General features: G+C 44.7%; 2 protein-coding genes across 7 annotated transcripts; one reads left to right on the top strand and one right to left on the bottom strand.

The window, feature by feature from the left end:
- Positions 1–12618: 12618 nt before the first annotated feature.
- Positions 12619–48291, bottom strand: LOC140713282 (uncharacterized). 5 transcript variants are annotated; one of them, XR_012095168.1, is made up of 4 exons: positions 48182–48291; positions 43251–43405; positions 31096–31218; positions 12619–14448 (listed from the first exon to the last, which is right to left on the bottom strand). XR_012095168.1 is itself a non-coding variant. In XM_073022726.1 (2 exons), the coding sequence occupies exon 2, from the start codon at positions 45276–45278 to the stop codon at positions 44370–44372; it is 909 nt and encodes a 302-aa protein (XP_072878827.1). In that variant the 5' UTR covers positions 45279–45555; positions 48182–48284; the 3' UTR covers positions 43887–44369. The 5 variants fall into 5 exon arrangements, 1 of the variants encoding a protein (XP_072878827.1); XR_012095167.1 differs by lacking the exon at positions 12619–14448 and adding an exon at positions 34747–42627 and having other exon boundaries at positions 27967–31218; XR_012095166.1 differs by lacking the exon at positions 12619–14448 and having other exon boundaries at positions 27967–31218; positions 34747–43405.
- Positions 48262–56050, top strand: TMEM18 (transmembrane protein 18). Of its 2 annotated transcripts, none has more exons than XM_007971651.3 (5): positions 48262–48366; positions 49978–50098; positions 52706–52760; positions 55414–55507; positions 55588–56050. In XM_007971651.3, exons 1-5 carry the CDS (start codon positions 48310–48312, stop codon positions 55681–55683), a joined length of 423 nt encoding a protein of 140 aa, XP_007969842.2. In that variant the 5' UTR covers positions 48262–48309; the 3' UTR covers positions 55684–56050. The 2 variants fall into 2 exon arrangements, with proteins under 2 accessions (XP_007969842.2, XP_037862400.1); XM_038006472.2 differs by lacking the exon at positions 48262–48366 and adding an exon at positions 48858–49079.
- Positions 56051–71740: the final 15690 nt, after the last annotated feature.

Below are 71740 nucleotides of genomic sequence, written 5' to 3'. Positions count from 1 at the left end.
GCGGAAGAAACGTCACTGCTCAAAGGTCTATGATTAATAAAGCGGCAAATCAATCCTTAAATCCATGTGGATGTGCCGTCCCAATGCCCATGTTCTTATTCTTAGCATAACCTAAAAAATGAGAGCTTATAATAAAGCACATACAATTTTAAACTTAGATGGCAGCTGAGCGTCTTTGGAAAACATACAAGTAATTACTGGAAGCGATCACATAAACATAGAAATTATGGTGTTAAAATTCTCCAGAGAATCCTGTTGACACCAAGGCTGGTACCTGTCCTGTTGAGGCTCTTGGAACACGTCAATGGTTATATTTTTGTTACGACTTTCACTTTATGGTTACAGATGTACACAAAAGAACGGTTTTCATTCCTTGAGACAATGAGATTAGCCTTGTTATTCTAACATTATATCCCCATTATGATGCCATTCTAAACTAGATCTGGAAATTGTTTCTTCATTATTTACAGAGACAAATTTCCCCAACTATTTGAAACTGTAACCGAAACTTCTCAGTGCCTTCAACAATTTCTATCTCGGGGTGAGGACGGGGAGGTTACGACAACTTTTCTGTTCCTACTTATTTACTCAAAAGCCAATATTCACAATATCTTTACCGGATCATGGGCAGCTCTTGGCCAACATAACAGGGAACAGACAGAAGGTGAACTGAACCCATGAAATCTGAAAGCTCATCAGAAAAGACTCACTGGACAAATAAGTAAGTAAAACAAACAAACAAAAATACTGCAAACCTCAGCTCAACATGATGAAAGGCAGGAGAGTAACCCCAGGAGCTGCCACCCACAAGGAAGCGTCTCCTTCGCCATCCACTCCCAACTGTCCTGCATCAGCCACAATCATGCTTACAAACTCACACGACCTGAGATCTGCCTCTAAATGTTTCCAGCATCAAGTAGTTATTCTTGAGGGATCCATTCAAAGTCCTGGGCCTGCCTGACACCCACACCCCAAGCTGGTTCTCATCAGAGGCAGAACCACACCCGGGTGAGGCCTGAACACCGGCCGGTGATATGTTGCACCTTCCAAGCCAGCAAAATCCCACCCGAGGTGCAAACGCCCTTCCTTCCTCTGTGGACCGTTCTGAACTCCAGATTGAGCCACGCGTCTCCTCCCTATGGGCGGAGCCCTGCGCAAAATGCAATAGAAGAAAACTCACAGAACTACTAAAGAAAGGTTTTAAGAGACAAGCAGAGAGATCTCAAAGGACCCTCTTATTTAAGCATTCATTGCTGTTTATTATACTTTTTTGGGGATTTTACAGAATTTAAAAACAAAGCAAAACATGGACTTAAGTAGAACCGGTGCGGATGAAACAACTTTAACACCAATCACGCAAGTGACTGTGAATCGAACCTCTGGCGTTTCAGGGCTCACAGACGTTTCAACCTGAATAAATTCAGACCTAGCCACACCCTCCACCACGCCTGTGCCCCAGGCCAGAGCTCACATCCCAGTGACTCGCTGGTCCATCTGCTGTAATCTAAAAGTGCCCATAGCTCCCTTTAACTTTGTTTTAAAGCACCAGTGACCAGCATGTCCATCAGCTGCAATCTAAAAGTCTCCATAGCTCCCTTTAACTTTGTTTTAAAGCATTCTCATCCATTCCAGCAGCAGACCTTCCCAACTCTTCTTCCCAGATGCTTCTCAAATACATCCTTACTGGTCCGCTGCCCCAATCCAAGCTCAGGAGACCCATCTCCTCCCTGGACTGCCACAATCTCTTCCTCTCTGTCCTCCATATTTCCACGATTAGCCCCTGCAACCCAAAGCAACAGCAATGATTTTCAAGCATGGACCAATTCATGATTCATCCACGCAATCTCCAGAGAAAGCTCCATTTTCCTGTTGTCTGTGGCTGGTTTGTGGTCAAGCCTGACTCCTGCCTCCACTTCCCTATCTCAGCCCCGCCCTGGCCTCACTGCCTCCTCCAGCGCCCACGTGCTCTGAGCTTGTCCATGCTTCCAGCTCATTGTTCACCTGTTTTGGCGTGTCTGTGGCTTCTCAGTTTTTCTCAGTTAAACGTGTGGCTTTGCAGAGACCTGACTACCCTATCCAAAAGGACCCACGTTCTCACCCACTCCAGCTCTCTTCTTCTGCATAAGATTTATTCCAATTTTAAACAACTTTATCTTCATTGTTAGTTTCTGTTTTGATCTATCTCTTCTGACAGGCTGCATACTCAATGAGAATACAGTGTTTACTTTTGTAAACAGAGTTCCTGGCCCAGAACAGGCTAACAGATATTCATTAAATGAAAACAAGAGTCAGGTCTCATTCACTAAGCTAAAAGGAAATGTATAAAACAAACCAGAATAAAGTGGAAGGAATCGCTCTATCCAATTTCAAAACTTATTATATTGCTCCAGAAATAAAAATTGTGCAGTACTGTGGCAGGATAGACACATAGGCCTATTGGACATCTACAGGCAAAAAGAAAAAAAAAAAGAAAAAGAAAAAAGAAAAGAAAAAGGAGAGAAAGAAGACCAACCTAAACCCCACACCTAATATATTGACTCTAAATGGGTCAAGACTTAAATTTAAACCTGAAAACCATACAGCCTTTAAAAAAACCACAGGAGAGAATCTCTGGGATTTGGATCCTGGCAGAGTCCTTAGACTTGACACCAGAAGCAGGATTCCTAAGACAAGAAATTGATGAGCTGAAGCTCCTCAAAATTAAACATTTTGCAAAACCCCATATGAGGAGAATTAAAAGACAGGATACAGACTGGGAGAAAATATATTTGCAAAGAACGAAAAAGGAGCAGAACTTTAACATAGAAAGAATTCTCACAACTCAGCGGTTTAGAAAAATTCAATCAGAAACTGGGAAAAAATCATCAACAAATATTTCACTGAGAAGGATACACAGATGCCAAGAAGGGCGTGGAAAGATGCCCCAATCCTCAGCCTTTAGGAGAACAGATCAAACGCGCAACAAGCTGTGGCCACACACCTATCAGAGTGGCTAAAATAAAAAACTTAAGATAGTGACAACATAGAATGCTGGTGAGGATGCAGAGACACTGGAGAACTCAGAGCAGGTCGAGGGAGGCGAAGTTGCGGAACCACGCTGGAAAGTACGCAGTAATGATACGGCCCAGCTAGTGCATCTGGGAGCACTTGTCCTGAAGAAATGAAGACTCAAGTTTCCGAAAAAGTCAGTAGCATCTCTGAGAAAATGTCCTAACGGTCAGAAAATGTACAACGTCTTTATCTTTGTATCATCAGTATGGAGACCAGTGCCTTGAAGTGGCGTCTGTGTAAATGCTGGCTGCATGAAAGGCTCGTTTACAAGTAACAACACGGATGAAAGCCCTGAGGACCTGGAGGTGCTGAGTGCTTCCGGTTTAATTCTCACAGCACCCTGGAAAGCTACTTACAGTCAAGTGTATGATAAAAATGAGGCCATTTGGGGTAAAATAAAGCACCTTGCCTAATGCGACATAGTGACCATCTGCTCTGGAGTGAGCGGCTGGTCAGTGCAGCACTGACGCACCATCTCTTCCCAGCCTAGCACTCAGCCTCCACACCAGGAGGTCCTCAGAAGGGAGGAAGGCAAATAGAAAGCAAGTGGTTCACTGGAAGGAAAGTAAGTTATAAACAAGGGCAAACAAAGCGCTCAGACATGCGTAATTCCGGCACAAGGCTTAGGGTAAGGCATGATGTTGCCCCACTGGGTTCGAAGAAACAGCACTCCCTGGTTCCTCACTGACGTCCTTCATTCTGATAAGGCAGAGTCCCTTCCCTGTGCTGCCAACTGCTCAATTTAGGAAGATCTCTTCCTTGACTTAGGAAGCTGTCAGTGCACACAAAGCAATCTTGTCTACTCCTGTGAATATGCCCAAAAGAACAGTGTGAGAAATAATGGGATCCTGATTATATGCTTTTTGGTAGATGGTGGCACATAAATACAAAATCAGTTCCCATTTGCACCTGCCTGTAGAATATATCCCTTCACTGGGATCTGTTCTTCATCAGTACCTAAGTTATTTAAGTAGGAATATACTGCTATATATTGTTGATAATTTCTTATTGTTAAAGCTTAAATAGATATTTTTCTTAGTATAATAGCAATACCTGTGTTGTGGAAAATGTACAAGCACTGAGAAGCAAAAGGAATATGGCAGTTATCTTACAATCTTCAGAAACATACCTTGTCTACATTTTGGTATAAGTTTGTCCAGCAATTTCTTTTTTTTTTTTTTTCTTTTGAGACAGAGTCTTGCTCTGTCTCCCAGGCTGGAGTGCGGTGGCGCGATCTTGGCTCACTGCAAGCTCTGCCTCCCAGCTTCATGCCATTCTCCTGCCTCAGCCTCCCAAGTAGCTGGGACTACAGGTGCTCACAACCACGCCCAGTGAATTTTTTGTATTTTTAGTAGAGATGGGGTTTCACCATGTTAGTCAGGATGGTCTCGATCTCCTGACCTAGTGATCCATCCACTTCGGCCTCCCAAAGTGCTGGGATTACAGACGTGAGCCACCGCGCCTGGCCTGTCCAGGAATTTCAAATGCTGCACAGGGCACAGGGTCGTTTGGGCTGACTGAGCTGTAGTCGAGATGCCTTTGGTGCATACAACACCTCTAAGCACCTTCTCCCGGGCTCCATTTACATTTGCTAATATTCATGGGCACCTTCTTTGTCCATGAGGAGGAGAAAGGAGTGTGTATATGTGTGCACAAGCACAATGTGGGAGAGGTTTATGTCTAAAGCTTTGAAGAAAAGTGGATAATTTGGTGTTTTTTATGGAAGTTCAAGTCTGAGAGTCTGCAGTTAAAGAAAGAGCTGGAAACCTAGGTGAGTTTACCAGAAAAGCCCTGTGCAAAATGCAATAGAAGAAAGCTCACAGAATATTAAAGAAAGGCTTTAAGAGACAAGCAGAGAGATCTCAAAGGAGATGATACAGTAGAACATGACAGGAATTGACCCCTCCACAAAAACACAACAACCAGCAGCATACAGGAAGCACTTGGCAGGACTGCAAGAGGAAACAGAGAGTTCTGGCATAACAGTTGAAGACTCACTTTCAATTATAAATAAGACATTTAGGCAGAAGATTAATAAAGAAATAGGGGAGCTAAACAACAGTATGAACCAAATAGACCCAGCAAACACTGACAGAGCACTCCACCACCACCAGCAACTTAGATATTCTTCTCAAGGACACATGAGACATTCTCCAGGAAAGACCATATGAGAAAATACTTTGAGACTAACAAAAATGAAAACATGACATACAAAAGCTTAGGTGATGCAGCCAAAGCAGCACTCAGAGGAAAATTTATAGCTGTCCATACCTGCACCATAAAAGAGGACCTCAAATTCATAATCTACCTTTACACTGTGAAGAACTAAAAAACTAAGAGAAAACTAAATGCAAAGCTAGCACGTAGAAGAAAATAATGTTTAGAGCATAAACGAAATAATAACAGAACAAAATCATTATTTTTGTTCTGTTATTGAAACAAAATGAAAACATAAGTTTATTATTTGAAAAGATCAACGAAATTGGCAATCTTTAGCAGGATTATGGCAAATAGAAGAACAGCTACAACTTAGAAAAAAAAGTGGAGGTATTTCTACTGACTTTTCACAAATAAGAAAGATTACAGGAGAAAACTGTAAGAATTACATGCAAACAAATTAGATAATGTTGGTAGGATGGGCAATTCATAGAAGCAAATAAATTACAAAAACTGACTCAATAAGAAACACATCTGAAGAGCCTTATAACAAATAAAGTGACCGAATCAACAATAAAAACCTCCTACAAAGTAAAAGTCTCAGACCGGCTGACTTCACTGGTGAATTCCACCAAACACTCAGAAGAGAGTTAACACCAATCCTACTCAAACTCTTCCAAAGAGTCGAGGAGACGAGAACACCTCCTAAGACATTCCACACGGCCAGCACGGCCCTGACAGTGAACAGTCTCTTCAACAGATACTGCTGGAACACCCAGATATCCACATGCAGAAGAATGACAGCAGACCCATATCTCACACCTTCTACCAGAACAACTCAAAATGGATCAAAGACATGAAATAAGAGGTAAAAACATAAAGGCTTAGAAAAAAAACCAGAGATATTGGATAATATCTTACTGTCTTAGACATGATGCCCAAAGCACAAGCAACAAAAACAAACAATCAAATACAAATTTATCAAAACTAAAACCTTTTTGGTTTTTGCATCAAAGGACACCATTAGTAAAGTGAAAAGACAACCCACAGAATGGGAGAAAATGCTTGCAGATTGTGTATTTGAAGAGGGTCTAGTGTTCAAAATATCTAAAAACACTCCTGCAACTCAAAAATAAAAAGACAAACAACCCATTTAACAAATGGGCCAAGGACTTGAACAGACATTTCTCTGAAGATGATATACAAACAGCCAACAAGAACATGAAAATATGTTCAATGTTATGGTCATTAAGGAAATGCCAATCAAAACCACAATGAGACATCATTTTACAACCACCAGGGTGGCAATCACAGTAATTATAATTATAATAATAAAAGTGAGGCCAGCCACAGTGGCTTACGGCCCAGCTGCAGTGGTTCATACCTGTAATCCCAGCATTTTGGGAGACCGAGGCAGGCACATCACTTGAGGTCAGATACAACACTAGCCTGGCCAACATGGCAAAACTCTGTCTCTACTAAAAACACACACACACAAAAAAAAGAAAAAAATTAGCTGGGCACGGTGCACTGAGATCGCACCACTGCACTCCAGCCTGGATGACAGAGTGAGACTCCACCTTAAAAAACTAATAAATAAGGCCGGGTGCAGTGGCTCACGCCTGTAATCCCAGCACTTTGGGAGGCCAAGGTGGGTGGATCATGAGGTCGGGAGATCAAGACCATCCTGGCTAACATGCTAAAACCCCGTTGCTACTAAAAACACAAAACAATTAGCCAGGCGAGGTGGCGGGCGCCTGTAGTCCCAGCTACTCGGGAGGCTGAGTCAGGAGAATGGCATGAACCTGGGAGGTGGAGCTTGCAGCGAGCCAAGATCGCACCACTGCACTCCAGCCTGGGTGACAGAGGGAGACTCCGTCTCAAAAATAATAATAATAATAATAAATTAATAATAATAATAAAAGTGTTGATGAGAAATAGGAGCCCTCATATCTCACTGGTTGGAATGAAAAGTGACTCAGAGACTGGTAAATAGTGAGGTGGTTCCTCAAAAAGTTAAACACAGAATTCCCATGTGACACAGCAGTCCCACTTCTAGGTATTTCTCTTAGATATCTGCACAGAAAAATGTACCCAATTTATAGCCACATAATTTATAATATCCAAACGGTAAAAGAATCCACACATTCGTTAGTGGATGCATGAATGAATAATTAAGATACATGTGTACAAAGGAATATTGTTCAGTTATAAAAAGATTTAAATAGTATACCTGCCACAGAGTAAATGAACATCAGAAACATGGCAAATGAAAGAGATCAGACACATACCATTTGATGCTTTGCATATCTGCAGAGATGGAAAGCAGGTTAGTGCCGAGTCTAGAGGAAGCGAATGGAGTCACGGGTCCAGGGTGTGCTGGGGTGATGAAAAATCATGAACCTCGAGAGAGATGGTGGCTGTAGGACACTGTGAATGTACCAGATGGCACCGCAATGGACACTGTGAAGTGGATAATTTTGTCTTCTATGAATTCAATTTCAATTAAAAAAGAAAAAAGTGGCAAATGGTGAAAATAATTTTCTGTGAGAAAAATTGATGAATGTTACAAAGGCTCTGGCCTTTTCAAAAATAAGAATTGTAGAATGAATCAGTGTTTTCAGTTGTAAATGTATACATGATTTAAAAGTAAACATTTCAAGATTAACCATCTAAAACAGAGAGACGAGGACGGAGACGCAGGACACAGGTTTGGGGAGAAGACCCTTCTTCCCGTGTGGTGGACTGAGCAAGGCTCGGATGTGTGGACACCGGAAGCTCCCGTGGCGGCTTCTCAGCCTCCGTAATCTCTTGTAGAGCAGCAGCATCTGTGAATTTTCACAAAGTGGAGCTCCGGAAAGAGACCAGGCAAATGGGAACTGGGGAGGAAAAACCGAAAGGCGGAGACGCTCAGTGACCTCTGCGGCAGGCGGGCAGTGGCCTCATCTGACACCAGCCCCCAGGGATGCACCCAACAGGACGTGGGGAGCTCGGCGTTGGTAAGCTCTGGCTGTCAGATCGGTGGCCACCAGAACTGCAAATGCTTGTTCATTAGGAACAAGTGTCCCAAGTGGGACTTTCTCAGGTGAGAGAAATGCCCTGTGTCTTGATGGGAATGCGGGTTCCTCAGTGGCCACATTGCCAAAGTCACTGGGTCACGCACAGAAGCACTGAGCATCTCACTGCGTGTAAATTCTGTCTCCACAACTGAACAAGGGCTGAACACCAGTCACCTGCTTTGTGCAGGGGAGTGAGTTAGCAATTCTGAAGCCATCTTGCTTAACACGTGGGAAGTATCTTGAGGAGAGTGGTCTGTCTATGATTGCGCGGGAGGGCATGGACATGCATGGACTACGTTACTTCGGAGAAGTTTCAGCCTCCTAAACACGTATCATCTGGCTCTGCCCGCTGAGAGGGCCCAGGAGCAACGAGCTCACCCAGGGTCCAGAGCTTGGTTTCCAAATCTCATTCTCCACTGACGAGAACCAGCGTCCCTGGAGAAAGAGCTGAGTCCAAGACCAAGGCCGGGGAGCCTCAATGCCTTAGAGAGCGAGGAAGTCTTCAGAGAACGCTGGTGCATGTTCAGAGACGCTTAAGCAGCTCAAAGAGGCTCCCACCAGCCAGAGCTGGGAGCGTTTTACAGCCAAACTGAGTGACCGTAGTAAAGTATTGTGATAATTAACACGATAAAAATCCATGAGTTTAGACTGGTGTGGTAGCACCGCAGAGGCCAGAGGATCCCCTGAGCCCAGGAGTTTGAGGCCAGCCTGGGCACCCAGCCAGACCTGTCGCTGCAAAAAGGAAAAACAAAAAAGACTCTTTAAGTCTATACTGATCTGATTGAAACAAATAAATAAATGGTGTTAATGAGTGACTGATTAAATAAATGAAAAGGAAAAGTTTTCACTCACAGCAGAATGATAGCAAATAAATATAGAAGGAATGGGTGGTGAGTTAGAAAATTGTGAATGAAGAGAAACAGGACAAAAAGTATCTTCCCACGAGTTACTTACTTGTTAGTTACAAAAGGAAATGTTCTAACTTTGGTGGAGAAAACTGGCCAACAGCCCCTTGACCACGTGATCAAAGTCAGCCTCAGCATGGAGGGGGGACGGCCTCCTCTGCACGGGGTATTAACAGGAAGCCTGGAGAGGCCACTGGGGCTTCGGCGGTGCTGCCGCTGCACAGACTACACGTGGATGGGACGTCGAGGAGGCATCAGACAAACCCAGACTGAGGGGGCTGGAAGAAATCACTGGGCTGAACTCGGAGTGTGTCAAGGTAAGAGAGATAAAGACCTAAAGACCTCCCGAGGAGCTGCTCCGCGTGAGAGAGGGCGGCAGGTGAGACCACACGGCAGACGGCAGGTGCGACCACACAGCGGATGGCAGGTGCGACCACACGGCAGACGGCAGGTGTGACTACACAGCAGACTAAAGGTGTGACCACACGTGCAGCAGGTGACCCTGCCCCAGGTCTTGTTCCAGGACTCTGAAAAGAGAAGTTGTCAAGGATATTGTTGTGTATTAATAAATTGTGCACTAGATAATATAGTACTTAATTTAGTATATAGATAGTGGATTAGATCATAGTATTGCATTACAATTATATTTCCCAGTAGTGATAGCTGTGCTTAGGCTGTCAGGAAATACACAATGAAGTATTTAAAAATTAAAGAACCACTATGTCCACAACTTAGTCTCAAATGGATCAGAAAAAGATAGATAGATGATAGATAGATGATTAGGTAGCTAGATCATTAGATGATAGATAGATGGTAAGATAGATGATTAGATAGGTAGATAGATGATAGATAGATAGATGATAGACAGATAGATGATAGACAGATAGATGATCAATAGATGATAGATAGATAAATAGATAATTAGATAGATGATTAGATAGATAGATAGATGATAGATAGACAGATAATGTGATGGGGCAAAATGTACCAGTTGGTGTGTCTGGGTAACACATTGTCGACAGTCTTAAAAATTATTCTTACAACATTTCCATAAGTTTGATATATCGAAATTTCAAAAATACAAATAATTGCATCCTCCAAAAATGGCGACAATAAATGACGGAATGAATAAGTCAAACTTAATTAAAAGCTTACTTTTATTTATGAAAAGACATACGAGAGCGAGAAAGCAAGGCGATGTCTATGTGCATGCGTGTTACAAAAGAGATGTCCACGTAGCTCATAAATATATAAGCAGCTTTGCACCATCCATGGGCATAGAAAATGGTGCAACCACTTTGGAAAAGTGTTTGGTGATATCTACAACAGAGAAACATGTACACACACACACACATATACAGTTGTGAGTTAGCAATTCCACTACTCCCAGTATAAATGACTGCTATGCCCACCAAAATACAGACACAAAAATGTTTATAGCAATTTTATTGATAAGAGCTAAAAAACTAGAAAGAATCTAAATGTTCAGCTGTAGTTAAATGGATAAATATGTTGCACAGTGGAATACTATGTTGCAACAGAAAATATAATAAACTGATTACACTGCAAAAATATGAATCTCACAGCTATAATGTTCCTTGATAGAAGCCAGAAGCAAGATAATACATATGATAACAAAGATATATATTCATATGAAATTCAAAATAGAAGTGAAATGAATCTTCAGAACAGGTTGTGGTGATGTTTGCTCCCAGGGCTGCTGGCCAGGAGGGAGCAGGGATCAGCCTTTGTGGTATATGTGTTCAATGCCTATACCCAGGTAGTGTGCACACAGTTGTATATATGGGGAAAGCCCACTGAGCTTCATGTTTGAGATTTGTGGTCATTGCTTTGTGTAGCTCATACTTCAATATATAGAAAACTAAAAAAATAAAACATCCTTCATGTATTGCCATAGAATGGTGACATATACAACAATTAGGGCATGAGAACTATGTTTCATCAAGTTTTCGTATTTCTCTCATCATAATACATAATGATTTCAAAGTATTCCATTTTATGCATATGCCATAACACTTTTGATAAGTGCCTGTTCTTGAATATTTAGGTTATTTCTAATATTTCATTCCAATATATTTCTCTAAATAAACACTTGATCAATTGTCACCCCTGTTACAAAATCTCACCGTGCATGCTTTTTTTTTTTTTTTTTTTTTGAGGCAAGATCTCACTCTGTCAGCCAGGCTGGAGTGCAGTGGTGTGATCACAACTCACTGCAGCCTCAACCTCCTGGATTCAAGCGATCCTTCTGCCTCAGCCTCCTGAGAAGCTGGGACGAGAGGTGCACGCCACCATGCCTGCCTAATTTTTTCTTAGTTTTTGTAAAAACAGAGTCTCATTATGTTGCTTAGTTGGCATGCTTATTCTTTTGGTAGAGTGCCCGGTTGTTAAATTGCTGGGTACATGGTGGGAACCATGCTGAAGCTTTTCTAATGCATTCAAAATGTCTTCTATCAACATCATGTGCTAATTTATGTTCCAGCATGACAGCCCCTGAAGCATTCTGATTATGGAGACACTGTTCCTCTCTCCCCAGCACAAGCTCTTTTCGTCTTCCACTTTCCAGTTTCCAGTATCACATGTGGGTCACTTACTTAGCCCACCCACATTGGTATTAATAATGGAGTTATGTCCCCGGCTTTTCCTAATGGGCTCATATTTAATGTCCAACCATGCGGATGACATTCACCAGCTGACACCCAGGGGTTGATGTTGAGGCCCTCTTCTTTCTCTTCCTCCTCCTCCTCCTCCTCCTCCTCTTCCTTGTCTTGCCCCTTCGTATTGTTATGGCAAAATAATATTCAAGGCAGTATGACCTTGTGACATAACCAATGTAATAAATGAGGCTGAAAAATCCAATCTAATCTATAGATGACTAATCAATGCACACATGCTTTTCAAGCAAACATCTATAACTCTTGTCAAGGAGAAAAGCTTTTTTCGGCAAAAGACCTTTGGCAAAAATTTAATGATGTTCATATTCACTTCATTTTCCTGAAGAAATAAAGGTAACTTACATAAAGGCACAAGCATTCCCACGATATATCCCTGAGTCTACTGCTGGTAATGAATCAGTATTCTGGTAAGTCTCCAAACTTCGAAACCATAGAATAGACCAAGATTTAGGATTGCAAATAAGTTTTTCCATTGCATTTTGAAAAAAAGAAATCACACTTGCAAGGATTGCATAGAAGGCCTTTGTGACAGAGCCACTGTTTAATCCCCAGCCTCATCTTGATGACCAGCGCCTGCTGCCCCTCTGCCACCCAACGCACCCACCTCAGCAGCCGCTTCAGCGTCCTGGCGTGTGTCTTCTTGGGATGGTCTGCCCTTTCCACCCTCTATTCCACACCTGTCACCTCTTCGTCTGTAGGAGTTATTGCAGGCCCCACCTAGAACAATGTTCTGCAGGAACCCCTTCCACCCCCAAGGCCTCCCCTCCTCCTCCTCCCCTCATCCCCGGGGCTCGCTGACCTCTGTGTAGCTGTCCCATCCCTGTGACTGTGGCTGTTCTGTGGGGGTCCAGTCACGAAGTTGGCCTCGCTGGCCCCACACACCATGGCCCTTCAGAGAGCCTCCCACGGAGGAGATTTGTCTCTAAAAAGATGCAGAGAGCTCCTCCTGAAACTGCTTCTGAGCTGCCTCTAAGGAACCATGTGACCTTGATCAAAGAGCTGCCTTGGCCTCTAGAAAGGAGGGGTGTGGAATGAGGAGGCCTAAATCCCCTTCCCCGTGTCATGGTTTCCAAGAAGGATGAACAAGCTCCCTCCACACCCCAACCCTGCCACGTGTCCCCTGCACTGTACCTTGGTGTCACCACATTTGAAAGAGCGTAGATCTGCCTGCAAACGCACAGGCTTCTGCTGACGCTGCCCTAAAACTGATCACAGCGGCAGTCCCCACGCGATCCACTGGCCCCAGCTTTCACAGCATCAGCACTTGACCACTTCATGGGGGATCCCATTAAGCTGTTGCTACATGATAGACACCCAGCGTATTTTTATCAAATGAGTCAATTTGAATAATCTAGACTTGAGGTTAAATGAAAGCACAGAAAGGGTCAAGAATTATTAAATTATTAAAGGGTCAATAATTAATTAAAACACAGAAAGGGACAGTTAACAAATGTTATAGAAATTCACCGTTCAAGGAACGAGGGGTGGGAGAAAAGGTGCATAATTGTTGCAAGCCTTTTTAGTACTGAAAGACAAGAAAGCTAAAGTGAAGTGGTCCTCCACCATCTAGTGGCTGGGCTCGGTAACAGGGAAACTCCGCTCAGTCCCCACAGCAAGGTGATTCTCAGGGAAATCATCGGGTTCCTGAATCCCACGAGTAATCAGTGAGGGCTAGGTTATTTTTCTAATTATTGATTACAATAGTAACAAAAACTAGTTAATAGAGAACAAATCTAAGTAAGTTGAAAAGATACAAACGATTAAAGAAAAATTATGTATTTCTTAATCGTGTTTTGAAATAAAAGCTAAAATAAAATCACCATGACCATTGTTCCCTATGGATTAATAGTTTATAATATATTTTACTCGGCTCACAAATGTGCCAACCAAGACCCACGAAGGCCAGAAGCTTTGCCTGAAGCCACACAGGAGCTTAAGGAACTCGCACGGGGCCAAGTAAAAAAGCAGTGGTGCTGGGATTCAAAGCCAGAATCAGGCAACTCACACCACCAACGCAGGCATTTGATGTAATAAGAGACAAGGCTATGTTGAGTTTATTATGCTTCATATGCTTCCAGCCGCATCTGAAAGGTGAGGGTGTATGGGATGCAAGCACATCTGCTGGGTGGACATGAGGACCACAGCAGCTGCATCTGGAAGATGAGGGTGCCTGAGATGGAAGATCTGGTGAGTGGACATGAGCGTCCCAGGTATACTGAGTAAACACAGCCAAGGATGCATTGCAGGAGGTGAGGAAGCTGACTGTGGTTTGGATGTCGTTTGCTGTCTCCACCAAGTTCCATGTGAAACGTGATCCTCGGTGTGTTGGTGTTTGGAGGTGGGGCCTGGTGGGAGGTGTTCACATCCTGAGACTGAATCCCTCTTTGTGAGGTAGTGAGTGTGGTTTCACTCTCAGAGGCCGGACTGGACTGGTTCCCGCTGGAGCTGTTACTATAAGGTGCAGCTTCTTCTTCTGCTTGGTCCTCTCCGCATCTGTTCACTTCTCTGACCTTCTCCACCATGTTACCCAGCTCAGAAGCCCTCGCAGGGAGCAAAGACCAGGCCCTTGAACTTCTCGACCTACAGAACAGTGAGCTAAATAAATATTTTTTCTTATAAATTACCTAGTCTCAAGTAATTCTCTTAGCCACTCAACAGGGACAAGGCCGTGTGGGAGATGGAACACACCTGACGGGCCTGCCTCTGTGACAGAGTGAGGCTTGGGCAGCTCGGGTTACCTGCACAACCGTGCAACCAGGGTCCCTTGAGCATGCAGGCAGGCCCTGGGGATGAAGTGTTAAAAGACACCAACGACCTGTCTTTGGCCTTGAACAATTTTGCACCCTGGGTCCTCATTTCTTCTCTACAAATTCCCCTGGTACTGTGTTCACTTACTGCCTGCACCATGCTCCTCCAATCATCAAACCACTACCCAGCTGGTTTCCCCTAAGCAATCTGGGGTTTATTCTGAGTTTTGCAGAATCATTGATGTCCAGCAATGCTTCTGGTTCTCCTTCTTCTGGGCACCTGTTATAACTGCACTCTTCTGCCCCCTTGAGGTTGTACAAGGGCGTATGACTTGCCTTAGTGAAAAGTGAACTCTGTCATGGCTGGGAAGAAACCAGCAAGAGCAGAGTTCTTTGTCTCATCAAGACACCAGACACGTTCTAGACCTTTGCAGTCCAGTATGGGAGAAACCAGCCACATGTGGCTATTTAACTTTAAATTAATTAAAATGAAATAGAATTAAACATTCTGTTTCTCGGTTGCATTTGTCACAGGTCAAACGCTCAGAGCCATACGTGGCTCGAGGCTGCCATGTTGCACAGTGAAAATCCACAGAGTGTTTCATCCAATGGTATTACATTCCACAGCCCGCTGCCCTGATGAGGGAAATGCACAGAGCCTCCTCCTGACCCACAGCGCACATGTGGTAAGAGACAGAGCAAATTTATTTTTAAAGACACTAACATTTTGGAGATTTTGTGTCAGTAACACAATCTATTTTATCCTGTGTGTTGCAAGTTTCTTCCAAATTGCTAAAAAATAAATGAGTAGCTCAAAGCCATACAAAAAAGATAACATTGGTAATCATATTGGTAAATATAAAAGCCAGCATTGGCCGGGCACAGTGCCTCACGCCTGTAATCCCAGCACTTTGGGAGGCTGAGGCAGGTGGATCTCAAGGTCAGGAGTTCAAGACCAGCCTGGCCAAGATGGTGAAACCCCGTCTCTACTAAAAATACAAAAAAAATAGCTGGGATTGGTGGCAGGCGCCTGGAATCCCAGCTACTTGGGAGGCTGAGGCAGGAGAATCGCTTAAATTCGGAGGGTGGAGGTTGCAGTGAGCCGAGATCGCACCACTGCACTCCAGCCTGGGTGAGAGAGTAAGACTCAGGTCTCAAAAAAAAAAAAAAAAAAAAAAGGCCAGCATCATTGTATTTTTGTTTGTAACTCCCTCTTTTCTTTCCTACATACCTTGAAAAGCATAGGTGAGAGTTTTAGACACTAGAGAAGCAGCTGTACATTCTGGACCCCTGGTGATACAGGTGCCCAGAGTGTGGAGATGAACTAGAAGTGGCTCTGTCGAAACCCAAAGCCATGCGATGCTTTGTAAAAATGTTTCTCTGGAATTAGGTTTCAGAATATAAAGCAAGAGTTATCTGGAGCCAGCACCATTTACACATGTACCTCTTTCCGCCATGATCTTGTCTGTCCAGCTATTACTAAAACCAGGGAGGGGATACACCACACAAGGGCATCCTTTGTGACAGTAACATCAGGCTGTAGAGCTGTGTAGGAGCAGAGTCTATCTGCTTCTGAAGCTATGCTGGATCAATTCAAAATAGATTGCTGTAAGATTAGAATGTTAATTGTAATGTCAAAGGTAAACATAAAGAAAATAACTAAAAAGCGTATACAGACGGGAAATTAGTCAAGGATCAAAGGAGTAGAGTATGTCAATCAAATACAAAAATAAGGCTGTATAAGGGGAATCATGAACAACAAAGAAGACATGAAAACAAATAGAAAAATGGCAGAAGATCCTTCTTGTCGTTAATTACTTTAAACATAGAAGCATCAAACTCACTGGCTAAGCTACAAACTTTGCAAAAATTTTTAAATGACCTAATAATCACAAGATTTGCTTTAGAGCCAAAGGGGGATGGCGGAGAAGCTGTCCTGCAGGAAGATACAGGGAAAGAGCTGAGGGGCAACACCAGGACCTGAAAAACAGACTTTAAGTCAAAAAAGGTCATAAGAGATGAAGAAAAATTGATAAAAAGGCTTATTGATCTAGAAGATACAAGAATTAAAAGCAAATATACATCAAACAGAAAAACCCACACTATATGAAGAAAACATTGACAGAATGGAAAGGAGAGCTCATAAAAATGTCAATGTTCACTTCAGTAATGACAAGAACAATATTCAGAGGAGTGATAATGACCTAGACGCCGCCCGCAGAAAACTCCACCCACCAGCAGCAGAACCGACATTCATCTCAAGTGCACACGGAACATTCTCCAGCATAGAACAGATGTTAGTCTGTGAGACAAGTCTCGACAAGTGTGAAAAGACTGAATTCATACAGAGCCTTTTCTCTGATCACCAATAGAATGAAGAAATTTACAAACATATAAAAATTAAGCAACACACTCCTCAGCAACTAATTTGTAAAAGAAAAAAAATTGCAAGGAAAATTAGAAAATACTTTGAGATAAATACAAACAAAACCAAGGTTTACTAAAACTTATGATCTGAAAAGAAAGCAACCTTCAAAGGGAGATTTATAGGTAAAAAGGCCTAAAGTAAAAAAAATAAAATAAAAGATCTCAGTTGGTAGCCTAACCTTACTAGCAAAAGAAGAGCAAACTAAACCCAAAGTTACCAGAGGTGTGGAGATGCTGAAGGTTACAATGGTGATCATCATAGTAGATGAGAGAGAAAAAAAATAGAATCAACAAAACCAAACACTACATTTTTTTTTGAATAAACAAAACTGTCAAACCCTTAACTCGTTGACTAAAAAAGGAGAGATGGTGTAAATAGCCAAATTCAGAAATAAAAGTGGGTACATTACTACCACCCTTACAGATGTTGAAAGGATCATAAGAGAATGCTGGAAACAGTTGTATGCCAACAAATTAGGCGACCTTGGGAAATGGAAAGAGTCCTGAGGACAGAAATTACCAAGCCCCACTCAAGAAGAAATAAAAATCTGAACAGACCTATAAGGAGTAAACAAATCGATTCAGTCTTCAAAAATTCCTCAATAAGCAAAAGGCCAGGACCAGATGGCTTTATTGGCTAGTTCTAGAAATCACTGAAATAATACCAATCCTCAAAACAAAGTACTCTCCTTCCAAAATACACCCAAGGAGAGAACACTTCCTAACCCATCTTGTGAAGCCATCATTACACCAACACCAAAGCAAGACAAGACACAACAGGAAAAGAAAACTGCCAAACAGTGTCTCTTAATGTAAATACTCCTAAACTCTACAACAACAAAGGCAGCAATCCAAGTTCAACAACATGTTAAAGGGATTATACACCCTGCACAAGTGTGATAGATGCCAGAGATGCAAGTGAGGTTCAGCCTCAGAAAATCGATGAATGTAACACACTACATTTAAAAAAGAAGAAAATAATAATCTTGATGTAGAAAAAACATTTGACAAAATTCAGTATTATAAAAACACTCAGCTAACCACGGAAGGAGGTCTCTCTTCCTTGGCCCAAAAATATCCTTTTGGGGCTGTGAAAATGTAGATACAACCACCCCGGACACAAGCTGATAGTTGCTGAAGCTGGAGTTAGACACATAGGAGTTCACTATGCTTCTGTCTACTCTCATGTTCTTGAAATTTTTTGTCATAAATGCTTACATCATCACATGTAAAAGGTATATTACTTTGACTACTTTCATCAGAATAACAGGTCTTTATATTCTCAGTACACGTAAGTCATCACAGAATAAATTTGCCTTCCATTTTATGTCAGGTCATTCAGCAAAATGTACATTAAGTGCCAGTCCTTGGGCTAATGCATAAGCAATGTGTGAGAACACTGTCTTAGTGAATTTGAGCTTCTCTAAGAAAATTCCATAAACGAGGTAGCCTATTCTCCCAGTTCTGGAGGCCGGAGGTTCGAGATCGAAATGGTGGTGGATCTGCTGTCAGGTGAGGGCCGCTTTCTGGTTTCCGGACAGTGCCTTTTTCCTGTGTCCTCACATAGCAGAAGAGATGGGGTACTCTCTGGGTCCCTTTCATAAGGGCACTAATCTTATCATGATGATTCATGAGGCTCCACCTACAAAACCTAATCACCTCCCAAATGTCCCACCTCCCAGTACCATCACTTTGACCATTAGGTTTCCAACTGTGGATTTGGGGGACACATTCGGTCTATGGCAGGTACACATGGAGATGATTCTTGAATTGGAGCTTCAATCTATTAGGGTAGGAAAAAAAGCAATGAAAATACGATATAAATATACTTCACACACACACACACACACACACACACAAATTTTCATACCCAGTAAGACAGCTAATGTTTAAAAACGTACAGACAAAACATAAAATGACAAGCATTTGTTGGGTTGTGAAGGAATCAGGACAATTAAGCATTCATGGTAGAAACAGTGCAGTCACTAAGGGAACTGTGCGAAGAGGAATATAATATAGTGTAGTCACTGTAGAGAACTGTACGGAGAGGAATATAATATAGTTGGTCACTGTAGGGAACTGTATGGAGAGGAATATAACATAGTGTGTTCACTATGGAGAACTGTATGGAGAGGAATATAATATAGTTGGTCACTATGGAGAACTGTATGGAGAGGAATATAACATAGTGTGGTCACTGTGGAGAACTGTATGGAGAGGAATATAACATAGTGTGTTCACTATGGAGAACTGTATGGAGAGGAATATAATATAGTTGGTCACTGTGGAGAACTGTATGGAGAGGAATATAATATAGTGTGTTCACTATGGAGAACTGTATGGAGAGGAATATAATATAGTGTGGTCACTGTGGAGAACTGTATGGAGAGGAATATAACATAGTGTGTTCACTATGGAGAACTGTATGGAGAGGAATATAATATAGTTGGTCACTGTGGAGAACTGTATGGAGAGGAATATAACATAGTGTGTTCACTATGGAGAACTGTATGGAGAGGAATATAATATAGTTGGTCACTGTGGAGAACTGTATGGAGAGGAATATAACATAGTGTGTTCACTATGGAGAACTGTATGGAGAGGAATATAATATAGTTGGTCACTGTGGAGAACTGTATGGAGAGGAATATAACATAGTGTGTTCACTATGGAGAACTGTATGGAGAGGAATATAATATAGTGTGGTCACTGTGGAGAACTGTATGGAGAGGAATATAATATAGTTGGTCACTGTGGAGAACTATATGGAGAGGAATATAACATAGTGTGTTCACTATGGAGAACTGTATGGAGAGGAATATAATATAGTGTGTTCACTATAGAGAACTGTATGGAGAGGAATATAATATAGTGTGGTCACTATGGAGAACTGTATGGAGAGGAATATAATATAGTGTGGTCACTGGGGAGAACTGTGTGAAGACTCCTCAAAAAAACTAACCAGAATTACCATATGACCAGCGATTCCACTTCTGGGTATAGTCCAACAAATAGAAATGAAAACCAAAGACTGGGATTCAGATAGGAAGGATCCATGCACCACTGCTCCTGGCAGCACCACGCAGAATAGTGGAAACCTGGACTCAACCCAGAAGCCATCGCTGGATGAACGAGTAAACACGGTGTGGGGCACACAGATGGTGAAATGTTATCCAGCCTTAAAAAGCAGGGAAATGCTGGCACCTGCTTCCACATGGCTTCAACCCAAAAACATGGAAAACATTATGCCAAGTCACAAAAAGACAAACGCTGCAGGATTTCACGTCTGCGAGGAATCCACAGCAGTGAAGTTTCCAGAGACTGAAGGTAAAGCGAGGGCTTCCGGGCTGCGGGGCGGCAGGGGGCGCTGTCGTTCAACGGGTGCGGCGTTTCCGGGGGAGAAGGTGGACCGTTCTGGAGATGGAAGAGGTGTCCGCGGCACCACGGCGTGAATGTGCTTATTGTCACTGAACAGTGCACTTCAAAATTGTTAACATGGGCAATGTGTGTAGTTTACACGACAGTGTGTATAAAAATGCAGCATGGAATCTGCTGATGGTAAAGGAATGCTCAGGGCTGACAGGAAGGAGGAACATGAAGACGCCTCAGAACAGACACTGCCACTCATGTGAGAGGACACAGCGGCAGGCCCAGCGCCGTCTGGAAGAAAGACCGAGCCAGGAAGGGAGGAAAGAGGATTTCCGTCCAGAGCCGCGACACACAGCCCCGTATCTCTCCAGCGGGGCTCAGCCACGGGCTGCGCCAGGCCAGAGCTGCTGTCTCCATTCCAGGCTTTGCTCAAGGGACATGGCCCCATCTGGTACTGTGGGTTCCCTGCACCGTCTCCCCTCAAACCCCTGCCCGAGGCTCATCACCTCGACTTGGCTTTCGGCACTGTGCTAGGCGCTGCTTGTGCTAAGAAAACCCCGTTCTGGGATCTGAAACTGTGGTCGTTCCCACCCGTGATTTGCAGTTAGCAGACGCTGACTGGCCTCTCCCCATCACCCAGGAGGAGGCTTGGAGATTCCTGCCTGCCCCGGAAGCCAGGAGCAGCTCCCAGGCAGGACTCGGAGCTCAGTCCAGGCTTTTCCTTCATGGACTCGTTTGCATGTGAGACGCGTGTGTGCACCCACTCAGGGCTCACAGTGTGCACCCACCCACTCAGGGTCACACGGGCTCTGCATAGGGGATCCAGAGGAGGAAGATCTTCCCCGGAGGACTCTCATTGTTCCTACAAGATAACAGAAGCCCATAAGCTGCAAAAATGAGATTCAAAGCCAGGTCAGAATGAGTTTAACCGATGTCCTTTCCACCACTAGTTTTCAAGAACTGAGCATTCTGTGATCCATGAATGAACAGCTTGTAATACAGGCACGTAAATATTTGGGCCTGTTGAAGGGACGCGCACCTTAAGCATATGTATCTGTGCATACACATATCTTTAACTGGATGATTAATGCTCTAGTTATCTGGCATGAAATAACCTTAGATTTTATGTTTTCATCAGCATTTTAGAAACTTTATGTTGTATTTATCATTAGAAATCATGATGCCAAACTATCCTTATGAAATGAACATTGTAATTACTATTTGTCAAATTGCTTCAGCAACACTGAAGATGTAATTATTGGAATCACATATTGGAAAAAAATATGTGATTGCAAAGAGACAGGACAAAGGGAGGTAGCTGAAGGCAGAAAGGTCACTGCAGTTTTCTCAAGTCTTGCCAATAGACTGAAAATGGAGGAAAAGAACACATTTCATTCTGGCTAGTATCAGCCGACATCCTGATGTCAGGAGAAACACGCTTTTAAGTCTGATGCTATTTAGCTTTTCAGCAGGCAAACTCCTTCAAAAGCATTAGAAGGTTCAGCACACATATTGAATTTTAGATACCTCTCAAAACTGTCTGAAAAATAAATCTGTTTTTCTATGATAAGATTCAGCTGGTGATTTGTTAAACAATGTTTCAAGGGCTGAATTCCTGCCACATTAAACATGATGTTTCCCTTGTTATCTAGAATGTCTTTAAGAAATTCCACTATCAGTTTATAAATTTCTCAGCTAGCCCATTGAAAGAGCCAGAGAAATTAAACGATCCTTCACTCTGTCGAGAAAAGAAAACCTATGGGTACGATTGAGTTCACAAAGTACCTATCTCCTCAAATTTTCTTCTAAATATGTTTTGAAAAAGTAAAAATGTAGTAGCATGAAAGAGCTAATGTAAAAATAATGGTAAAATGTAAGAAAATTTATATTTTCTGCATGGAAAAATAACTGATTTTAATTGTTGACAGTGACGATGGAAGAACAAGACGAAAATTATCCTGGTAGTGAATTAGAAATCAGTAGATAGGAGCTGTACATTCTAGACATGGCCAAGTGATCAGGAGACCAGAGCTGGACAGGAGGCTTCCACAGCAATGGGAGTGACTTTCAGGGGTGCATTTCGGCGGAGCAGAGCAAGCAGAAGTCACCACAGTGACCCCAGGAGAGGGAGGGGAGAAGATTACATCCGTGGGATGAAGCCTGCAGAGCCCAACTTTCTGAACAAGGGGAAATACATTCTGCCATTGTCATGATGGAAAAAATCAATTAACTCATGATTTATTATCTACTTATTTATTTAGTTATTCAGCAACTGTGCTGAATGCCTGCTACGTCCCAGGGATACAATATTGGCCAAGTCAGAATAAGTCCAACAATAACAGCATTTACAGTCCAGTAAAGACAGAATTGAACAAAAAAACAAATGAACAAGTTATAAATACAGTAACTGCATGCTGTGAAGTGCTAAGGTTTGCACAGTGTGGTGGACAGTGGCCCTGGCATTGAGAGGGGCTCATGGAGACTCACCCAAGTCTGTGGGTTGAGGGTGGGGACCAAGAGCTAAGTGGCTGTGAGACCACTGGGTGCATACACCGCCTCTGGGCTGCACAGCAGAGGTCTGGTTGAAGATACAAATTTGTGCACCAAGGTGGTAATTGAAGAGAAGGGCCTGGATGAGGTTATCAGAGAAGAAAGTCCCAGGAGGAAAAAGGTACTAGAGAGAGTGCTGAGAAGTTCCAGTTCTGACCAAGTAAGCCCTGTGTGCTGGGTAAGCAAACAGAGGGCCTGGAAGGCAGAAGAAGGCCTGGGAAGTAAATACCACAAAACCAGGAGTAGAGAAGGAGGAGGCTTCATCGGAAGGCTGAGTGCCCCTGCACAGTGGAGTCAGCTGAGTGTCATAACTGCATGATGACCGTAGAGGCCTCAAGACCTTAGAGAAGATTCAGGAGTGAAGTGATAAAGGCAGAAGCAAGGAAGCCAGGAAATTCCCCAAACAGATTTACATTTCACTGCTCACCTCCTCCCATTGTCACCCGCAGATCTTCAGATGGGCCTCCTGCATGCTCTCTGCGGTCACTGCACTCTCATGGGTTGGTTCTCTGTATCAAGTCAGGTGGAATCCTTGCTTGGTTTCAGGGAAATACAGCTCTTTTCTGTAAGTGTTTATTCTCTCAACCTCAAACCACAGGGAATAATTACTGCAATTTCACTTTAATGCCACCTCATACCAAAAGCTTTCTCTGTGTGTATGACTATTGGTTGGGTATCCACCTAGTAGTAGAAACTCTAGGTGATATGTGTATGTTGGGATTCAAGAGAGAATGGCAGAGTTTCACAGAGAAGTGACCCAGCTGACGCTCTCAGCAGCAGGCTTTGATAGTGCAAGCTGCTCACACCCTCACCTGCACTTCGTGTGGTGAACAATATTAATAGAGCATTTCTGGTGGAATGTAATTTTGTTTCATATTGTTTCAATTGTGCTTCTCCTAACGGTCAATGGGATTGAACAACTTTTCATTTATTCATTGGTTATTTGGAGACATCCTTTGGTGAGTGGCCTGTTCATGCTTTTTGCCCTTTTATTGATACTTTTCTTTCTTAATTTATAAATATTATTATTACTGTAATGATTCCCTTGATAGTCATGGGTATTGCAAATGTTTTCTTTCCATTGGTGACTTTTTAAACAAATAAACTTAGTGGGGTCTTTGATCAATACAAATTCCTTTTTCTTTATAGCCAAAGCTTTTTAATCCATTTAGGATTTTCCCCTCATATTCTAATTACATAGGAGAGTATATTTCATTATCTTCTGGTAGTGTGATAGTTTTACATCTCACATTTAGATCTACAATCCATCTATATTTTATTTATTTCACTGTGTACTTCCATTTGATCCAGCACCACTCACCCAAAAGCCTTTCCTTTTTCGTTGCACAGTGCCAGCTTTGTTTTATTTATTTTATTTTATTTTATTTTATTTTTCCATAGGTTGTTGGGGTACACGTGGTATTTGGTTATGTAAGTAAGTTTTTTAGTGGTGGTTTGTGAGATTTTGGTGCGCCCATAACCTGAGCAGTATGCACTGCACTCTATTTGTAGTCTTTTATCCCTCATCCCCTTCCCATTCTTTTCCCCCAGGTCTCCAAAGTTCATTGTATCATTCTTATGCCTTTGAGACCTCATAGCTTAGTTCCCACATATCAATGAAAACATATGATGTTTAGTTTTCCATTCCTGAGTTACTTCACTTACAATAATAGTCTTTGATCTCATCCAGGTTGCTGCAGATCCCATTAATTCTTTCCTTTTTATGGCTGAACAGTATTCCATCATATATATATACTGCAGTTCCTTTATCCACTCATTGATTGATGGCCATTTGGGTTGGTTCCAAGATTTTCCAATTGCAAATTGTGCTGCTATAAAATGTGTATGCAAGTATATTTTTGATATAATGACTTCCTTTCATCTGGGTAGACACCCAGTAATTGCGATCGCTGGATCAAATGGTAGTTCTACTTTTAGTTATTTAAGGAATCTCCACACTGTTTACCATAGTGGCTGTACTATTTTACATTCCCATCAGCAGTGTAGAGGTGTTTCCTAATCATCACATCCATGCCAATATCTACTGTGTTTTAATTTTTTGATTATGTCCATTCTTGCAGGAGTAAGGTGGTATTGCATTGTAGTTTTAATTTGCATTTCCCTGATCATTAGTGATGTTGAACATTGTTTCATATGTTTGTTGGCCATTTGTACATCTTCCTTTGAGAACTGTCTATTCATTTCCTCAGTCCACTTTTGTATTTTTCAAAATTTCAGAAATGACTCATTTATGTATTTTTTATTTTATGTTAAGTTCTGGGATACATGTGCAGAATGTGCATATTTGTTAGATAGGTATATATGTGCCATGGTGGTTTGCTGCACCTATCAACCTGTCATCTAGGTTTTAAGCCCTGTATACATTAGGTATTTATCCTAATGCTCTCCCTCCCCTTGCCTCCCACCCAATGACAGACCCTGGTGTGTGATGTTCCCCTCCCTGTGTCCATGTGTTCTCACTGTTGAACTCACACTTATGAGTAAGAACATGCAGTGTTTGGTTTTCTGTTTCTCTGTTAGTTTGCTGATGGTAATGGCTTCCAGATTCGTCTATGTCCCTGCAAAGGACATAAACTCATCCTTTTTTATGGCTGCATAGTATTCCATGGTGTATATGTATCACATTTTCTTTATCCAGTCTATCATTGATGGACATTTGGGTTGGTTCTAAGTCTTTGCTATTGTGGATAGTGCTGCAGTAAACATATGTGTGCATGTGTCTTTATATTAGAATGATTTATAATCCTTTGGGTATATACTCAGTAACGAGATTGCTGGGTCAAGTGGTATTTCTGGTTCTAGATCCTTGAGGAATCGCCACACTATCTTCCACAATGGTTGAACTAATTCACACTCCCACCAACAGTGTAAAAGCATTCCTATTTTTCCACATTCTTGCCAGCATCTGTTGATTCCTATCTTTTTAATGGTTGTAATGATCACCATTCTAACTGATGTAAGGTGGTATCTCATTGTGGTTTTGATTTGGATTTCTCTAATAGCCCCCTTTTTTTTTGGAGACGGAGTCTTGCTCTGTCGCCCAGGCTGCTGGAGTGCAGTGGTGCGATCTCAGCTCATTGCAACTTCCACCTCCCGGGTTCAAGTGATTCTCCTGTCTCAGCCTCCCGAGTAGCTGGGACTACAGGCACACACCACCGCGCCTGGATAATTTTTTTGTATTTTTAGTAGAGACGGGGTTTCACCATGCTGGCCAGGCTGGTCTCAAACTCCTGAACTCAAATGATCCACCTGCCTTGGCCTCCCAAAGTGCTAGGATTACAGGCATGAGCTACTGCACCCAGCCAATAGCCCACTTTTTGATGGAATTGTTTGTTGTTTTCTTACTGATTTCTTTGAGTTCGTTGTAGATTCTGGATATTAGTCCTTTGTCAGATGTATAGATTGTGACGATTCCACTCTGTGGGCTGTCTGTTGACTCTGCTGACTGTTCCTTTTGCTGTGCAAGAGCTCTTTAGTTAAATCCCAACTATTTATCTTTGTTTTTATTGCATTTACTTTGGGGTTCTTGGTCATTAAATCCTTGCCTAAGCCAGTGTCTAGAAGGGGTTTTCCAATGTTATCTTCTAGAATTTTTATAGTTTCAGGTCTTGTATTTAGTTTCAGGTCATTATATTTCCCCACTTTATGATTTTGTTTTCTTTGCCAAAGATCAGTTGGCTGTAAGTATGTGGGTTTATTTCTGGGTTCTTTATTCTGTTCGATTGGTCTGTGTGCCTATTTTTATACCAGTACCATGTTGTTTTGGTGACTATGGCTTTATAGTATAGTTTGAAATCAGGTAGTGTGATGCCTCCAGATTTGTTCTTTTTGCTTAGTCTTGCTTTGGCTATGTGGGCTCTTTTTGGTACAAAATGAATTTTAAAATTGTTTTTTCTAATTCTGTGAAGAATGATATTGGTATTTTGATGGGGATTGCATTGAATCTGTAGATTGCTTTTGGCAGTATGGTCAAAGACCTCTACAAGGAAAACTACAAAACACTGCTGAAAGAAATCATAAATGACACAAATTGAAATACATCACATTCTCATGGATGGATAGAATAAATATTGTGAAATGGCCAGCTTTGTTTTAGATGAAGTTTCCCTGTGTGCTTTCTTTTCTCCTGACTCTTCATCAATCTGTTTTTAATCCCTTTCACTAGTGCCACACTGTCATATGAACTTACTTTTCCAATAAATCTTGATATTGGGCAATGTATATTCTTATCTTTGCTCTTCCTCAAAAATTTTTGCTATTCTTGTTTCTTTCTGTTTCTACATAAATCTTATATTAGCATGTCTGTCATCAACACACAAATAAAAATAGCCAATTGGAATATAAGGAGAATTTTTACTCTCATAATATTACCTCCTCCAATTTGAGAAAATGGTATGTTCTTTCATTTGTTTAGGTCGTCACCCACTTCTCTCAATAATCTTTTTATAATTTTGGTATAGAGGTGTTACACATATTTAGATTGTTTTCTAGATAGTTGATAACTTTTGATACTATGGTAAATAGCATGATTAAAAATTTCTTATATTAAGTGCTAGAAAATAAAATAATTTTTGTATAGTGACATTGTATTCAGCAAGCCTAACTCACCTAAATTATTAAATTTGATAATTTATAGAAAATTACTTTTATAACCATGTGTTATCTGTAAATGAAGATACATGTATTTCTTTACTTAAAACATTTTACCATGTATTTACATGCCTTATTTCACTGACAAGAAACTCCTATAAAATGTTGACTAAAATTGTTAATAATAAATATCTTTTTCTTATTCATGATCTGAAGATAGAAGTTTTTAATATATTAATATTGGATCTAAGATTTGTTTTGGGCTCCAGTGATACCATTTTTCAGAGAAAGAAGGTAATTTTTATAGCAAATTTTTACAAGGTATTTAAAAATAATTAATAAATATTGAATTTTATCAAAAATGTTTTTATCATTTACCTAATTTTTATTTTATTTTCTTAATATATAAAAATACATTAATATAAACTCAGTTTTTATATTTATCTATTTTATATATCAAGGAACCCATTTTACTTATATTTGTTTGTCATATTTGAATCCACATTTAAGATATAAATTGTCCAGTAATCCATATTGTCAGATTTGTGAATCAAGGTAATACTGGTATCATAAAACCCATTGCAATGAATTCTATATTTTTCATTTTACCATGAAGAATTGGTATAGTCTTGGTTTTGCTGAGAATTCTCAGTTTGCTGAGAATGATGGTTTCCAGCTTCACCCATGTCTCTGCAAAGGACATGAACTCATCCTTTTTTATGGTTGCATTGTATTCCATGGTGTATATGTGCCACTTTTTCTTTATCTAGAAATACGATTTGAGCCAGCAATCCCATTACCGAGTATATACTCAAAGGTTTATAAGTCATTCTACTATAAAGACACATGCACACATATGTTTATCACAGCACTATTCACAATAGCAAAGATTTGGAACCAACCCAAGTGCCCATCAATGACAGTCTTGGCTATTTATTTAGTAAAAGTTTGGAAGAATTTATCAACGAAGCCATCTGACACATGAATCTACATTGCAGTAAGGTTTTAATAACAGCTTCTGTGTCTTTAAGAGCTAGGTGTCTATTCAAATTTTCTATTCTTGTATAATTTTGATGTGTGATGTCTGCCTAGGAAATTGTTTTATTCAAATGTAAATATATTGACATAAACTCATTCAAAGTTTCCTCTTATGGTAGTTTCTATTTTGCTTGCTGGTGACCACTTGATATTCCTCATATTGGTAATTGAGGAATACAATGGAAAGAAGTACATATCTTATACTTTACTTAAGAAGAAGTCTCTAGGGAATCCCCAAGACAATATGAGACAAAAACAAAAGCACAAGAGAAATATGAAGCATCTGGCATATATAGTTAGAAAACAAATAAACACAATCCAGATCCTAGCCAGATTAACATAGAATCTCACAGTAAAGATGTTTTTGCCTCAGTTTCTATTATCTGATAATTATATCTGGCTTTTGACAAACTAAAATACTATGTGATAAGCTAGAAAGTAAGAAAAAATAGTCTAAAGAGACAAACATGAAAATGAACTCAGATATTGCATGGATTTTAGAAGTATTAGAGTATTTAAAGTAACTATGAATAATATGTTAAAGGCTGTCATAGCAAAAGAAGGCAATACTCAAAATTAGTTGGACAATGTAATCAAAGAGATAAAAATACTAAGAAAGAATGAAAAAGAAAGGCTATCAATCGAAACACTCTAATAGGAAATAATGAATGTTGTTGATGGGCTCATCAGTGGAATGGATTCTGCCAAGAGTCAGTGACTTAAAAATATGTCAATAGGAACTTCACAATAAAAATGACTGAAAATTTTACAACAATAGGAATTCGAGAACTGTAGAAAAATTTCAAAAGGTATATGTAACATATGCACAGGGGATGGAAAAAGATAATCCATACTAATACTAATCAGAATAATACTGGACTAGAGAAATTAGCTTAGGACAAAGGTGACTTCACAACAAGAAAAAATGTTCAGAGATCGGGGCATTACATGATACATGGTTCACTTCTTCAGTAAAGCATAGCAACAGTAAACGTGGACATACCTAACAGAGCATCAAATTATGTGAATCAACACTCAACAGGACTGAAAAGATAGAGAGACGAATCTACTACTACAGCTGGAAAATTCAACACCTCCACTTCAGTAATCAAGAGATACGGCAGGCAGAAAATCAATAAGGACATAGTTGAACAGAACTTGAACAGAACCATCAGCTTGCTCTAATTGCTGTCTATAAAATACTCCATGCAGCAATAGTAGAATACACAATGTCCCACTCACGGAACATTAACCAAGATGGCGACATGCTGGCCTGTAAAGCACACCTTAAAAATATCAGAGAATACACAGCATATAAAGTATGTTCCCAGATCACACTGTAATTGACTGCAAATCAGTAGCAGAACAATAGATGGAAAGAAAAAACCCGAATATTTAGAGATTAAACAGTACACACTTAAATACACATGAGTCAAAGAACTTTCAAGAGAAATTTTAAAATATTTTGAGCTAGATAAAATTGAAATACAACTTATCAAAATTTGAGGGATGTAGTGAAAGCAGTACTTAACAGGGAAATTTATGGCATTAAGTGCACATCATAAAAAAGGAAAGATATAAAATAAATAATCTAAGCTTCCGCCTTAGGAAGAAGAAAAGAAGAAAGGCCAGAATGATCATCTGGACATGGATTAGGAGTGGAGAAACCAGTGTGCACCCATGTGGACCTCAACATAGATTCCATAAAGAAATATTTATAGAAATATGTATGTACATGTGTAGATTCCTGCTCTGTCACTCACTAGGGCAATGACATCCCAATTTCAAAGATAATATGAAATACCCAGGTCTTTGCTTCAATTGCTAATCTCCAGTAAAAGGAACCAGGGCTTCCCAGAGAAATTGTGGATTCTAGGAGTAGAACAGGAAATAGACAAGGTAAGCTGGGGGCACTTTGTAGTGCTAGAAAATTAATAACTGCTGAAAAAATAAAAATGAACAGCCACATTGCCGGGGCATGTCAGGGCCACAGGAGCCAAAGGAAAGATCTGGCCTGCAGCTGAAACTGGAATGATTAAACAATAATGACAACAAAAAGCAGCATTGGTTCATAATCCAATTTATAAAATAAATATGAGTTTATAGTGATATGAACAAATGGGTAAATATGTAAATATTTAACAGACAAATCTCCCTTGCAGAGGAATTCCAAATAAGGTGGCAGTCTCCATGCTCTTAAAGGAGAAGAGTGTAACTCCCACTGCATAAGTGAAGGCCATGCATAGTGAATTTGCTCCAGTGAGTCTGGAAAGTGGGACAAGGGAGTAACTTTCCTGTGGAGAAACCTGGCAGAGGCCACGACCGCCAAGTGAGGCGGGTGCTACAGTGATGAGTCATTGACCAAAGGTGCCTTGACAGAGTGTAATAAAAATAGCACTTTACTTCTATGGTCTTCTTCCCCAAATTCCATAATCCCAATCGGATCATCAGAAAAACCCCAACTGAGATAAATTCTACAGCATACCTGACCATTACTCTTCAAAACTATCCCAATCATTGAAAACAAGGAAAATCTGAGAAACTGCCAGCGGATAGAGGTCTAGGGAGATGTGACAACTGCATACACAGTGGCATCCTGGATGGGGTCCTGGAACAGAAAAATAACATCAGGTTAGCAACTAAGGCATCCCGAATAGGCTTTGGACATTATTAGTCAATGATTATTATGATGCAAACATATGATCATTATGTCAAGATAGGGAACACATCTCCCATCTTGTCAAATAATTTATTGAGCATATTTATCAATTGTTAAGTCAAGTCTGTCTGATAGCTTTGTTTGATTTCTGATCTCCTGATGTTTGATTTTTATTGATATTAAATGTCCTGATTGTGCGGAGTCAGTGCAGTCTCTGTGTGTGCTTGGTGACATCTGAGTGAATGTCACACGCTTGTGTAAATGATAGCAGAGATAATGGGGGCTCCATATGATACCATCTTTCCCCAAAGTGGAGCCATTTGACACTGGCTGGTGGCCCAGCTAGAGGCAGATGATGTCTGCTCACCAAGGACTGAGGTCACCCAGCTGTGTCTCAGCCTCTCTTTGAGGGAACCCTTCTTCTCACTCACCCATGCTTCTAGGGGGTCACATTTGGAGCTCCAGCTTCAGCCCCTTGAGATTTAAAGTCAGTTTCTGTTCCTCAGACTCGTCCCCTCTTCCCTCCAGGGCCAGCATTCACTACATCCCTGGCCACATCAGCCCTCAGGGATTTGGTCTTTATGGGGAAAGACAGGAAGAGTATTTTAAGACATTTAAAGTAGAAAATATTTTTGGCCTTGGGGAAAAATGTTAAGGGTCTGAGAAAGAAAAATAGCCTTAGATTCCTGGCGACATTGGCTTCCCAAAAATGGCAAATGTTGCGTGGAGAAGGAGAGAGATCTTCCCCGTGAGCCAGCAGGACAGTCATGAGGGCAATGCCTTGGAGGCATGTGAGAATTGGGTAAATTCAGTGGCACACACTAGTGATTTGAACAACAGTTTATGGCTCTCTCCCCTCTCTCTTTATTTTTTCTTTACAGTTTTATTCCCTCTGGTTCATATTATCCTTTTTTTCTAAAACTAATGTGATTTTTGAAACAACAGATGTGATAAACCAACATTAAATTATGTTCCCAAATTTAAGAAAAGGTTTAGGAGAAAGTAGTTTCATAATCAATGTTTGATAAGCACAATCATTTTTTAACATGTAAGACTTTACCAACTTAAATCTAGACAGTACATTAAAGTTTAAAAGTCCAGTTTGTAGGGGTGTATCAATAGTCAAATTAATAATTTAAAAGTTTCTTTATTTCTGGCATAATATTCTATTTTTATTTTCACTTATAAAACATACTATACGTTTGTATGCAAAATGTAAGTTGCCAATACCTTTGTTGAGTTTTGAAAACATTTATTAATTAAGGAACATCAACATATAAAATTATCTTCTAAATAAACTTTATGTTGATCAGTAATTTCTGGATCAAATTAACTTTAAGCAAACAAGAGAAATATGTACAGCTGTCACAGTGTAATAAAATAAAAAATGATCATTTCATGGATTTGAGTCAACTGGACATTTTCTGCATAGTTTATAATGTACAGAAGCTGGAAGATGCATGTCTGATACATTTCCTGGGAATAAATGTATCATCTCTGAAACTCTTATGGCTCCGATAAGGAACTCCTCATGGTTGCTTTGGAAATTCCACTTAAGATGAAGACAGTGTTTTCTTTCCTCCAATGTGATCAGCAGTGCTGGTAATCAATATATAATTACCAGGCTTCTCATGCCTGTTTCTAACAGACTAACACTTTTCTAGGAAATGCTAAGCAACTTGAATCTCACTCCTGGAACACAAGCCCCAGCCATATGGATAACAAACATTTATCCTGTTTATATGGGAAGTCATAGGAACACATGGTTTCCTAACCAGGACATCAAGGTCTTTGGAGGAATCTTGTAGCCTGTTCCTGGCACAGCTTTCTCTCCCCTCCTTCCTAGGCCACCAGAGCTGGCATGGAGCCAGTGGGAAGGTGGCATTTCTGCTCAGCAAGCAAGTAAGAGACGCCTGCCCTTGGCAACAGAAAGTTCTAACGAGGACCCAGGTTTCTGAACAGCTAGAGTCTCCGCGTTTCTTCTGATTATGGTAGAAAATAAAGCCAAAAAAATAAGCCTTTATAAAAACAGCATGGGTGTTTTTGTGATAGATTTCTAAGGGGTAAAAAAGGCAACTACGTTAGAAATGTGAGCCTGGCAAGAGGGAAAAGCTGGCATTAAGGACCTGCCAAAATTCTAAATTCACTTTCCTTTCTATGCCAGAGTGAATTTAAAATAGATATATAAATGTCTGTTTCATTTATATTCTTTAGTGAAAGCCAAATACATAAGCAAAATAAAATTTAAAATACTACTATTGAATAAACAATTTGAATACCCCTATGAAGTAAGACATAATAGAAGCTTGGACCCTCCCTTAAAGTAAATGGAGGAGGCTGCAGAGAGAAGGCTCTCTCACCAAACTGCAGGAGAAAAGCATAGTCCTCCGGCAGGAAATGGAAGATGGTGACTTCAGGACATTTGTCAACTAGGGTTTTCACAAAACAGCTTTATGTGGCCTTTTGAATAAATGCTGTGCATGGCTGTGTGGAGGAGGTATTATTAGGAGGGGCTGAACTCTTAAAATGATGAAATTGAGTTTACTGTAAAGTTGTAGAGGTGAAGCAAATAAAAATAAGCTTCTATAAGTTATATGGGAAACAGAACTTCAAAATCAAGAGAAAGAGAAGTTTTAACTTCCTTACGTCTATTTGTTTAGGCTCTCTAGTGGAGGTCGGTATTAGCACACACTACGTTAAACATCTTGCACAGAAAAACAAAGTCAGCATATTCTCTGTCAGCCAAAGGAAAACAGTGGAGTAAACCAGTGATTACTTAACACACATTTTTAAAACAGCAAACTATTAGACGCAATGTGGAGTATATTTATGGTCTGTTACATTTTACGAAATGGTTTTATTTGGTTTATTTTTAAAATACTTGTCATTTTAGCAATCTTCTGATAAGATGGTACATTTAAAAGCTCAGAAAAAAACACACATGGAATGATCACCTTCTCCAGGAGCAATGAAACCCAGCCTTTCTGGTTTCTTTCTTTCTTTTCACTAATGAAATCATTACAATTTTGTTAGGTCTAATTAAAAGACCAACAAGGCATTTGGATGGAAAAAAAGGTATCAAGTTTTGTGTACTTTTGATGTGTTTTCTACAGCCAGGACCAAGCCCTTGAAAACAAACTTCAACAAAGAAGCATAATTTCATAATGAAGAAAAGAAAGAACCCCGTAAATACCTAATTCCAGACTTTCCTTTGTCATAAAGTCAGTGATCTTCATGCACACAATTTCACATACAAATTCCCATTTTTTATTTATAATCCCTTTCTATTTACTGAGGAGGTCATCTCCTGATGTGGTTGAAAATACGTTACTCTGTAACTATGATTTTTCTCATGATAAAAGTGAGATGCAGGACAAGTCAGCTATTATTATGGGATATATGCGGATGTGCTGGGATGGAGTCCTCCACAAAAAATCACGGGGGCAGAGCACGCTCTTAAGTCTCGGAGCTTCCTACCTGAGAATGTTGATTCTGAGTCACTACAGTGGCTTCCAGGAGTTGCCAACTTTTAAAAAATTGTGTTCCACTATTCCAAATCTGGTCTCCTTCTTTGTTGAGAAAGATGGAAGGCAGATGGCAAGCATGACGTGGGGGCTTCTGTAGGGGCTCTTACTGTGGGGTAATCCTTGATAAAAGAAAAACTTCAGCCAAATTAAATTTAAAAGACTTTGAGCAATGAATGAATTGTGAACCAGACTGCCGTCTGAGCCAGAGTAGGTTCAGAGGTTCCAGCACAACCATTCGGTGGAAGAAGATTTATGGACATTGAAGGGAAAGTGACCTACAGAAAATGGAAGGGAGGGACAGAAACAGCTGGATTGGTTATAGCTCAGCATTTGCCTTATCTGTCTTATTTGAACACAGTTCGAACAGTTGACTACACTTGATTGGCCGAAACTCAGTGGCTGGCACAAGTGTAGGCTACGGTCTACGTACACCTCTCCTTGTTATGTTCATGATGTTCAGAAAAACCTTTAGGCTGAACTTAAAATCTCTAAGGAGGTAGCTTTAGGCTAAACTTGATTTAACACCCTCAAGATACCTGATTCTTTTGCAGATTTGAGTCAGGATGGCTTCAGCCTAAGGAAGAGCTTGCTGGGCTCCTCGTAAGTGTGGGAGGTTGGAGGAGCCCCCGCCTGGGGTGAGTGTGGGAGGTTGGAGGAGCTGCTGCCTGGGGTGAGTGTGGGAGGTTGCAGGAGCCGCCGCCTGGGGTGAGTGTGGGAGGTTGGAGGAGCCGCTGCCTGGGGTGAGTGTGGGAGGTTGGAGGAGCCGCCGCCTGGGGTGAGCGTGGGAGGTTGGAGGAGCCGCTGCCTGGGGTGCATGGTGTGTAGCTGCCCTGCTGAATCTTCTTGGATACTGTTATGGGATTTGGGGGGGGGTGTCGTTTTTCTGGCTGGAAATCCACTCTGTGGCTGGTGGGGCCTTTGCCTGAGTTTTGCTCTGGCCTGCTGAGCTCTTTTCGCCCGCTTGGCCTGGCAGGCTGCACTTGGCTCACACTACCAGCCTCGGTAGTTGAGAGGGCAATATTGCCCACCTGTGACTCTGGGTGGCATTTTCCCGCCAGCCAGTGCTGCAGGCCCCAAAGGCTGTGGTGTCAGGAGGGCCATGGCACAGGGGCTGTGTGGGGAGGTTCTGAACCATGGAACGTGGGCAGAAGTGGTGTAGCCAGTGCTAGGCCAGGACCTTTCCACTTTCTGCACCATCTCCCAGCCCTCTTCCTCCTATAGAGACAGCCGTGGAAACCTCAGGAGGCTTGGCAGACCCAGACTGGATGTGTCCTGAGCCAGAAAAGGCATGTCGCCACTGAGACCCTGGTCTGTCTCTATTTCCACAGCCAATATAAATTACCCTCAGCAAGACAACACCAGAGAGAAACGCTTCCACCACGCTCAGAAATGGTTCCGGGGGCTAGAGATTGAGACAGTCTCCAGCCACTGTGCAGTTCTTCAGTATTTCAGGGCCCACAGAACAAAGGGGCTAATAGGAGGCCCAGGAGTTACTGCTGCCCCGAGGAAAGAGAGGATTGTCTCCCGTGCCCAGAGGCCCCGTGGAAGTGGTCCTAACTTGCCATGTCCAGGATAAAAGCCAGGAGAGGCCCACACAAGCCCCAGGCAGGAGGGACTCCCAATGGAGCAGCCACTGAGGATGGAGAGTCCGAGAGCTGCGGGGCTGATGGGGGCCCAGGGGCAGTGCGGAGCTGCATGTGGGTTCCAGCTGCGGCCACACGACCTGTGCCAGGCACAGAGGCAACAGAGGCTGAGCACGTTCCCCTCCCACACACCAGAGCACGCGTTCATTGCATCCGCTGTCTCCTGTTTTCCTTCTAACATTACACGTAAATGGATGCCTTTTCATAACTTATATATTTATATATTTCTGCTTATTATATTTCTGCTTATTATAACCTACCCAGTCTCAGGTATTCTAGTATATCAGCACAAAACAGATCATGACATCCTGTGTCTCAAAATGCAATTGAGGTTTTCCAAATTTCTGAAAATATTTAAATAGTTTTGCTTCATGTGCTCAGTTTTCTATATTTGCTGGTTTTTTATAGGAATATTTCTCCTGAATGTGGGCACTGCCATAAATCATTCTTTATCTAACTCACTGAATTAGTGGATCCCTCCCAAGACCTCTATTTTGATTTGCTGTGTCCCACAAAGTTAGATAATCCCAAGGCCAGCATGTGTGTATTCCTAGCCAGGGATTCACCTATTTATGGAAAGTAAGCTGTATTTCTTCCCAAGCCAATTTATATAGTTTTGCTTGTCATTATATCATTTAACTGAATTAAATACTAATATTCATAATTCCTGGGCAAGGACTAAATTGATACTCTGGAAAGATTTGCAAATATTGGAGTACATTTTGATTAAAGGAAAAGCCAAAATAAATACATAAATAAATATGTAACTTAGAAATAGCCTACACTAAGATAATTTTTCAAGTGTCTTTAAAGTTATGTTCACTTTGAATTGGAAATCTCTGAGAAACATTTTAGGTGAAGTTTAAGTAGCAAAGACTATTCCTACCTCTAGTCATCAACCCATATCAAAGAACAGAAACAGCACCTTTATTTAAATATTGGCCAGTGAATAATTATTTGTATGGTATATATTTCTAATGTTCATTATATTGATATATCATTATTATTATTCTTTTCTGTAAGTGACTTATTGAACTCTGTTTCTAAATACTTTTTGGTATTTTGGAGAGAAGGGAGTATTAACAGGAAGGATTTATTTAATCCCTTCATCTGTATAACAAACAAAAATGACACTGGACTATGACTTCTTCTGGCCTCTAACATGGGCGTTTCATCAGCTGCCATGATTTTGCCAAGTGACTATTCGGAAATAATGACATCTATATTAGTCTGTTTTCACACTGCCATAAAGAACTACCACTACCAGAGACTAGGTAATTTATAAAGAGGTTTAACTGACCCAAAGTTCCACATGGCTGGGGAGATCTCAGAAAACACAATCATGGCAAAAAGTGAAGGGAAGCAAGGCATGTCTTACATGATGGCAGGAGTGGCAGGGGAAGTGCCACACTCTTTAAACCATTGGATCTCGTGAGAATTCTCTCACTATTATGAGAACAGCATGGGGGAAATCCACCCCCATGATCCAGTTACTTCCCACCAGGTCCATCTCCTGACACATGAAGATTACAATTCGACATGAAATTTGGGTGGGGACACAGAGCCAAACTATATCATTCCAACCCTGCACCCTCCCAAATCGCATGTCCTTCTCACATTGCAAAATCAACCATACCTTCCCAACAGTCCCCCAAAGTCTTAACTAATTCCAGCATGAACTCAAAATTCCAAGTCCAAAGTCTCATCTGAGACCAGGCAATTCCCTTCTGGCTATGAACCTATAAAATCAAAAACAGGTTAGTTACTTTCAGGATACAATGGGGGTACACGCATTGAGTAAATGCTTCCTTCCAAATGGGATAAATTGGCCAGAATGAAGGGGCTACAGACCCCCATGCAAGTCCATAATCCAGCAGGGCAGTCATTAAATCTTAAAGCTCCAAAATAGTCTCCTTTGATTCCATGTCTCACATTGAGGGCATGCTGATGCAAGAGGTTGGCTTCCAAGGCCTTGAGTAGCTCCACCTCATGGCTTTGCAGGGTTCAGCCCCCACAGCTTCTCTCATGGGCTGGTATTGAGTGCCTCCAGTGTTTACAGGTACACAGTGCAAGCTGTCAGTGGATCTACCATTCTGGGGTCTGGAGGATGGTGGCCCTCTTTTCACAGCTCCACTAGGCAGGGACTCTTTGTGGGGGCTCCAAACCCACATTTCCCTTCTGCACTGACCTAGCAGAGCTTCTCCATGAGGGCCCCACCCCTGCAGAAAACCTTCTGCCTGGACATCCAGGTGTTTCCATTCATCCTCTCAAATCTAGGAGTAGGTTCCTAAACCTCAATTTTTGCTTTCTGCAAACCAGCAGGTCCTACACCATGTGGAAGATGTCAAGGCTTGGGCTTGCACCCTCTGAAGCCATGTCGCAAGTTGTACCTTGGCTCCTTTTAGTCATGGTTACAGCTGGAGTGGCTGGGATGCAGGGCACCCTGTCCTGAGGCTGCAGAGAGCATCTGTGCCCTGGGCTTGGCCCACAAAAACACTTTTTCCTGCCAGGTCTCTGGGCTTGTGATGGGAGGGACTGCTGTAAAGGTCTCCAACAGGTCCTGGAAACATTTTCCCCAATGTTTTGACTGTTAACTTTTGGTTTCTCATTACATATGCAAATTTCTGAATGTGGCAGCTTGAAATTCACCCCAGAAAATGGGTTTTTCTTTTCCTACCACATAGTGTCAGGCTGCAAATTTTTCAAATGCTCTGCTTCCCTTTTAAACATAAGCTCCAATTTTAGATGATCTCTTTGTAATGCATATGACTATATGCATTAGAAACATCCAAGTCACATCTTGAACACTTTGCTGCTTAGAAATCTCTTCTGCCAATCATCTCCCTCAAATTCAAAGTTCCACAAATCTCTAGGGCAGAGGCAAAATGTCACCAGTCTCTTTGCTAAAGCATAGCAAGAGTGACCTTTATTCCAGTTTTGTGTAAGTTCCTTATCTCCATCTGAGATCACCTCAGCCTGGACTTCATTGTCCATCTCACTATGAGCATTTTGGTCAAAACCATTCAACAAGTCTCTAGGAAGTTCCAAACTTTCCCACATCTACCTGCCTTTTCCTGAGCCCTCCAAACTGTTACAACCTCTCCCTGTAACCCAGTTCCAAAGCTGCTTCAACATTTTCGGGTATCTGTATAACAGTACCCCATTTCTGGTACCAATTTTCTGTATTAGTTTGTTTTCACCCTTTTATATAAAAAACTGAGACTGGGTAATTTATAAAGAAAATAGGTTTAATTGATTCATAGTTCTGCATGGCTAGGGAGACCTCAGGAAACTTACAATCATGGTGAAAAGTGAAGGGGAAGCATGGTATGTCTTACTTACATGGCAGCGAGAGAGAGAGAGAGTAAGGTGGGAAGTGTCACACTTTTAAACCATCAGAACTCATGAGCGCTCACGACACCAGCATGGAGGAAATCCTCCCCCATGATCCCATCACCTCCTACCAGGTTTCTTCCCTGACATGTGGGGATTACAATTTGACATGAGATTTGGGTGAGAACACAAAGTCAAACCATATCACCACCCAAAAAATAAAGGAAGCAATACTGTGTTTTCCATCATCATTACATCAACACGTGCAGAAAATATTTGTAAATAAACAGTGTTGGTCTCATGCACTAAAAAGAAGAGATTAAAAGAGGACCCCCTGAGAACAGCAGGAGAAACACCTTTATCCTTAGAGGAGGCAACATTCCAGTCCTAATGGTTGGTCCTTATTAAGCATGTGCCATGTGTCTGGCACAGAGCTGGGCATTTAAGGCATTTCATCCCAAATCCTTAAAACCACCCATTAGAAAAGTATTATTGTTCTCATTCTCACACAGGCAAGCTGAGGCTTTGATAATCAAAACTAGTATTCTAAGGTCATTCCAAGTGAGAGAACTCACATCCACATAAAATCTTCCCTGATCTAAGGTCCATTTTCTTCTTGATATTCCACACGCTTATAAAATTTGAGAGAAGAAAATGGAAAGAGAACCAAGTTCTGTCTGTGCTCAGTGGTACCCTTGGTGGTGTTGTGGGCCAACTTGTGTCCCCAAATTTATATGTCAGGGTCCAAACCCTGCATCTCAGAAGGCTACAGTGATTGGAGATGAGGCCTTTATAAGGAACGTGAGTTAAATGAGTATATAAGGGTTGGCCTTGATCCTACGTGACTGGTGTCCTTACAAGATCAGAACACAGACACACACAGGGGGCTGACCCTGTGAGGACATGGGGAGGAGACATGTCTGCAAGCCGAGGAGAAAGGCCTCTGAAAGAACCAACCTGTCAATGTCTTAATATTAGACTGCTGGCCTCCAGAACTGTAAAGAAGTCAGTTTCTGCTGTTTAAGCTGCCCAGGCTGTAGTGTCTCATGATAGTGGCCCAGGAAGTCACACAGTAGTGTAGAATGTCAGTCGGAGAACCACATCAATTCCTACGGAAGGACCACTTCACATGAAGATTAGCATAAACTTCCCTGAATTCCAACATCATTACAAGACACATCAGTCTAAACTCATCAACATATGTCAAGATGTGAATTTGAACCGAAGAGAAATGTACACTGGGCAGGTTAAATCCTGCCAGCTTCATTCTCTGTGTGTGTGCAAATTTTTGAACACTAATTTTTATGTCAGAGAAACTGCCCTAACAATCAATGAACTCCAAAGGCCGATCTGCATATTAAAGGCTCAGGAATAATCCCCTGCTGATTTTGGCTTCTCATCTCAAACAGGCATTTCATACTTGTACCATCCATCCTGGGGACTTCTGTCTCTCTGTGATGCCAAGAGAACAGCAGGTACCCCTAAGTGAACACAGGGTAAACCATAGCCAGCAGGGTAGCCTGGGCCTATTAATTCAGTAAGAATGAGCTATAATTGCTTTAAGTGGAACTGGAAATGTCACTGCCATTTAACAACTGCATTTAAAATTATGCTTGAGTGAGCTATAGTGCATTACAAACAAGTAGGATGGTAAACCCCAGTAATCATTGTCCAGAGCCTGGGACACCCACAAGTCTTCCCTACCTGCCCTGAATTGTCAGAGAAAATAAAAGTGGCTGCCTTGAAGGTAGCCAGAGGCCTCAAGGTCATAGGAGAGCAGAGATTTGCCCCTGCTGGCTCTCTGAGAGGGTTGCCATAGAAACAGGAGGAAAGATGAGTCCAGCCTGTATAGGGTGGGCACAGCCAGATGGCCAGGCATAGAACAGACACGGGCAGGAAGTTGTAAACCTTGCCTTCATGTCCCTAGTGTGAGCCATTTTCAGTGATCAGAAAAGTTGCTTTGGAGTCCTTGATATTTCTAACCCATTGTATTAGTCCATTCTCATGCTGCTTAAAGAACTGCTCAAGACGTGGTTATTTATAAAGAAAAGAGCTTTAATTGACTCACAGTTCCTCAGGAACGGGGAGGCCACAGGAAACTTACAATCATGGCAGAAGGGGAAGCAAACACATCCTTCTTTACATGGCGGCAGCAAGGAGAAGTGCCCAGCAAAAGTGGGAAAAGCCCCTTATAAAACCATCAGATCTCATGAGAACTCACTATCAGGAGAACAGCATGAGGGTAACTGGCCCCATGATTAAATTACCACCTATGGTGTCCCTCCCATGACACATGGGGATTATGGGAGCTACAATTCGAGATTTGGGTAGGGACACAGAAAACTGTTTCACTGATTAAGGAGGGTTAGAATAAAAATGCTATGAACAAACATCCTGGAATTTCTGGAGGCATTAATTCAGAGGCTGAAAGGCCATATTTGGGCAAAACCCTCAGATATTGCCTCCTCAGTGGGTTACTTTTGGAGAGAAATGATTATTTCCTAATAATTTCCTAATATACAAAAGAATTTCCTAATTAGAGGAAAAGGGAGGGATAGCTTTTTTTTGGGTAGGGAGGGGCACATCAGGGAAGAATGCATCTGAGTGCTGGTGAAAATCATACCAGCTTTGGAATTGGCCAAGTCAGACACCAAACCACGCTTCCAGCGCTCATGAGCTATTATGTCCTTTCAGGCAAAGGATGCTACTTCTGAGCCTCAGTTTCCTCATGTGAGTAGAATCACCTCTCCCACAGGGCAGCATAGAAGCATTTAGGGGATGTGTCCATCTCTGGGCATCTGTTTCCCATGGTGGCCAAGTCAGCCCGTCTAATGTCACTCTCCTGCAGGGGAAATCTATAGACAAAGAACAAATATAAAACTAACTCCCTAAAGGCAGTGAATGGGGATGAAAAGCATGGATTATGGAAGGGGAGTGTGATGTGTGGAAGAAACAAAGGGAAAGAGGGTTTTTATGGTTTTTAGCTTAGGGGTGAGTCTGACGCCATGCAATGCAGAGTTGCCAAAACACTAACAGAAAACCCTTGGTCTTTCCCTCCTGAAGAAACTGGGAACATGCCTGCTAAAAATTGAGAAGGAAGGGGAGAATCAGAGACAGAGAACCCCAAATTCTGTGTATAACTTCTGCCCAGAACTCAGTTGACATCTGAACCTTGAATGTGTGACGCAAACTCCACGAAACACAAGGATAAAAGAACCAAACTGAGAATTCAGCTGCGGTTCAACAGGCATAGTTTGCAGTTTGTCAAACCAACTTAATGGCCCCATTACACACACACACACACACAGACACACACACACACACACACAAATGGAAAAAATAACAGAGCCTAGACTCTCCACGACATGACATTTGCAATGCCCAACAAGTCATGCTAAATGATCCACAATTGCAGAACCAGGGAAGTGCGGCCCACTCTAGCGAACAGACACACTCAGAATCAGAACAATCCCCTTACTGTGCTCAGAGGTGGGGCTTCCTGCCGTACCCCTGCTCAGTGATGGGAATTAGGGCCTGCAGCCACTGCCAGGATGAATCCAGCCTTGCCGCGATTTTACAGCTGCAGCGAAGGACAGTTCTGCAATCGTGGGAAGTCTAATGTTCAGTCTTCATCTAATAAAGGAAAAAAAAGAATGAGAGAAAAAAAAGAAGAAATCATGCTAAAATTTAACAACATAAATTCACACAATCAAGAAATTTATTAAACACAAGCAACATGAATACAAAGAAAACTAATTCTAGGCACATCGTAGTAAAACTGCTGAAACCAAGATAAAGACAATATTCTGAAAACAGAAAAATGACACAATATCCGTGGGAAAATGAGGATTAGAAACATCACTGCTTTTCTACAACAAACTATGGCAGACAGAAGGCTGTGGAATATCTCTCACGTGCTGAAAGAAAAGAAAGAAAAACAGTATTCAACGACAATTCACAGCACAACTATCTTTTTAAATGAAGACAAAACAAGACCATTTTTCATATGAAGCCGATTCATCCCCCACAGAACTGAACTGCATGGGATGCTAACTTTAGTCTGAGAGGAAATGATACCACCTGAGAGTGTTCAGAAAGGAATGAGAGCTTTGGAAATGATAAATTAAGCATTACTGTCAAATGCTTTATTGTAAACCGCATTGTATAAACTGACAGAGCAACCAGATTACACGTTAAGGTCAAACTGGTGCAGCCCAGAGGCACAGAGGGAGGAACCAGGAACCAGGAACCGGCATAGAAGCCCCCTGGGGTCCTGGACCCAACCCATGAGGTCGGTGTCCTGCAGGCTGTTGCTGAGCTTGGCAAGTTCAATGGGGATAAATGGAGAACACAGTGGTGGAGATAAGGGCACTTTTATGGCCTGATTCGCATCCAAGACACCGAAACTGAAGGCGCCCAGAGTCCAGCTCTCAGGGATCTCAGAGATCTATATTATTGACCATGATGTCTTCAGGAATGAAACCTCCGGGCTCACATAATTATTTGGGTGTGCTACAGTGTTTAAACCTTTCCTGAGATGCACCCTGCCGTCCCCCAGGGTCCAACCCTCCTGGGCTTCCTGGCACTGTCTGAGCTGTCACCAGCCCAGGGGTCTGCACCTGGCACCCCACTGGCATGGGGTTATGGAGGCCAGGTCCAGGGGATCCTGCCCATGTCGGCCTGGCTGTGGCTCCTCCCAATACCAGAGCAGACATTCCCGGTCACTTGCAGTGTCCCCTGGTCCTGGACCACTAACCCCCAAGCACTTGCTATTGCAGTAGAAGGACCAAATTAGTGACCCTGGAGCTAGGACCCTGACTACCGTCACCAAAACACAGACCATGCAACACTTGACTTCCACAACGTGGAAAACACAAGCCATGGTGAACTCGTGGCAGTGCCCACCTGGCCCTGATTCCAGGGGGACATCTGCACAGATACAGGTCCTCATGGCCCTGGGCACCTGGGACGGGGGTCCTGATTCCGCAGCCTCACTGTGGAGGACAGTAGCGACCCTGGCCTGCAGGGTCTCTGCATGGTGTTGGGTGCAGTCCCAGGTAGAGCCGGCGAAGCCTCCGGTGTTCCGGGCTCCTCTTCCTGGGGAAGCAGGTCCTGACTCACTCTGGGTAGTGACTGAGGGCTCAAGGGCCCAGGTGATGGCCTGGACACTTCCTGACCGACTATCAACGCTAGGGACGGGGCCTGTGTTGTGTGCCCACCTGGGCACTGGCCTTCCTCCCAACTGCACCAGTGGACGCATGTGGATCACGCAGCTGGTTCGCAGGACAGGTGCAGGTGCCACACCCGGTGTGCAGGTGGGTAGAGGCCACACAGACCCTGGGCAGCTGACAGCGCATGTCAGCTTGACCCTGAAGGTCGCGGAATGAGCATCACAATGTGAAGCAGAACGTCGAGGGCACCACCTGCTTCTGCACTGAATGCAGGAAGGGTCCCCAGGCAGAGAGCCTGTGACCCTGACCCTGAAGGGCTGCTCAGGAGCCGGCATGAAGATGGAAGAGTTGCTGGCGGGAGGTGGTGGAGATATAGACACTGGGGTCTTGAGGGAGCTGCTGTGAGGGTGCCTGTGGGATATCTGTGCCCCAGAGTTCCCTGAGGAGGGGGCTCTTCCTAGACAGACACCCCTCCCAAGGCTGCCTCTGGGTCACAGGACACAGACCTGGTCTTGGTGCCTCCCCTTTCCTCCACAACTCCTCATTGCTCCCACAGCAATGGGCAGCTCTCCCCTGTGGTCTCCATCTAAACAATCAGCTGCCTGCTGGGACCTGAGCAACACAGAGAGCAAGAGAGCTATCAAGTACTGGCTTTAATCTGTAGAATACATTACAGCTCACAAATGTATTTTACCCATTAATAAAGCTCTTGAAAACCAATTGTATGTGGATTAAATATAAGTGAATCAACTTGTGAAGCTATTTTAGAAATAAACAAAATTGGGCCAGGCGTGGTGGCTCACACCTGTAATCCCAGCACTTTGGGAGGCCAAGACAGGCAGATCACCTGAGGTCAGGAGTTCGAGACCAGCCTGGCCAACATGGTGAAACCCCGTGTCGACTAAAAATACAAAATTAGCCCAGTGTGGTGGCACATGCCTGTGATCCCAGCTACTTGAGAGGCTGAGGCAGGGAGAATCGCTTGAATCCGGGAGGCAGAGGTTGCAGTGAGCCGAGACCCTGCTATTGCACTCCAGCCTAGGCAACAAGAGCAAAATGCAAAAAAAAGAAAAAAGAAAAAAAAAAAGGAAAGGAAAGGGAAAGGAAAGCGAAGGAAGGGGAAGGGGAAGGGAAAAAGCAAGGCAAGGCAACGAAATAAATAAAATTGAGTCTTCTTTATTCTGATCACGGATTCATTCAGTCCTTTCTGAAAGCACAAAATTCCAGGTAAATGGAATAGAGTCCACGTCACCATTCACATACCAACACAGAGAGTAGGCCATGTTCTAGTGGCCACATTAAAATACTAAAGAGAAAAAGATGTATTGATATATTTTATTTGGTCCAGTATGTCCAAAATATTAATTTCAACATGTAAGCAAAATAATACAATTGTTGATAATATATTTTACATTTTGGTACAAAGTCTTTGAAAGATGGTGTATGTTTGAAATTAAAGCACATCTCAGATTGGCGACATTTCACGAGCTTCACGTCTAAATGTCCGGCAGCCTACCGTTGTTCAGAACAGCGGGGCAGGAAAAATGTGGAAGATGAATGTCCTGGGACAGAGAGTGAAGCTGCTGAGGGGCAGAGTTTTAACAATTTTGGAAGCGTGGGTGCCAGGGCGCACATGTGAAAGATCTGGGAGGGGAGGCTGAGGGGAAGATGAGGAGAAAAAATCCCAGTGACCATAGATAGGCTGTGGTTAATATTAATAGCTAGAAGAGTCTGACCCAAAATTACAGAAATTACAAGAAAACAGACCCCACAAAAGAAAGGCAGACACCAGACAGGACTGACGATGAAACTAACCCATGGAAATTAATAGAGTGATGCTTCACATAGTAACGAAATATCAGGGAGATACACAGTAACAGGCTGAACTGAAGAGGACAGATCTACTCCCTGTAACTGAAAGGTCCTGTTGAAAATAGCTGAACAAGCACAGGGGAGTGAAAATGGACACAGGTGAAAACTATCACACCGGCTGGGCGCCGTGGCTCATGCCTGTAATCCCAGCACTTTGGGTGGCTGAGGCGGGTGAATTACTTGAGGTCAGGAGTTCAAAACTAGCCTGGCCAACATGGTGAAACCCCGTCTCTACTAAAAGTACAAAAAAAAAAAAAAAATTAGCCAGGCGAGGTGGCGAACGCCTGTAATCCCAGCTACTCGGGAGGCTGAGGCAGGAGAATCGCTTGAACCCGGGAGGCGGAGGTTGCAGTGAGCCGAGATCGCACCATTGCACTCCAGCCTGGGCAAGAGAGCGAGACACCATCAAAAAAAAAAAAAAAAAAAAAAAAAGGCAGGAAGGCCAAGGCCGAGATTTCCGAAACTCAGCAACAACAGACGTGATGTTTTGAGAGGAAGGTTGGGAAACACAAAAGATGCACTATCCACCTAACGGATGTTCCTGGAGTTGAATATAGGAAGAATGCCGAAAAATATCAATGAAAGAAATGTTTTCCCATAAGAAGAAACCATGACCTTCTTCTACGCTGAAATGAGAGAATGCATGTTAAGTAGCATGAGCAGAAATGACCACATTGTGGAAAGATTTTAAGAAAGATCTGGGAGGGGTTAAAGCTATTAAAAAAAAAAAAAAAGTCCACCACTAGAACTATTTTTACAAACATTAAACTAGTTCAAGAGCTAACATATGCAATGAAAGCATATACACTTAATAATTCATGATGTTAAAATAATAAAATGTTTAATTTGAAAAATCTCAAAGTTGGGTTATAAATGTTAAAATAAAGGGAAAAAAGAAATTCGCTGTAAGAAACTTAACTTTATATTTTTATATCTGTCGTTAAACAAGGAAACGGAGCTAAAAACACCTGGTAAATCTCCAAAGCGAAGAGAGAGAACCCTAAGCTGATCCGGACCAAGAGTGCACTGCCCTGAGCATCCCAAGAGCAGACACCTTCCCAGGTCCTGCAGGGTCCGAAGAGTGGGCAATGTCCCCAGCTCCTGCGGGGTCTTGGGGCGGACACCGTCTTCACCCTTCTAGAGAGTCCCGGGGGGTACAGAGGCTGGCGTGGCGGCACAGCGCCCGGATCCTTTGAAACAAGCCTTCCAAGCCCCACCCGCCTCCACCTGCTCCTCCGTTAAAGCACTAAAGACGCCCTCGGCCTCCCGGCGGAGCGAGCACAACACCCACCGCACGATAGTAAGTTGTACAGCGAACACCTGGAACTATCGCGATATCTGGAGCTAGCAAATGCCATGAAATTACCGCGAGAAGAAGGAAGCGCAGGTTTCGTGAGAAGCGCAGATCTCACGAGAGAAGATTTGGCGCCCTCCTCCGTGGATTGTGGCCAGGCCGGGTTCGGCGGTTGCTGTGAGGGCGGGCTTCTCGGCACGATGCCGTCCCCGTTCTCCGTCAGCTCTTTCCCCGTCAGCATCCCAGCCGTGCTCATGGTAACTCGCGGCCTGCGTAACCACCAGTTCGGGGGCGGACGGCGGAGAGGCGTAGGGTCTGCCCCACGGAGAACCTAACCTGTAGCCAAGAAGGCGCCGACCGTGGGCGGGGCTGGCGGCTGAGCGCGCGCGCTGGGCGGGGTCCTGGGACCTGTGGGAGTGGCTCGGGGCGGGGCGGTGTAGCGCGCCCTGGGCGGGGTCCTGGGACCTGTGGGAAGGGGCCTGGGCCGGGCGTCGGGGCGCGAGTGCTCGGCGGGGTCCTGGGCCGTTGGGCGGAATGGAACGGGGCGGGGCGGGGCCTTGGGGCGGAGCGTGCGCAGTGAGCGGGGTCCTGGGCCGTGCGGGCGGGGCTTGGGCTGGGCGCGCGTCCCGCACCGTGGGGGCGTGGCTGAGTTGTGTGGGCGGGGCGCGAGGGGCAGGGCTTTGTTCGTGTGGGAGGTGCATGCCCGCGAATCAGCGTCTTGCGGGCGGGGCTTGGGCCATGTGGGCGTATCCTGGCAGTGTGACTGGGCGTGCGTGGTGGAGCCTGATCGTGTGGGCGTGGCACGGAGGAACCCTGCCCCTGTGTGGGCGGGGCCTGCGCTTTGCCTGGTTGGTCTGGCAGGTCCCAGGGGAGCCCTCGCCCCGAGTGGCCACCCAGGGGTGGCATGGGCACTCGATGGGGTCTGGGCAGAAAGCCGTGCTCCCCTCACCTCCCTGCCTCTGGTCGTCTGGTTGGTGAATTGATGGGAGCAGATGCGCTTTTGTCCTTATTTCATGGCGCGGCTCTGGAGAGGCTGCTGCGGCCCCCAGTAGAGAGCAGTGACACTTACAGGAGTCCTGGAGGGCTGTGCGGGGCTGCAGCTTGGAGGGCAGGGCTAGTCTCATGCAGGAAGGCGCTCAAGGAGGGGATGGCAAGGGTTGAGGACTGCTGGGATTGGCATCTGAGCATCAGTTGGGGACTGGGCAGCAGTGGATCTCAGCTTGGCTACTTCAGGTCCCTGAGCCAGACACTGTCCCCAGGTACAGCAGGGTCCCGGGGAGTCCAGGAGGCGGCAGAGTGCAGCACTGTCTAGAGGGTTCAGTGTATTGCAGAGAGGTTGGAGAAAATCAAGTCGTGCACGTGGCGATGACTCAGATTCCCCGAGGCCTTCAGTGCTCACTAAGGAGCCTGAAATGATGATTCGTGTTTTACCTTTGGGGTTGAGCCAAGTGCATCTCTTTGAGCAATCCACTTAATGTCCTTGTCGTCACCAATTATCATCACCAAGTATTATTATAAAGGATGGTAATTCCTTTAATTATACCCAGCTTAAAAACATGATTCTGTTCCACCAACAAAAGGGGCACGTCAGAGATGCCTTCAGTTCTGTGTGCTTGAACTTTGAATTCCATGAATTATAGTTGCACTGAGGGGAGAATCCTGTTTGCATCCTCCTGGTTCCTTCTCTCTTTCCCGTCCCCATGTTTCTTTGAGGCCTGGCAGTGCTCTCCGGATACCTTGCTGAGTAGCCCCAGGAAGACTCAGGAGTGAGAGGCCCCTGCCCCGTGCCCTGGGAGAAGGCTGTGGGTGGGCTGTGAGCCTGGCCCTGTGGGGCAGGTCAGTGAGTGTCTGCTGGTGTGTTCCTACAGCAGACGGACTGGACTGAGCCCTGGCTCATGGGGCTGGCTGCCTTCCATGCGCTCTGCCTGCTCCTCACCTGCTTGTCCTCCCGGAGCTACAGACTACAGATCGGGCACTTTCTGTGTCTAGGTGAGTAAAACAACACAAACTCCACAACTCAGATCACTGTGTGAAATGAAACTGTATGGTCTGTGTCTTCAAAATATGTACATATTTTTATAAGACCTCCCAACCCTCTGTCAGGCGCCTGCTCCTAGGGTACTCCCATTTTTCTCTTGGAAGCTATAAAGGAAAGTACTTTTTGCATGTTAGAGTTGAAAGGAATCTGTTGAGTTCCTGTTACCTACCAGGGAAGTGCTGAGCACCAGCTGCACACGGGAGAGCTGGGTTTCTGGAAGTGCTGTTGTTTACACAAGATGTGTCCTTGGTGCAGCTCTGCTCATGCACTGCTTTGAATGGGAGGAAGATCGCAAACCAGGAAAGAGAAGTTCTGTGCATAAAATAAGGCATTGCCCAACTTGGTTTCAAGGAGAAGGGCTACAGAACTTAGATAAGTTAGGGAGTTGCACAGGATGACTGAGAAAGATTATTCAGAAAAACTGAAATCATGGCACGGGGTGTGAAGAGTGAGTAAAATGTTAATAAGAAAAGAGAGGGAGCAGGTGACGGCCTGGGAGGGCAGCAGGCTGACGTGCAGATACTGAGATGGATGGAAGGTGTGGGTCAGAGGCAGAGAAACTGCCAGCTCTGCGGAACCTAAGCACTTCTGGTGCTGAGCGTTACAAACACTTGTGGGTAGAAGAGGCGAGGAGGGCCTGGAGGTCTGGCTCAGGCTCCTCTTGACTCTGGACATTGGGGAGACACCGAAGATGTTCTTGGTAGCTAAAAATAACTAATTTTAGATAACTTTAGTTAGCTGGCTGTGTGCAAACAGGAAATCCGAAGAAGAGATGATCTTAGAAAGACTGGAGAAGTGATGAGTGTTTGCATCGCAGTGGGGGCCTGTACAAGTGAGGTGCTCAGAGCAAGCTCTGTATTGAGGGTGCCCTGAGGAGTGCTGGAGTGGACCAGGCGGACAGGGCTCCTTTGCCTCCCACAGATTCCTGGGGGACACCAGCACCAGTGCTTCATCACAGACCTGTGTTGTTATCAACAGTGACAAGTGTTGTAATGGAAAAGCCAAAAACACGGTGAAACAGGAGGAGCCGCCTGATTTAAATCACACAGTCCCCTGCAAACCCAGGGGCAAAAGGTGCATAGGCAGAAACCAGGCACTGAGATGCTGGCAGAGGGCGGGAGCGAATGCCCCACGCAGAGGCCCTGAGGCAGGCACCTCAAAGAAAGGTGACAGCTTCTCCAGCTGAGCTCCTGGATCTGAACAGCTTTGTCAGCTAGAGAACTGCACAAGGGTTTGATATTTTCTAGGATAAGGGGAAGGATGACTGCTTTCACACCGGAGTAATACTAGACACTGTGCTGCCTGCCGTTACATTTCCTGTGATTCATTTCTCAAACCAACCTAAGAGTTGGATTTTATTTGCCCATTTTAATAAATGAAGCACACAGAGGTTCTGACTACACAGTTACACAGCTTATAACTAGCACCATCAAGATTCAAGATGCAGACTCTGCTCCAGGGTGCATTTCAGGAAAAGCTGGAGAGAAGCACCTGGCGGCACCCTCTCTGCCCACCCTCCTCCTGAGCCTACCTCCCTCCCCCTGTAACCTCAGCCCTCCACACCCTCCTCCCCACACCCATGCCCGCCACCTCCTGTGTTAGCCTACCCGTCTGTCTGGCTGTCCTGCTCCTCCTGCCCCTCTCTGACCTTCCTCCTCCTCCTCCCCCCCTTCCCTTCCTCCCCCCACTCCCCTCTGGCTCTTTCTCTGTGCCTCCTTTTCCTCTGCTTTATTGAGTCCATTCCTGAAGGGAGGAAGTGGAGGGACTGCTCACCCTAACCCCTAGTTTAATCTGCTTTCTGATGTGAATCAAGAAGAATGAAAGGATTTTTACATTTTGATTTACTTTAGAAGTTAAAGCATCACATTTTTCTTAATCTGCTGAATTATATTTTATTTAATTTTATGGTAGCATGGGTCACTCTCTCATGGGTTTGAGTCCTGGCATTACCCATGAGTTAGCTGGAGACCCAGGGCCAGTCCCTAAAGTCTGTGCTCCTGGGAGCACGGAGGCCTTGCCTCGCCTCGCCCCCGCTGGCCCCTGCCCTCCCTCCTGTGCCTTTGCCTCCAGCACCCCAAAGCTGTTTGCTCCCCTCCTGTGGTCATCTCAGTCACAGTGTCCTGAGGGCAGTCCGGGAAGTGTGAGCATGAAAAGCCCTTGGTTGTCAGCTCTGGGTCTCATGGCTGTCAACTCCTGCTGCTGTGTCCTGTGAGGCCGATCTGTGGCTGCTGTCCCTGGGGAAATGTGTGAGGCCCAGCCATGCCTGGGTGAAGCCTGGGGCCTCGGGCAGCTCCTGCAGTGGCTCTGCAGGTGCTGACCTGAGCACGGGCTCTGACTGAGACCATAGAGCACTGGAGAACTGGAGCACTGTTGGCCTTGGTTTTCTTTATGCTAAATGGGTGAGTCCCTCAAGTTGACAGTGTTAGGATGTTTATGTGACCTTATGTTTAAAATTAAAGTGACATTTCTATTCAGTGTTCTACTGTAAATAATGTATAACTTTACAATGAGTAATAACGGGTCATCTAAATTCTAACATGACTTGCACCTTTTTTCAGTAATCTTAGTCTACTGCGCTGAATACATCAATGAGGCGGCTGCAATGAACTGGAGGTGAGCCCATCCCTGGGCCTGTGACCCGGTCCATGCAGGGGTGTCCCTGGGAACGCCCCCACAGCCGGTGGGTCTTGCAGAGGAGACAGTGAATCCTAACACGGCAGCCGTGCACACCCGTGCCCATGCGTCCAGAGTTGTGGGCTCCAGGGCGACTCTGTAAATGCTTTCCTAGCGCCAGAGCGGCCCTCTCTGAGTACGGCACTGTGGGACAGTGCTGGCTGAGGCCGCTGATGGCAGAGCCAGAGAAATGACTGTGGGAATTTGAGCTGCAGAATAGAAACTGCAGCGTTTTAGAGAACGTGGTCCGTGCTGGCCTCAGCCGTGCCCTCCCCCTTGGACTGCAGGGTGGCTGCTCCATGACGAGTCTGGACCTGAGTAGGGGGCTTCTGGGTGGTCTGAGGCACCTGCCTGCCTCACCCCCAGCCCCGCGTCCTCATGTCGGGGGCACCGCTGGCATCCTCTGCCCCCTCCTCTACCCCTGGTTTCCTCCCAGGGGGACTCAGAACCCAGCACCTGCCCAGGGTGAACCACACAGCCTCTGTCAGATGAGACCCACCTGGCCTCACTGAGTGTTTTTGAGTGACCTGTGAGCTAAAAATGGTTTTTACATTTTAAAATATAAAACAGAAAAAAAGTAAAACTGCCAGACTCTGAGCAGGAAGTAGCCGAGACTGTGGCCTCGTGGCCCGTAAGCCCTGAACGCTGATCCTGGGCCCTCACGAAGGGTTGCTGAGCACTCCCTGCAGTCCTTTGCTTAGACCCTGCCTGTCTGTCAGACCCTGCCTGTCTGTTAGACCCTGCCTGTCTGTTAGACCCTGCCTGTCTGTTAGACCCTGCCTGTCTGTTAGACCCTGCCTGTCTGTCAGACCCTGCCTGTCTGTCAGACCCTGCCTGTCTGTTAGACCCTGCCTGTCTGTCAGGCCCTGCCTGTCTGTTAGACCCTGCCTGTCTGTTAGACCCTGCCTGTCTGTCAGACCCTGCCTGTCTGTCAGACCCTGCCTGTCTGTTAGACCCTGCCTGTCTGTCAGGCCCTGCCTGCGTTTCCGAGCCCTCCCCTGACTGGGCCTCCTCCTGCCCCGCTTCTGCCTGCCCCGCCTTTCCCTCCAGGACAGCATTCCTGCAGCCACACGTGCTCTCTCTCCTCCCTCCTCCCTGCCCCTCCTTAGCCATAAGCGGCTCCCTGGGGACCCTGCCTCTCCTCCTGGACGCAGGGCCTCCACGTGGTTCAGTCCCAGGAGTGGTGCTCAGTCCCTGGTGACCCTGACCTTGTCCAGAGGCCGGCACAGTGTCCTCGTCCTCCCTGAAGCCCTGCCACACCCAGCTGCAGCCTGCAGCACCTTCCTGGCCCCTCCCTTCCCTCTGGCTGCAGCCTCCTGTCTTAGTGCTTCTCTGCAACCTCCTGGTTTCAAAAGTGCTGGGTTTCCTGCCTGTCCCACCTGTTGGACTGGGCACCAGGACGTCTAACAAACATCTCAAAATTCACACTTCAGGACAACTGCTGTGCTCCCCTCTGTTTATAGGGGCGGCTTCTCCCTCCAGCTTCTTAGACCAGAGACGTAATAGGGCATTTTTCAGGAAGCTCCATTCCTCCACCTTTAAGGTCACCACGAGCCCAGTGTGTCCCATGCCCTTCACCCCACCCTCGCTGACCTGCTGCTGACATGCAGCAGTCCCTACGCCATCCCCCTACTGCCCAGCCTCTGGGTGTCTTGGGGAAGTGTGGGCCTCAGAGCCAAGCACTGCCCCTCAGCACATTCCAGCGTGTCCTCAGGTCACCTAGAGTAAACACGGAGTCCTGCAGTGATGCCCTGCGGCCTCCTGCCAGCTGTGTCCCAGCCGCTCATGGCTGTACCTACGAGTCCACGAGGCCCCCTCACCCCCGACAGGCTTCACGTTTCTCTAGAGCAGCACTCGCCGCATGCTCAGACTGGCTGCCTCTTACTTTGGGGCCTCCCATGGTCTAGAGCATAAGCACCAGCAAGGCGGGAGCCCTGTGGTCACGAGGCGCTGACCCACTGCCCACCATTACTAGCTTTGTTCACGGCATTTCCGTGCTGGCTGCTGCAAGAATCATCAACACCCATGTGCAGATTCTCTGCCCTCGCTGGCGCTGTGCCTTGTGCAGGTGGAGATCTTCCACCTTCCTCAGTCTCTTCTGCTAAAGAGGCACTGGCACTGACAGAAGAGGACTGCTGTGAGAACCAAAGGGATGGAAGGGTCCGGCACCACTCCTTCCCAGTGCGGCAGTGGAGCAGATGCAGCTGCTGTCTCTTTCTCGTTACGGGGATTGTCAACGTTTACTCTGTAGGTTTTAAGGATTTCAAGTCATCAGTGTCTTCCCGCTGAGGTCAGATGTGCCGCTGACCCAGAGGGGCTACGGGGTGGTGTCTCCCTGCTGTGGGAGGCCTCGGGGTCTTCCCCGTGCTGCTGGGTGGTGTCTCCCTGTCCTGTGACCCAGTGTGTTTTCTTCATAATGAGCATTGGGGACAGCGCAGTGGAGATGACGGCTGCTCCCAAGGGTGGGCCCAGTGAGGGGTGGCCCCACCTCAGTCCACATCAGCTCTCTCCAGAGTCTTAGTTAAACAAACAGTGTCACTAGAACTTTTTGGTTGTATTGCCTAGTAATTTTTTGTTTTTGTTTTTTAAACAGATTATTTTCAAAATACCAGTATTTCGACTCCAGGGGGATGTTCATTTCTATAGTGTTTTCAGCCCCGCTGCTGGTGAATGCCATGATCATTGTGGTATGTAGATGACACGTGCAGTTGTCGTTCTTCCTGTGTCTGTTTTTCAAATGTAAACTGTTTCAAACAATTGTGTTTAGATTATGTGGGTATGGAAGACTCTGAATGTGATGACTGACCTGAAGAATGTACAAGAGAGAAGAAAGGAGAAGAAAAGGAGAAGGAAAGAAGACTGAGGGGCAGCAGCTGCTTGGAGTTTGCGTCCTTCCTGTCCACCCTGGCTGCTCCCGGTGCGACAGTGCACGTGGGTGGGCATCCTTCCAGCTGACTCCGTGGTTTGAAAAACTGTTGTTTTATTTAAATATCCACAGTGGTAGGCACACACTGAAGTCGGCTTTTCAGCCAGCACTGAATGTATCCATCAGGACATGGGTCTTCAGGCGCCTGATCTTTGTAGTCAGGCTGTGGGAATGGTCTGCAGAGCTTCATAACTGGGAGTTTGATTTGAAGAAGTCCATGTCATATGTGTAACTAGTACTAATTATAAATATAAAATACACAATATAAAATACGAAATTAAAAAATAAACAGTGCTACCCTGTGCATGGGCGCCGTGCCCGCCTCCTCGTGCTGTGTTTTCTAGCGCATGCCGCGGCTCGCAGTCCTGTGCATGGGTGCCGTGCCCGCCTCCTCGTGCTGTGTTTTCTAGCGCATGCCATGGTTCGCAGTGAGGGTGTTTTCACCTTCCAGGAAATGGGGCAAAATTTGGAGACGGTTGTCATTGGAGGGGGTGGTGGTGCTGGCTTCTCCTGTGGATCCCAGGGGTGATGCAGAAAATCCTGTGTGCCTGGGTCAGCTGCACCACAGACAATGACTTGACATAAAATGTCAGCAGCGGTGGGGCGGAGAGACCTTGGAAGGAAGCTCTTGGAAAATACGTTGTATCTCAGTTTGATGAACCAATTCTCAAGAGGCTAGGCCCTCTCTAACAAAGTTACGGGCTGCTTTACTGAAAACAGAATGGAAGCCCTGAAGTCAGCACTCCATGGAGAAGCGTGTCTTTTGTAATGTCCTGGTGTTCTGTTGATTTCGGTGCTTGAGAACACAATGCTCCCAGTTCTGTTAGGACAGGCATACTGTCACTTTGCAATATGCATTTTGTAAAATAGCTCCTGCCCAGTGGCTCTTGGTTCCTAACAAATCTGGACCTGTGGTTTAAGAATGAAAGGTGGTTGGAGACCTAGATATTTAAAAATAGGTGTTCAATAAGGGAATACTCACTGTGCATTGTATCTGATAGCATACCTAATTGTGCATTTCTGAAAGTTACTGATTCAAAATGTAATTGGTACAGTTATCTTTGAGTAGACAAGCCTGGGAAGAGAATGTTGAGGTGTGGAGGTGACCAGCCAAGTTCGTGCCCCTCTCAGGCCTTTGTGGCTGAGAGGTGGGACAGAAAGTTGATTAAGGTGATGTGTCCTCCCCGCCGGCATTGTCCAGGGCCACTGTGTAGATATTTGACTTTGCTGACAGAAAAGAAACCAGGAAGTTTTAGAGACTATGCATTTTTAGTATAATATTTTCACCCTCTGATACGGTTTGGCTCTTGTGTGCCCATCCAAATCTCATCTCAAATTGTAATCCCCATGAGTCAAGGGAGGGACCGGATGGGAGGTGATTGGATCATGGAAGTAGTTTCCCCCATGCTGTTCTCATGATAGAGAGGGAGTTCTCACAAGATCTGATGGTTTTAAACATGGCAGGTTCCCCTGCTGTCACTGTCTCTCCTGCTGCCTTGTGAAGAAGGTGCTTGCTTCTCCCTCTGCCATGACTGTAAGTTTCCTGAGGCCTCCCCAGCCATGTGGAACTGAGTCAGTTAAACCTCTTCTTTATAAATTACCAGGTCTCAGGTAGTATCTTTATAACAGTGTGAGAACAGACTAATACACCATCTGTATGTTATTTGGACTTCATATGGGGCCATGTGATTGGGTCTCAGTTTGCCTGCGATAAAGTAGTATAACAGTATTGCTCGCTTTGCATGAATTTGATGCTGATGACATGTCAGTGTGAAACCATGACCTGTGTTCTTTGGTTTTCACTCAGTATGTGTGTGTGTGTGTCTGTGTTTTGGAACAGTTATATTTGTTTTTATAAAAACAATCTTCATTTTATTTTTAACTGTGTAGTAAGTTTCTATTCAGTGCCTTAAAGTGCATTGTTAACAATTGTCTTAATATGTTGTCCTCATGTTAGGGAAAGTCGTAGAAGCCAAAATGATCAGCAGTTGAGTAATTTATGAAAGCACAGGTGCAATCCCACTTTAAAGCCCTGGGGGTTGCACAGAAAACACTGAGTTCAGGCTCCACAAACGTGGCTGACTCACTGGAGGGCTTCATCTGTTTAAGTAGAACAAATGTTTTTACTGATAAAGTACAGGAAAGGAGGTTTGTGATAAAAATATATTTTTCACATTCCAAACCTGTGACACCTTACGTTTATCGGTTGTATGCAATAAAATATATCTTTAATAATATGTAGTATGCTTTCTTCCCCCCCCCCAAAAAATGGTATTTATTTTGCTTCTTACTGTAACTGGAAACAGGAGCACCTGGAACTTAGCTCCACCTTTGTCTGGCAGGTCCCTTTGCTGTAGCATCTGGTGCTGAGTTTCAACAAACAAATGCAATTGTGTCATTGCCAGCAGAAGAAAGTCCCCTTGCACAGATACTGCATATCAAATCAGAAAGCAATATGCAGCCTGAATGGCTAGCTTCTGTGAGAAATAAAGTACAAGGAAATGTTAACATGTTCTCTCCCTTTACAAAATAATAAATGTTAAAAAGGGGGGGTGGGCCGGGCGCGGTGGCTCAAGCCTGTAATCCCAGCACTTTGGGAGGCCGAGACGGGCAGATCACAAGGTCAGGAGATCGAGACCATCCTGGCTAACACGGTGAAACCCCGTCTCTACTAAAAAATACAAAAAACTAGCCGGGCGAGGTGGCGGGCGCCTGTGGTCCCAGCTACTCGGGAGGCTGAGGCAGGAGAATGGCGTAAACCCGGGAGGCGGAGCTTGCAGTGAGCTGAGATCCGGCCACTGCACTCCAGTCCGGGCGACAGAGCCAGACTGTCTCAAAAAAAAAAAAAAGGGGGGGGGGGTGGGGGCCGGGGGTGGAATGCAGGGTAAGGAGCTACAGTGGTGCTGAGTGGGATGCTTAAAGACAGAAGAGAATTGCCATCAGAGATGTACCGGTCAGGTCCAAGCATCTTTTCTCTGGAAAAGAACTTCAGGCTTCCTTGTCTGGACTTTGGTGGAGCACCCTTCTTCTTTGACCACATTAACCAGAACACGTTTTCAGTGCAGCCTTCCCCTCTACTGAAGCCATGAGAACCAGTGACTAGCCATGCTAATAGACATCCTCATCTAAAGAGTAAAGAAGTTATCTGTGTCATAGGTTTTATCTACACCCTCTCATACTGAAAGAATGGTTATTATAAAATGCATTCTGATTTCAAGAATGTGAAGAAAGTCAGGGGTCCCCAGGACCACCCCGTGTCCTGGAGGGACTCGCAGACTCAGAGCAGCTCTCACAGTCAGGGCTATGGTTAGCCCTGTGAAAAGCTACAGATTAAGATCGGCACAGGGAATGGAGCCCAGGAGAGACCAGGCACAGGTTCCCTGGCATCCTCTCCAGTGGCCCCCACGGCTGCACACAATCCTCCCAGCAGCTGTGGGACCACACGCAGGACCTGGGTCCAAGAGGGAAGCCTCCTGGACCTGTGTGCCACGTTTGTGGGTGTGTAGGCGTGGAGCCCTGGGTTCTCGTCCCAACAAGGAGCCACATAGGGACAGGAAGTTACTGAGCATCTAAGTCATCTGAGTAGTGCCAGGGCAGTGCTTGCTGGAATATCATGGCACAGCAGCGGGGACCCTTTCACAGCTGACAGGCACTTGCATTTGAGGCAAATGAGAGGAAGAGGGAACCCTGCAGGGATCGGGGTCTGCCAGGCAGGGAAACAGCCGCTGGACAGGCCCTCAGCTGGGACCCTGTGGCCTGTTCAGGACAGAAGGACACCTGGCAAGCCCAGCAGGACATGAGTGCAGAGAGAGGTTGGCAGGGCACCGCACAGGCCCCAGCCCTGCAGAGGCTCCAGCTCCTGAGCAGCATAGGCATCGTCCAGGGTCCGCCCAGGAGACAGGCCAGGAACGCCTGTGCTTTCAGCTCGTGGCTCCGGCTGCCATGTGGAGAATGGACACGGAAGGTAGGAGGGACCAACAGGCTGGGCCAGAGGGAGGTGGAGGGGGTGGTCAGGGCTCTGTGTCCACGATCTCGCCCTTGGTGAGGAGACAAGGCATGGGGCTTCCCTGAGCCCCTCGTCTGCGGAGGGAAGAAGATTGCTGTTTGTTTCCCTTTGGGGATCAGGGAAGGGAGGGCTGGCAGGTAGGGGATCCTGTGCTTGGTAGGAGGCAGGTGAGCCTGAGAGGTCGTCCACACCAGCAAGTTGTGACCTGGGGAGGACGGGGCTGGACTCCACATGCAGGGTTCTCGGAGGCAGGAAGGGAGCGAGCCGGGGCAGAGAAGAGGACCTAGGGGGTGGCGCTGCCCAGTCCCGGGACGGTGCAAAGATATCTCCAAGCCCTGGTCACTGCATGGGGACACGAGGATGGGGCGGCAAGACCCAGGCAGGCTGTGGGTGCCACACCTTGGTGGCAGCTTGTTCTGAGTGGGGCTGGAACAATTGATAGCAAGCATCCTCATCGGCCCGGTCAGCTTTCTAGCTCCTCTCCCTCTGATGTTCCAGTTTCACAGCAGCCTGTACAGTTAGACTTTTCCTCACTTTGGGGGAAGCTGCAGCTATTATAGTCTCCGAATTACGTTGTCATTAGAAATTGCACAACACCTATGCCAGGGTGGGCACTGACTGGCACAGACCCTGGCACAGGCCCTGAAAGGAACTTGAGGACAGAGAAGGACCTCCCTGCAGCCTTCGGGCAGCCAAGCTGAGGCCTAAGGCCAAGCATGTGGCCATAGGGTCTGCTCTGTAAGCCTCAGGGCCACCGCCTTTTGTTCCAGTCCTGGGCCAAAACAGCCTTCAACAGCTCCTGCTCCATCTGAGTGAGCTGGATGTCAGCCTCTGTGGGTCCTGTTGTGTGTGGGGTTGATGCTCCGTCTGAGTGAGCTGGATGTCAGCCTCCGTGGGTCCTGTTGTGTGCAGGGTTGATGCTCCATCTCAGTGAGCTGAGCTTCTGCATCTCTGGGTTCTGTTGTACGTGGGGTTAATGCTTCATCTGACTGAGCTGGGCATCTGCATATCTGGGTTTTGTTGTGGGTGGGGTTAATAATCCATCTGAGTGAGTGGGGCATCTGCCTCCATGAGTTCTGTTGTATGTGGGGGTGATGCTCCATCTGACTGAGCTGGGCATCTGCATCTCCGGGTTTATGGATCCCTAAGCCCGGCTCACTCACAGCCTGGCCCTCCATGTGCTGCTCATTCCTCTGCCTCACCCATGTTTGGTTATATCTTATATAACATTGGATGTCTTTGTAACAGGAGAAAATTGTTAAATGTCAATTCATTGCCCCTTTTTTTCTGTAAATCTATCTTCTATAAAGTAATGTAGTCCCTTTTATCATGATGCTATTTCACTATATAACATTATTTTCAGTGCCTGCATAGTAAACAAATTGTAGGGGTATAGGCTAAATTTACTTAACCAGTTACTGATATTAGAGATGCAGCATTTTTCTAATTGTTTTCCTGACATCAGCAACACAGAAATCTCCAACCTCACATGCCTACATTTCCACTATTGACTTGGAATAAATTCTTACAAGTGAAGTTTAATCAACATATATGACTTTTATGTGACAGTTGGTAAATGTTGCTAAATCAAGTTTCAGAAGGCATGTGCCAATACTGGTTGTATATATTTCCTGAAATCCTTGTCTGCACTAAGTAACAACATAAAAAAGAAACTTTTCTGAGTAATAGGTGAAAGTTTTATCTGTTTTAACTTGCACTTCTGTGGTTACCTGTGAGGGCACTTTTCAAATGATTTTTTAGTAAATAATCTGTTCATATACTTCTTTTTTTTTTTTTTTTTTTTTTTTTTTTTTTTTTTTTTACTAGTCTGTAGTTTGACTTTGGCTTGTGTTGAAAAGGTTTTAGAAAGTCAAGAAGTTTTTTGCTTTATGTATCATCAGGAACTATGAAGAGCTGAGGTGCTACCTCTTCCCAAGCTGACAAGTGACCCTCAGAGAAGAACCATGAAGACCCCGCAACAGTGAAGTCAGTTTAAACGAGTTACAACGACAAACACACTGCACTATCTTTATGATTTTACCTGTTACTTAGCTCACACTGATGAGTGGCTGGTGTTTAAATGCTTTCCAAGTTCATTTCATTTATTACACAAATGCCTGTGAAATACCCAGACAGCATCACTGCCTCTTCTCTAGCCTCCAAACTGAATATCCTTTTGCTGAAGCATCCAGGTAAAAAAGGGGGACCTTAGAAACTGTGAATTTGAAGCCAGAAGCCATGGTTTTCCTAGGAATGGATTTACTTGCTAAGAAATGTGACACCCTTATAAATAAAGTTACTCGTGTTGGCTTTTTTGCTCTTTAAATTCTTCTCTGTAAGTTACTGATGTGACAAATCAAATAATAAATTTCAGACAGCTTATGTATTCACAACACAAGAAAGTCCATCCAAGAATCTCTCAAAGCATACCTGGCACATATTAGAAGCATGTAAGTCCTGAAAAGTACTGAGTGGACATTTGTGGGGCCTTGTCTCCCCTGCCACTGTCCTTTGTAACTGATGACCTCGGGCTGGGCTGGGATGGGTTTGCGTCTGCCACCAACCCTAGGCCGCACACGGGGCTCGTGCGTGAGTCAGAGGCTTCCCCGCTGGAATCACGGTCCTGAGCAGAACCAGAGACCGCAAGCAGCGCGGAGCCTAGGAGTGCTGGCGCGGCCGGAAGCAGTGAAGACTAGAAGTGCCGGCGCGGCCGGAAGCAGTGGAGACTAGAAGTGCCGGCGCGGCCGGAAGCAGTGGAGACTAAGCGTGCCGGCGCGGCCGGAAGCAGTGGAGACTAGGAGTGCCGGCGCCGCCGGAAGCAGTGGAGACTAGGAGTACCCGCGCGGCCGGAAGCAGTGGAGACTAGGAGTGCCGTCGCGGCCGGAAGCAGTGAAGACTAGGAGTGCCGGCGCGGCCGGAAGCAGTGGAGACTAGGAGTGCCGGCGCCGCCGGAAGCAGCGCGGAGCCTAGGCGTGCAGGTGCGGCCTGGGTGGATGCGGGTTTCCTGGCTGCTTCAAAGGCACCCAGCACTTTCTCATTTATTTCCCTCCTGAGTCTTCACCATCGTCCTGAAGGTTTACAGCCCCCCTCCTACAGGGCTTCACCTTTATGTCGACAGCACATTGAAATATGTGTGCAATTAGTGGGTCTTCTAGGGTAAGAGCAGCAAGCTGGTGTGGAATTCTGCACATTAATACATGGTCATTGTAAAAAATTTATTCACGAGAACTCTTGAGAGGCACTGACGTGTCTGACGATAGATTCTGCGTGAAGACGCTTCTTGTGATGACCACGGAACATGATCAATTTTTTAAGAGCCTCGGTTCTAACTGGACGTGGTGATGATGGCCTTGAATTTCAGTTTCCCTTCAGGAAAGGTATATAGGCATACTCGACATCGTTATTTATAAGATCACTGTAAGGAACAAAAGATATGCGTTAGATTCCCTAAACTGCACGTCTGTTAACGGCTTTGGTGGGGCTGGCGCCGCGGTGCTGCTGACCTGATCCCCAGAATGGCGTGGAGCATACAGAATGCGTCCTTGCCGCTCACTCCAGGACCGGAAAAGAGAAAAGGAAATGTGACACGTAGCTGCCGCGTGAAAGAGAAGCCCGGCCCGACGTGGGGCCAGAGTCGTGGATCCTGCGCAGGTCGGTCTCCTGAGCTATGACAGGGGAACATCAGGGTCTGGGGCAGCTCACCTCCTTTGGCTCCAGTTCATTCCGCGTTCTGTCTGAGGAAGGCGTCTTTCCCCACTAACCCTCCAGAGGGCACCACAGCACCGTGCCAGAGGCCCCTGTTTGGCTGCTGGGGAAAATTTCTGTCACTTATTCAGAAAGAGAAGTCTAATAGTTTTGATTGAGGAATATCGCCCGGAGCTAAAGGGAATGAGCCGGGAAGTACAGTGCTTCGGTTTCCTGTGTTCATTTCAACGAGGTTAACCACATCCCAAACCAGTTGTAAAGTCAGTTTTTACTGTCCAGAAACAAACCTAAACACATACACATGTGAACACACACAGACACATGTGCACACATGTGAACACAGAGACATGCTCACATGTCACACCACAACGTGCACAGGGCAGGTTTACATGTGCACTCTCAGGTGGGCACGTATGCTCACACATGCACATGCCCACATGATACATGCAGCAGTGTACTCTCAGGTGTGCACACACCCGCACACATGTAGGTGCCTGGAGACATCCCTGATTTCATTTTTCCGTTATATTAGAAAACACCCATGCTGCACCTCCACCCACAGAAATGATGATGTGAGTTAAGAAGTGCATTCCATGTTTAAGTGGTTCTAGTTTCAGGAATGCTGCTTTTTTTTTTTTTTTTTTTTTTTTCCTATGAGACAGAATCTTACTCTGTTGCCCTGGCTGCAGTGCAGTGGCGCAATCTCGGTTCACTACAACCTCCACCTCCTGGGTTTTAGCGATTCTACTGCCTCAGCCTCCCAAGGAACTGGGATTACAGGCACCTGCCGTCACACCCAACTAATTTTTTAGCATTTTTAGTAGAGTCTGGGTTCCACCATGTGTGCCAGGCTGGTCTTGAACTCCTGACCTCAGGTGATCCACCCGTCTTGGCCTCCCAAAGTGCTGGGATTACAAGCATAAGCCCCCGTGCCTGGCCCACGAATGCTTTTTAAAGAAGACCTATCCAGTGAAGTAACAGGATGAGAATGGAGGGACTGAGAGGCTGCTCTGCGGGGGCTGTGCTGTAATCAGGATAAGCCTCACAAAATGCTGCAGGTTGTAGGAGTTCAGAGCCTCTGGCTGCTGGACACTGGGAGGCTCAGACACACGAGGAGAAACGATGAAGAGCCCCACACTGGCCCTTGATGTGCTGCTGGCCTCAGGAATTACTTTCAAGTAAAGAGTAGAAGTCGTAAGCTGAAGGGGCATGCCCTCCTTCGCCTGACCTTATCTGTGGGCTCAGAAGACTCTGGCGGCTGGAAACGTCCACGGGAAATGGGGGCGAGGCTGCACTCTACACCCAAGGCTGACCTGCACCATCCCGGGCCCAGCCTTGGCAGCTCCAGGTGCACAGCAGGGAGCAGGAGCACTTCAGGGAGCAGGTGCACAGCAGGGAGCAGGAGCACTTCAGGGAGTGGGTGCACAGCAGGGAGTAGGAGCACTCCAGGGAGCGGGTGCACAGCAGCTCCGTCCTTGGATAGGAGCCCCGACTCGGCGGGGGTCTCAGGAGCCAGGGAGACCGGCTCCTTATTCACCCGCTCTCAATGGAGGCCCAGCCGGTGTCCCTGCGGCTTCTGCCTTACGTCCCAGGCCGCTTCCCGCTCAGCGACTTCCACCGCTGCCTGCCTGTTCCTGCCGGCCTGGCTGAGGAGCAGGTGGGCTCCGCCTCCCATCGCCAGCATTTCCTCCCTTCAGCACAAAGACCAAGACTTGTCTCTGAAAAGTGACTGCAGCACGCGGGGAACCACTGCTCAGCAGCTCTTCTCCAGGCACCACAGGGCCTTCTGGGATTTACAACGTTTCTCCCCCAAAATAAATAAAGAGATAACATGAAAAATAAAATGCTGACCAGTAAATGACGCTATGAGGTCAACCATTGTCTATACTCAAAAAACTTCATGCTGTTTCTATAGTATTACATTTTAAATGGATAGACAATTTTTTTTAATCAGTTTTAGGTTTACAGAAAATTGAATGGAGTTCCAATACTCCACCCAGCCCCAATTTCTCCTGTAATTCACTTCTTGACTTATTGCCCTGCATTTGCTAAAATCAGCAAACGTACACGGACACTCATCGTCCCCCTGCGTAACCCGTCGCTTTCATCAGACCTCCGTCTTGGTGGTGTACTTCCCGTGGGTTTGGGCAAACGTGCGATGCTGCATATCCACCATCATAACATCACACGGAGGAGCACCACTGCCCTAAAAGTCCTCCCTGCTCCACCTGCTCCCTCCCTCCTCCCAACCCCTCCTAACCACTGATCTTTTTCCCGTCTCCATAGTTTGACCATTTCCAGAATGTTATAGAGTTGGAGTCATGCAGAGGCGGCCTATTCAGATTGGCAGCTCTTACCCAGAAACATGCATTTAAGGTTCCTCCGTGTCTTTCCATTGCTCAGTTTTTGTTTTTGTTTTTGTTTTTGTTTTTGACACTGAAGTATGTTCTCTTGTCTGGATGAATCATAGTTTATTTATCTACTCACTGAAGTTATTTATCCACAATTTTTATCCGGTCGCCTCCTGAAGGTTATCTTGGTTAATTCCAGGTTTGGGCAATTACGGGTAAAGCTACTATAAACGCTTATATGCGGGTTTCGTGTGGACATAAATGTTCAGTTCGTTTTGGTAAATGCCAAAACATGTAATTGCTGGATTGTCTGTTTAGTTTTGTAAGGAACTGCCAGACTGTATTCTTTCTTCCTTCCTTCCTTCCTTCCTTCCCTCCTTCCTTCCTTCCTTCCTTCCTTCCTTCCTTCCTTCCTTCCTTCCTTCCTTCCTTCCTTCCTTCCTTTTTTTTTTCCTTGACTATTCTTGGCAAAGCAGAACATACCAAAACTATGCATGAAGCCCATCAGGCCTCACAGATGTAGGAGACGTGCAGTGTGACAGCAGATCCACTTCAGGCCACATGTGCTGTGAGCATAGTTGAGAAAGGCTGGAAGACAGCAGGGTCAACATGGTTTTGGAGCATTTGGGTTTGAGGACCTGGGAAAATGGTGAAGCTGTGGGAATCACAGGAAAGTCAGGAGGGGTTGGCATGAGCTGTGTGAGAGGAAAGGGAATGAGTGAGGAACCTGGAAAGAAAATTGCAGGGTCTGGGGAACGGTTGGGGTGGGTTCTGTCTGCAGAACTGCAGTTAAGAAGAAGCGTGGTTCACACGCGACCACTGACTCCCCCACCTCCCTCCACCTCTGGGGAAAACCTGGAGGACAATGCGATGGAATAAGAAAAAACAGGCTGGGCCTAAGATGAGACCACATTTTGGTCTGTTAGACAGTGGAAACAAAACAAAACAAAACAAAAAAAAAACAAAAAAGGAGAGAGGGAGAGGGAGAGACAGAGAAAGACTGAAAGAAAGGAAAAGAAAGAAAGAGACAAAGAAATAAGAAAAGAAAGAGAGAGAGAAAGAAAAAAGAAAGAAAGAAGGAAAGAAAAGAAACAAAAACCCAAGGTCACCCCCTGCAGGACCCTAAGCTGGGCTCAGCCGGAGTACTGGTTCCACACATTTCTCCTCTGAACACGTTACAACATGGTGAATGATTTTATTTCCAAGGTTAATTTTCAAGTTTACATTCCAAATTATATTTCACATTCTATAGATGTCAGTATTGTTCTAGTTTCTCCAATTTTCTGATGTCGATGAAAACTATCCAGAAAGGTGGCAAAGGCACCCCGTCTGCGGGTCTGAGGCTGACTGCAGGTGGGGAGAGGAGATGCCTGTGGGGACACAGCCTGTGATCTGTGCAGGGCTCCCAGAAGTACAGAGAGAAGGTGACCTAATGACTTACTAGAAACTGAAGAGGAATTGAGAAAAGGAATCCCAATACATGGAGACTGCCTCCCACGGTTCTAGGAAATGCAGGGTGCAGAGGTTTGCTGTTGAGTTATCATCCCTGGGTACACAGCCACGGGTCCTGGAGCTGCCACATGCACTGGTTGTGGCACAGGCTTCCAGGGTGCACAGGGGAGTTGATTAATAAACAAAACTACAGAGATAAAGGGTGATTTGGGTGTTTTTCCAAGATTTGGTTTGCTAATAAATAAATAAATAAATAAAAATAAGGTAAAGTTCGATTTGATTGTTTTTGTTACAATAACTGCACTAAGGAATAATGATAACTAGCAATTCAAAGCTTATATCTCAATTGAAATGTAGATGATAACCCACACTGCCATTTCTGAAAAAATAATATGTTTCCATTATAAAACATGGAGGTTTAGCAAGAATAACTAGTGCTTTAAGTTAATAATAATTTCGTGGACGTTTACAGAGATCTATACACTAATGATTCATTTTATCTAACTAGTTCCAGTCTGTCTGTTGAGAACACTTCTGTTTCTAAAAATATTCCTGTAGTTGGTTTCTGGAAGAGCCCGTGGAAGGCACCTGCATCCCCAAGGCAGCTCCCAGTGCTGTTGATGTGTCCCCTGGCACGTGGCCACCCAGTCGCAATCTCTCTTGTGGGCCATCGAATCTAAGTTATGCAAGTGCAGGTGTTTACCCAGGAAGGTTTTCAGCAAGGCCTGTAGAGAACCAGGGGCCAGCCGGGAGGTGACCCAGATCCTCCCTGCAGCACCAGCCATGTGGTCCATATAGGAGGCTGTTGAGAAATACAGAGAAAGGAAGATGAAAATTGTGGGTTTATGAAACTTCTCTTGATAAAGTGAGAAGATGCAGTATATATTGAACGTAATTACAATAGAACAAGAAGAATTAGAGAGAGACTATATTTGCAAAAAAATGAGTGATCAATTTGATTACAAAAGCACGCTGTCTATCAAGCAGAATAAATACAAAACAGAGCTGCATCTGGACATACTACAGTAAAACTGAGAATAACCAGACTAAAGGTAAAATATGTAAGACAGAGAGAAAACTTTGGCACTGGCTAATAAGAATGACAATTTGGTTGACTGCAGACCTCCAAAAGCGATACTAAAAGTTAAGAGAAGTTTGAAATAATTCCTTAAAATGCTGATAGAAAATAATTGTCAGCCTAGCTGTGTGTGCCCTGTAAAATTATATTTCATGAATAAGAACAAATTTAAAACATTTTCAGCTGAAGAAAATTGGGAGGGATTACTACACACAGACTCCCTGAAGAAACTACTAAGAGATGTCCTCCTTCTTTTACCAGATGATAGTAAAAGAAGTAAGAAGTTATGGAAGAAAATGAATTGGTTATTTGTTTAAATCTAAAACACATTACAGAAAATTATGATGATTGTGACATCAATGATATTATAATAATAACATGCATTTGAGAGAGAGAGAAAGATAAAGTACTGGACAGCAGTAACCGATAATTCAGGAGAACATAATTGAACACAGTTTAAGTGTTCAAGCTCTTTATTCTTTACTTTTTGGGAGAAGACTACAGATATTGCTATGGGCTGGATCATGTGCTTTTCTCTCGGAATTTGTATGTCCATTCCTAGCCCCCAGTGGGACTGTATTTGGAAGCGGCTCCAATAAGGAGATCATCAGGGTGAAGGAGGTCACCAGGCGGGCTGTGGTCCCATCAGGCTGGTGTCCTGATAAGAGGAGACACCACTGAGCTCTCGACTTACAAGAACACAAGGAGAAACCCTCACAGGAAACAAATCGCTGTCCCCTCCCCGCCCTGATCTTCAGTGCCCAGCCTCCACAACTGTGAAAAAATAAATTTCTGGTGTTTAAGCCACGCAGTTTGTGGTGTTTGTTAGAGCAGTCTGAGTTAAGACAGGTACTAATTAACTTCATGCCTTGTTAAGTAACTATTAAAGAATATGAATGTAGTATATAACCATAAATCTATAGAGAGAAGAAAACAGAAAAAGAAAACAATCCAAAATAAGATGAAAAAGAAAAAAATCTTTAAAAATAAATAGATATATCATAAAATGTTTTAAATAAAATTTAAAAATGAAAACATACACACAAAACCAAGTTCATTATTTAAGTTTATTGTGGCAAACTTGATTCTCAAACTAGACAAGAGAAGCACAAGAAAGAAAGAACACATAGTAACTTCTATAAATGCAGATGGAAAACTTGCCTATGTTAAGAAAATGAACCCAGCTGTGTATTGAAGAGAAAATGCAACACAACTCAGTTTACAGTTGTGAAGAGTTCAATGGCTTTGGAAAAAACATTTGATAAAATTCAAAGCTCATGAACTAAAAATCAAAATGAACTAATCGAGCAAAAACTATTGACAAAGTAGGAAAAAAGGAAACTTCTGTAACTTAATAAAGGCTATCTAAACAATTGAGTAATCACAGCACTTCATCCCCAGTGTGGAAAATCTAGAACACTTCCTGTTACAGACACTTAAGGCCCTCAGGTGCCTCTCACTTCCCTGCACTAAGGACACATGCATTGGGTTTTGTTATGGCTGCACCCCACTCTTGGTACCAAATCTCTTTTACTTACTAGTACCTTGTGATGAACAACCTCAAGCCTCAGCTGATGAAAACAGCAGCAGTCACAGTGTTGCTCACAGATCTGTAACTTGGGTAGAGATCCCAGGAGACAGCTTGCCTTTGCTTCATACACCTCAGCGTGGGGGCAGCAGGAAGATTCACTTTCCACATGCACTGGCCCTCATGACTGGCTGGTTGGTGCTAATCAGCAGCAAGGGCTGTGGGTTGGGGCCATGGCAGGACAGACCAGACAGGACTCCTCATAGCCTCTTGGGCTGCCTCACAACATGGTGGCTGGTTCCAAGAACAAATATCTCAAGACAACAAGGTGCATCACTTTTTCATCCCAAGTCATCCCACTCACAGGGGAAGTCACAAAGACTGCCTGGGACCCAGGACAGGGACACAGTACTCCATATTCTGGTAGGTGTGTCAAAGTCAGAGTCCCACTGTGAGGGAGCAAGTGTGATGAGGGCTGGTCTTGTGTTGTCTTTGGAAAATGCAATCAGCCACCCTTGCTTTTTTCTGTGTGATTAATTATGTGGTTTTCTTTTGGGGGAGGAGAGTCCAGGTGTATTTTAATAGTTTGATAATATTCTACTTGCCATAGACAACACGGTGTTCATTTTTTCTTAGGCTTTATAACTTCGGTGTGTAATACATATGTTCTTCTGTGAGACTCAAATATTTCACTTAGAAAATTCCATCATCTGACAACCTCCTTTGTCTGTGCAGAGCTCTGGTGCATTTTCCGTTGCTCTTAGGTCCTCAGAATAAAACCCGACGCCTGCACCACGCGTGTAACAGCCTTTGTGATGTGGCCTCCACAGAGAGTCTCATTTTCAGGATGGTGACTTACTCAGGGTGCTGCACCTGCACAGATCCTGCAGAACAAGTGTCTTTCCTCCTAGTGGCCCCAGCTGGCTTCCGCCTCTGCTCAGAACGTGCCTCTGGCTGAGGCTTATGTTGATCTGCTTCTGCACGGCCATCACCTCCTCAGAGGGGATTTCCTGGGCCCCCATCTAAAGTGTCACCCACTCATCTCCACCCAGAAGCCCCACTTTATATTATGTTACAGAATTTTTATCTAAACTCATTCTTCTCCCTGATGAACTCGCTCACACTTCCTTAAATGCACACTGGAAGGTGGGCGTCCCGAGGGCAGAGTCTGTCCTCTCTGTGCCCCAGTGCTGGGAGCCATGTTTACATGAGAAACCTCCCAGGAAGTGGTTTTGAGTGAACCATTTCATCACAACAACCCTGTAAGGTAAATGATATTATCTCTATATTTTAGATGAAAAAAGAGATTTCCAGAAAAATAAAAAATTCTGCAGTCCACAGCGATGTTGGGATGGGATCTGGAGCCATCGTGGCCCAAAGCTGGAGTCCGTTTCTCCTTCCTGACTCAGTGCTGGCAATCTCTGATGTCAGACAGGCAAGCACCGAAGACAGAAAACAGCGTCCTACACTCAGGGGCAAGGAGGGTTTGAGGAATACACAAGGAGATCTGGAAGCCCATGCTGTTGCCTCCTCACCAGGAGGCCATGGTGGTCTTGGGAGGTGACCATGCTCTACTCTGTGTGCCAGTTGAGCAGGAAGTGAACAGAGAAACAATGTTGGGTCACATTCTCTGTGTAGAGCATTTCTCCTTCTCATCATATGTTTACTTTATATACTTGGAGGGGACGAGTGGAGATTTCTTGCATGCATGGATTGTGCGGTGGTGAAGGTGGGGCACCTGTTACTCGAATAGCGAGCATCGTACCCCACAAGCAATTCTCCATCCCTCAGCTACTCCCTGCCTCCCACCTTCTCCAGTGTCTGTGTGTCCGCTCTGCATGTCCACGTGTGTTCCTACCTTCTCTGGTGCCTGT

Source organism: Chlorocebus sabaeus, chromosome 14, assembly GCF_047675955.1.
Source record: "Chlorocebus sabaeus isolate Y175 chromosome 14, mChlSab1.0.hap1, whole genome shotgun sequence".
In the NCBI taxonomy this organism is placed as follows: Eukaryota; Metazoa; Chordata; class Mammalia; order Primates; family Cercopithecidae; genus Chlorocebus; species Chlorocebus sabaeus.
Note: the sequence above shows the minus strand (reverse complement) of the source record. Positions and strands in the feature narration are given on the sequence as shown.

Coding starts and splice junctions, on each gene's coding strand:
- LOC140713282 (XM_073022726.1), bottom strand. CDS start 45,278: ATGCCGGCTCCTGAGCAGCCCTTCAGGGTCAGGGTCACAGGCTCTCTG.
- TMEM18 (XM_038006472.2), top strand. CDS start 49,014: ATGGGCACTCGATGGGGTCTGGGCAGAAAGCCGTGCTCCCCTCACCTC. Junction 50,099..52,705: donor CGGGCACTTTCTGTGTCTAG/GTGAGTAAAACA, acceptor ACCTTTTTTCAG/TAATCTTAGTCTACTGCGCT. Junction 52,761..55,413: donor GCGGCTGCAATGAACTGGAG/GTGAGCCCATCC, acceptor TTTTTTAAACAG/ATTATTTTCAAAATACCAGT.